At 43.6% G+C, this 72,089-nt stretch overlaps 1 protein-coding gene and 1 long non-coding RNA gene across 3 annotated transcripts; one reads left to right on the top strand and one right to left on the bottom strand.

Annotated features, from left to right (window-relative positions):
- Positions 1 to 20,430: 20,430 nt before the first annotated feature.
- Positions 20,431 to 64,321, bottom strand: LOC124019939 (glutaredoxin 3-like). Of its 2 annotated transcripts, XM_046335382.1 has the most exons (11): positions 64,166 to 64,321; positions 62,867 to 62,975; positions 54,543 to 54,617; positions 43,574 to 43,778; positions 34,138 to 34,310; positions 30,763 to 30,824; positions 30,299 to 30,356; positions 23,835 to 23,887; positions 22,042 to 22,081; positions 21,832 to 21,924; positions 20,431 to 20,656 (listed from the first exon to the last, which is right to left on the bottom strand). In XM_046335382.1, exons 1-11 carry the CDS (start codon positions 64,228 to 64,230, stop codon positions 20,606 to 20,608), a joined length of 984 nt encoding a protein of 327 aa, XP_046191338.1. In that variant the 5' UTR covers positions 64,231 to 64,321; the 3' UTR covers positions 20,431 to 20,605. The 2 variants fall into 2 exon arrangements, with proteins under 2 accessions (XP_046191338.1, XP_046191339.1); XM_046335383.1 differs by lacking the exons at positions 54,543 to 54,617; positions 62,867 to 62,975; positions 64,166 to 64,321 and adding an exon at positions 54,127 to 54,160.
- A 1,138-nt stretch (positions 64,322 to 65,459) lies between these two features.
- Positions 65,460 to 69,440, top strand: LOC124019940. Its single transcript, XR_006835879.1, has 4 exons — positions 65,460 to 65,908; positions 66,559 to 66,684; positions 67,306 to 67,359; positions 68,502 to 69,440. It is a non-coding gene; the product is annotated as an uncharacterized LOC124019940 (long non-coding RNA).
- The last annotated feature ends 2,649 nt before the right edge of the window (positions 69,441 to 72,089 follow it).

The raw sequence follows: 72,089 nt of genomic DNA, 5'->3' as shown, positions 1-72,089 counted from the left end.
TGAGAGAGAGTGAGAGAGAGAGATGTTGAGAGAGAGAGAGAGAGATATAGAGAGAGATATAGAGAGAGATATAGAGATATAGAGACAGAGAGAGAGAGAGATATAGAGAGAGAGAGACAGAGAGAGAGAGAGACAGAGAGAGAGATATAGAGAGAGATATAGAGAGAGATATAGAGAGAGAGATATAGAGACAGAGAGAGAGAGAGATATATAGAGAGATAGAGAGAGCCTGGAAGAGCTAAGAACAATGCCTCATTGTCTCATCTTCCTGGCATCTGGGAAACTAGGTAAAAGACCATCCTGTGTAGATAACCAATGTGGATTATGGGAAGTTTAGAAGTGACTGACTAAGCAATCTTAGGTATCAGCTATATAAAAACTGTGCATCGTCTGTAAAGGCTAGACTCTCAGACTAACAGTCAGTCAGGACTGGTGGGCCTACGGTCTCATTATTGCAATAATGAATCGATATTAAATAAAGATTATTGTTTTAAAGAAATGACCAAGACCAAGTTTCTCTATCAGTGCTGAATTTCCACGACAGGAGAGACCATCGTCATCCTCTACACTAGGGGCTCCCTTTGAAGATCTAAACTGAAGGGTCATTATTACTACTGTCACGCCTCCTGCTGCTCTCCCTCTCCAGGTCTCCACGTCACTGGTCTACTAACCACAGGTCCTGCAACCATCATCACACACACCTGGATCTCATCACCTCGATTCCCTTCCCTCTATCTGGCCCTCTGTAGTCATCAGTCATCACACCTGGATCTCATCACCTCGATTCCCTTCCCTCTATCTGGCCCTCTGTAGTCATCAGTCATCACACCTGGATCTCATCACCTCGATTCCCTTCCCTCTATCTCGCCCTCTGTAGTCATCAGTCATCAGTCATCACACACACCTGGAACTCATCACCTCGATTCTCTTCCCTCTATCTGGCCCTCTGTAGTCATCAGTCATCAGTCATCACAGCTGGATCTCATCACCTCGATTCCCTTCCCTCTATCTGGCCCTCTGTAGTCATCAGTCATCACACACACCTGGAACTCATCACCTCGATTCTCTTCCCTCTATCTGGCCCTCTGTAGTCATCAGTCATCAGTCATCACACACACCTGGAACTCATCACCTCGATTCTCTTCCCTCTATCTGGCCCTCTGTAGTCATCAGTCATCAGTCATCACAGCTGGATCTCATCACCTCGATTCCCTTCCCTCTATCTGGCCCTCTGTAGTCATCAGTCATCAGTCATCACAGCTGGATCTCATCACCTCGATTCCCTTCCCTCTATCTGGCCCTCTGTAGTCATCAGTCATCACACACAGCTGGATCTCATCACACTTTAACTATTATCTGGCCCTCTGTAACCTCAGTCATCAGACAGTATTGGGTTACGTTCATTAAAGCAAGGAAAACTGACTCTGTAATGGGACTGGCAATCTTTCTAACAATTAAGAAACAGATGTGCTATCTTGATTAGGAAAATCTAAATCAAGATATTTTAAATTTTTTAAGCTCCATCTCTGATCCTTCTAAATGTTGGAAAAACAGTAAATGCACTGAAACGTATAAATTCCTCTTCTTCCCTTCCTGAGCAAGTTCTGTCTCTGGCACCACAACTGAGAATAATTAAATAAGTGATGCTTTTAATGATAATTGTATCGTGGCAGGCGTTTTGTTTGAGGGAAACGGTGGTTTAATTGATCCTGGTCAGTCCATCTACTTACTGGTCTTCCCACTGCCAGCCTCTCAGCTGACTCCACGGTTAGTTAACCCATCAACTTCTAGTGAATCTTTCTTTTCATTTCAACAATTGACTATCTGTGATGTGCTACATACCTTGATTAGGATTTATGTTTAAAACAAATCCACTGGGGAGGATATGCTTGATCCGTTTTGCTGCAGCTCTCTGCCCCCGATTGCTGAATCATTAACCCATATTTTTTTACCTGATTATGATATCTGGTACTATCTGGTACTATCTGGTACTATCCAGATATCTGGTACTATCTGGTACTATCCAGATACCTGGTACTATCCACATACCTGGTACTATCCAGATATCTGGTACTATCTGGTACTATCCAGATATCTGGTACTATCTGGTACTATCCAGATATCTGGTACTATCTGGTACTATCCAGATATCCTGGTACTATCTGGTACTATCCAGATATATGGTACTATCTGGTACTATCCAGATACCTGGTACTATCTGGTACTATCCAGATATCTGGTACTATCTGGTACTATCCAGATACCTGGTACTATCTGGTACTATCCAGATATATGGTACTATCTGGTACTATCAGATATCTGGTACTATCTGGTACTATCCAGATATCTGGTACTATCTGATACTATCCAGATATCTGGTACTATCTGGTACTATCCAGATATCTGGTACTATCTGGTACTATCCAGATATCTGGTATGGTACTATCCAGATATCTGGTACTATCTGGTACTATCCAGATATCTGGTACTATCTGGTACTATCTGGTACAGATATCTGGTACTATCTGGTACTATCCAGATATCTGGTACTATCTGGTACTATCCAGATATCTGGTACTATCTGGTACTATATCTGGTACTATCTGGTACTATCCAGATATCTGGTACTATCTGGTACTATCCAGATACCTGGTACTATCTGGTACTATCCAGATATCTGGTACTATCTGGTACTATCCAGATATCTGGTACTATCTGGTACTATCCAGATATCTGGTACTATCTGGTACTATCTGGTACTATCTGGTACTATCCAGATATCTGGTACTATCTGGTACTATCCAGATATATGGTACTATCCAGATATCTGGTACTATCTGGTACTATCCAGATACCTGGTACTATCTGGTACTATCCAGATATCTGGTACTATCTGGTACTATCTGGTACTATCTGGTACTATCTGGTACTATCTGGTACTATCCAGATATCTGGTACTATCTGGTACTATCTGGTACTATCCAGATATCCTGGTACTATCTGGTACTATCTGGTACTATCCAGATACCTGGTACTATCTGGTACTATCCAGATATCTGGTACTATCTGACTATCTATCTGGTACTATCCAGATATCTGGTACTATCTGACTACTATCTGGTACTATCTGGTACTATCTGATATCTGGTACTATCTGGTACTATCTGGTACTATCTGGTACTATCTGGTACTATCCAGATATCTGGTACTATCTGGTACTATCTGGTACTATCCAGATACCTGGTACTATCTGGTACTATCCAGATATCTGGTACTATCTGATATCTATCTGGTACTATCCAGATATCTGGTACTATCTGATACTATCTGGTACTATCCAGATATCTGGTACTATCTGGTACTATCCAGATATCTGGTACTATCTGGTACTATCCAGATATCTGGTACTATCTGATACTATCCAGATATCTGGTACTATCTGGTACTATCCAGATATCCTGGTACTATCTGGTACTATCCAGATATCTGGTACTATCTGGTACTATCCAGATATCTGGTACTATCTGGTACTATCCAGATATCTGGTACTATCTGGTACTATCCAGTACTATCTGGTACTATCCATCTGGTACTATCCAGATATCTGGTACTATCCACATACCTGGTACTATCTGGTACTATCCAGATACCTGGTACTATCTGGTACTGTCCAGATAATCTGGTACTATCTGGTACTATCCAGATATCTGGTACTATCCACATACCTGGTACTATCCAGATACCTGGTACTATCTGGTACTATCCAGATACCTGGTACTATCTGGTACTATCCAGATATCTGGTACTATCCAGATACCTGGTACTATCTGGTACTATCCAGATACCTGGTACTATCCAGATATCTGGTACTATCCAGATATCTGGTACTATCTGGTACTATCCAGATATCTGGTACTATCCAGATATCTGGTACTATCTGGTACTATCCAGATATCTGGTACTATCTGGTACTATCCAGATACCTGGTACTATCTGGTACTATCCAGATACCTGGTACTATCTGGTACTATCCAGATACCTGGTGCTATCTGGTACTATCCACATACCTGGTACTATCCAGATACCTGGTACTATCTGGTACTATCCAGATACCTGGTACTATCCAGATACCTGGTACTATCCAGATATCCAGATATCTGGTACTATCTGGTACTATCCAGATATCTGGTACTATCTGGTACTATCCAGATACCTGGTACTATCTGGTACTATCCAGAAACCTGGTACTATCTGGTACTATCCAGATATCTGGTACTATCTGGTACTATCCAGATATCTGGTACTATCTGGTACTATCCAGATATCTGGTACTATCTGGTACTATCCAGATATCTGGTACTATCCACATACCTGGTACTATCTGGTACTATCCACATACCTGGTACTATCTGGTACTATCCACATACCTGGTACTATCTGGTACTATCCAGATATCTGGTACTATCCACATACCTGGTACTATCCAGATACCTGGTACTATCCAGATATCTGGTACTATCTGGTACTATCCAGATATCTGGTACTATCTGGTACTATCCAGATATCTGGTACTATCTGGTACTATCCAGAAACCTGGTACTATCTGGTACTATCCAGATATCTGGTACTATCTGGTACTATCCAGATATCTGGTACTATCTGGTACTATCCAGATATCTGGTACTATCTGGTACTATCCAGATATCTGGTACTATCTGGTACTATCCAGATATCTGGTACTATCTGGTACTATCCACATACCTGGTACTATCTGGTACTATCCACATACCTGGTACTATCTGGTACTATCCAGATATCTGGTACTATCTGGTACTATCCAGATATCTGGTACTATCTGGTACTATCCAGATATCTGGTACTATCTGGTACTATCCAGATACCTGGTACTATCTGGTACTATCCAGATATCTGGTACTATCTGGTACTATCTGGTACTATCTGGTACTATCTGGTACTATCCAGATATCTGGTACTATCTGGTACTATCCAGATATCTGGTACTATCTGATACTATCCAGATATCTGGTACTATCTGGTACTATCCACATACCTGGTACTATCCAGAAACCTGGTACTATCTGGTACTATCCAGATATCTGGTACTATCTGGTACTATCCAGATACCTGGTACTATCTGGTACTATCCAGATATCCTGGTACTATCTGGTACTATCCAGATACCTGGTACTATCTGGTACTATCTGGTACTATCTGGTACTATCCAGATATCTGGTACTATCTGGTACTATCCAGATATCTGGTACTATCTGATACTATCCAGATATCTGGTACTATCTGGTACTATCCACATACCTGGTACTATCCAGAAACCTGGTACTATCTGGTACTATCCAGATATCTGGTACTATCTGGTACTATCCAGATACCTGGTACTATCTGGTACTATCCAGATACCTGGTACTATCTGGTACTATCCAGATACCTGGTACTATCTGGTACTATCTGGTACTATCTGGTACTATCCAGATATCTGGTACTATCTGGTACTATCCAGATACCTGGTACTATCTGGTACTATCCACATACCTGGTACTATCCAGATACCTGGTACTATCTGGTACTATCCAGATATCTGGTACTATCTGGTACTATCTGGTACTATCCAGATATCTGGTACTATCTGGTACTATCCAGATATCTGGTACTATCTGGTACTATCCAGATATCTGGTACTATCTGGTACTATCCACATACCTGGTACTATCTGGTACTATCCACATACCTGGTACTATCCAGATACCTGGTACTATCTGGTACTATCCAGATATCTGGTACTATCTGGTACTATCTGGTACTATCCAGATATATGGTACTATCTGGTACTATCCAGATATCTGGTACTATCTGGTACTATCCAGATATCTGGTACTATCTGATACTATCCAGATACCTGGTACTATCTGGTACTATCCAGATATCTGGTACTATCCAGATATCTGGTACTATCTGGTACTATCCAGATACCTGGTACTATCTGGTACTATCCAGATACCTGGTACTATCCAGATACCTGGTACTATCTGGTACTATCCAGATATCTGGTACTATCTGGTACTATCCAGATATCTGGTACTATCTGGTACTATCCAGATACCTGGTACTATCTGGTACTATCCAGATATCTGGTACTATCTGATACTATCCAGATATCTGGTACTATCCAGATACCTGGTACTATCTGGTACTATCCAGATATCTGGTACTATCTGGTACTATCTGGTACTATCCAGATACCTGGTACTATCTGGTACTATCCAGATACCTGGTACTATCTGGTACTATCCAGATACCTGGTACTATCTGATACTATCCAGATACCTGGTACTATCTGGTGCTATCCAGATATCTGGTACTATCCAGATATCTGGTACTATCCAGATATCTGGTACTAAGGTTTGGAAGGCGGCACAAGGTGGTGAACCTTGTGACCTAAATAATTAATCTCCCTATATCTTTCTTGCCTCGCTAAAATATAAAAAATCTTCATAGATTCTCAGCTAAGATCTTTCTTATCTCTGAAATGTATTGTAAATGTAAATCAGTCAGGTTTTAGACCAGGTCATAGCACTATCTCTGCTGCATCCCTAGTTATAAATGATGTGGTTAACTGTATGGATAAAAGGCAACATTGTGCTGCCCATCTTCATTGACCTGTCAAATGCTTTCAACACTGTTGATCACTCACTGCAAATTCAGAGACTTTTCTCAATTGGCCTAGACCAGGCTGCATGTAACTGGTTTAGAAATGACTTGACAGATAGAACTCAACGTGTATCTACTGATGGTGTTAAATCAGGTTTCCTGGATATTACTAAAGGTGTCCCGCAGGGGTCAGTTCTGGGTCCTGTACATTGGTGTTAAATCAGGTTTCCTGAACATTACTAAAGTTGTCCTGCAGGGGTCAGTTCTGGGTCCTGTACATTGGTGTTAAATCAGGTTTCCTGGACATTACTAAAGGTATCCCACAGGGGTCAGGTCTGGGTCCTGTACATTTGAGTGTTTACATTAACAATATGGACTTGTATGGACTTGTCTTTTAAAAACAATGTAAGCTGTACTTGTATGCCGATGATACTATTGTGCCCACGGTTGACCAGGCTCTATCTGAACTACAGTCTGCCTTCGTTGTATTACAGAAAAACTTTATTGACCTAAAATTAGTTTTTGAATGCAGGTAAAACTAAGTATATGTTGTTCTCTAGAGTGCATAAAAATAACTCTGATTTCAGCATATGTCCTTCGGATGGTGTCCATAATGATCATGTCCCTGCTAACAAATGTCTGGGCATCTGGAACGATGAGAGGCTTAGTGAAGACGCTGAGAATAAAAATGGGCTTCTTTTAACAGAAATAGGTCCAGCCTCTTGCTAAATAGTAGAACGTAGATTATTCGGCCGACGTTCCTGTCGGTCCTAGACTATGGCCAATCAAAATGACATAAATACTTGTCAGTTTCAGCAGTTGTCCGGGTGGCTGGTCTCAGACGATCCCGCAGGTGAAGAAGCTGGATGTGGAGGTCCTGAGCTCATAGTGCACTGTGCTTTATTACGGGTGACAGGTTTAGTACTGCGTTCCCTGCGTTCTCTACCAGAACGTTGGTTAGACGTCTTTGTCACGTAGGTTGATACATTGCTATGTTTTAATGTATAAAGTTCTTTTTACAAAAAGTCCCACTGAGTACCTAACATCATTACTACACTTCAGACATACGAGTCATCACACTCTGGAAATGCCTCTACTGAGTTCGATAAATCAGATTTTCTTTCACCTTATTTGTAGAAATATCTTTAAAAGGTTCTGGAATGTGATGTTTTGGTGCCTCTTGGTGAATTCAGAAAGATGATCGAGGTCCTTATTACTGATGAATGTGATGTTCTGCTGCCTCTTGGTGAATTCAGAAAGATGATCGAGGTCCTTATTACTGATGAATGTGATGTTCTGCTGCCTCTTGGTGAATTCAGAAAGATGATCGAGGTCCTTATTACTGATGAATGTGATGTTCTGGCGCCTCTTGGTGAATTCAGAAAGATGATCGATTACTGATGTCCTTATTCAGAAAGATGATCTGATGAATGTGATGTTCTGGCGCCTCTTGGTGAATTCAGAAAGATGATCGAGGTCCTTATTACTGATGAATGTGATGTTCTGGCGCCTCTTGGTGAATTCAGAAAGATGATCGAGGTCCTTATTACTGATGAATGTGATGTTCTGGCGCCTCTTGGTAAATTCAGAAACATGATCGAGGTCCTTATGTTCTTTATACTTGCATTTTGTATTTACATTGATGTGTGTATTCTCTGTCCCTCAGGACTCATTTGTAAAAGAGACCTTGGTCTCAGTATGAAACCCTGATAAAATCTTTTTTTTTTTTTGAATGAATGAATAAATTATATTTCTATGGCTGGGCCTATGTCATGATATTTCTATGGCTAGGCCTATGTCATGATATTTCTATGGCTGGGCCTATGTCATGATATTTCTATGGCTCGGTCTGTGTCATGATATTTCCATGACTGGGCCTATGTCATGATATTTCTATGGCTGGGCCTATGTCATGATATTTCTATGGCTGGGCCTATGTCATGATATTTCTATTGCTAAATAGTCCGATAAAACTTCATTCGCAATGCATCTTAATAAACCAATATCCCACTGTCAGTCAAAGAAGGGCTGGAACAGTTGTTTTTTACGGTGGTCTCCTGAGCTCATCCTCACGATTTGGGATGATAGAAAAACTCTGGAGGGCCTAGTCTGAATATATTGACACCATGATCATCACCGCCAGCTCTGAGGAAACAGACAGGTGCATATTTATAGCACCGGCTGCAGACAGACGGGCTGATAGAGCTTCTCTGGAGGGGAGGCCTTGTCTATTCTAAAGACCAATCATGTCTGGTCTCTCGGAACATATTCTGCATGGAAAAATGGCTCAATGTAATGAGCATAAACCTGAATAGCTGAATCACAACTGGTAATGAGAGCACTTATCCAACAGTAGCCTAAAGGATGGACATTTATTTCTGGAAGATACACACACAGTATTGAAACAAAACATCTCTGTCTGTCTGTCTGTCTGTCTGTCTGTCTGTCTGTCTGTCTGTCTGTCTGTCTGATATTTCTGTCTGTCTGTCTGTTCTATCTGTCTGTCTGTCTGTCTGTCTGTCTGTCATATTTCTATGTCTGTCTGTATTTCTGTCTGTCTGTCTGTCTGTCTGTCTGTCTGTCTGTCTGTCTGTCCTCTGTCTGTCTGTCTGTCTGTCTGTCTGTCTTCTGTCTGTCCTCTGTCTGTCTGTCTGTCTCTCTAGGCTCTCTCTCATGATATTCTCTCTGGCTGGGCCTCTCTCATGATATTTCTATGGCTCTCTCTGTCTATTTCTCTCTCCTATCTCTCTCTCTCTCTCTCTCTCTCTCTCTCATGATATGACATCTTTATGAATTGATATATTTTAATCATGGGTCTGCACTGCAATTTAGGATTTAACAACAGTAGAAATTCCACCATTCCGATAAAAGGTTCCATCCTAGAACCAAACAATGAAAAATGCATGCAAAGATGGGGTATATAGTGGAACAGATCTGCATTACAATATATATACAGGCACAGTCACAACATGTTGTTGGGTTATTGGACAGACTAAATGAGTGCTCCACCTGGTGGTTGATATAGGGAATTACACATTGGTGTCTAAACACATTATAAAAACCTATTAATATCTAACAGCATCTCTCTCTGTCAGCACTCACTAACAGACAGCATCTCTCTGTCAGCACTCACTAACAGACAGCATTTCTCTCTATATATTGACAGCACTCACTAACAAACAGCATCACTCTCTGTCAGCAGTCACTAAAAGACAGCATCTCTCTCTGTCAGCACTCACTAACAGACAGCATCACTCTCTGTCAGCAGTCACTAAAAGACAGCATCTCTCTCTGTCAGCAGTCACTAAAAGACAGCATCTCTCTCTGTCAGCAGTCACTAAAAGACAGCATCTCTCTCTGTCAGCAGTCACTAACAGACAGCATCTCTCTCTGTCAGCAGTCACTAAAAGACAGCATCTCTCTCTGTCAGCACTCACTAACAGACAGCATCACTCTCTGTCAGCAGTCACTAAAAGACAGCATCTCTCTCTGTCAGCACTCACTAACAGACAGCATCTCTCTGTCAGCAGTAACTAACAGACAGCATCTCTCTGTCAGCAGTCACTAACAGACTGAAATAACAACATGGCAATCCGAGTGATTTGGTGGAGAGGAGACAGTCTTCCTGAGCACAGTCACAGTGGAGAGAGGATGTGTGTGTGTGTGTGTGTGTGTGTGTGTGTGTGTGTGTGTGTGTGTGTGTGTGTGTGTGTGTGTGTGTGTGTGTGTGTGTGTGTGTGTGTGTGTTAATGTGTGTGTCTGTGTGTCAGTGTGTGTGTGTGTGTGTGTGTGTGTGTCTGTGTGTGTGTGTATGTGTGTGTGTGTGTGTTTAAGAGCGAGAGGGAGCAAGAGACAGCATCTGTGTTGAGTAAATGCCATGGTATGTGAGGAGGCTGGGATGAGTAGAGGTGGAAGAGGATTTTGAGGAGGGGAGGAAGAGAAGGGGGGAGAAGGAGGAGGGGAGGGGAGGGAGAGAAGGAGGAGGGGAGGAAAAGGAGGAGGGGAGGAAGAGAAGGAGGGGGAGGGAGAGAAGGAGGGGGGAGAAGGAGGAGGGGGAGGGGGAGAGAAGGGGGGGGAGGGGAGGGGAGGGGAGGGAGGGGAGGGAGGGAGAGAAGGAGGAGAGAAGGGGAGGGGAGGAAGAGAAGGGGGGAGAAGGAGGAGGGGAGGGAGGGAGAGAAGGAGGAGGGGGAGGAAAAGGAGGAGGGGAGGAAGAGAAGGAGGAGGGGAGGGAGAGAAGGAGGGGGGAGAAGGAGGAGGGGGAGGGGGAGAGAAGGGGGAGGGGAGGGGGGAGGGAGGGGAGGGGAGGGGAGGGGAGGGGAGGGGAGAGAGGGAGGAGGGAGGGGAGGGAGGGAGAGAAGGAGGAGAGAAGGGGGAGGGGGAGAGAAGGAGGAGGGGGAGAAGGAGGGGAGGGAGGGAGAGAAGGAGGAGGGGAGGGGAGGGAGAGAAGGAGGAGGGGGAGAAGGAGGAGGGGAAAAGGAGGAGGGGGAGGAAGAGAAGGAGGAGGGGGTAGAGGAGGAGGAGAAGGAGGATGGGAGGAAGAGAAGGAGGAGGGGAGGGTAGAGAAGGGGGGGAGGGGAGGGAGAGAAGGAGGGAGGGGAGGGGAGGGAGAGAAGGTGGAGGGGAGGAAGAGAAGGAGGAGGGGGTAGAGGAGGAGGAGGGGAGGGAGAGAAGGAGGGGGGGAGAAGGAGGGGGAGAAGGAGGAGCGGAGGGAGGGAGAGAAGGAGGGTAACACAGGGCCTCAGTCAGTCACACAGTGGATTTAGTGGAGAACCAGAATTACCTCAGGAGACACACAGATGTACTCCAAGTGAGGAGAGGAAAATGAGGAGGAGTAGGGAGGGTGAGGGGAAGATGAGGGTGGCTGTTTAGCCCTAATGGCACCACCAATATGCCCCTGTCTTAGAGCCAGGTGTGTGTGTGTGTGTATCAGGTGAGGTGAACTGTGGCTGTGGGTCTCACTCTGGATAAATGAGGGCCCTGCCTTTCCAGCATATGTATACATGTAACACCATTTCTTCTGTATTAAGTGATTGTGCATGCTTAAATAAATAACGGTTAAATTATTAAAAGGTTGAATGAAAAGGTTCAAGAAAGGTTTAATAAATAAAAGGTTAAATAAAGATTGAATAAATAAAGGTTGAATAAAGGTTGAATAAATAAAGGTTGAATAAATAAAGGTTGAATAAATAAAAGTTAAATAAATAAAGGTTAAATAAATAAAGGTTGAATAAATAAAGGTTAAATAAAGAAAGGTTGAATAAATAAAGGTTGAATAAAGGTTGAATAAATAAAGGTTGAATAAAGGTTAAATAAATAAAGGTTGAATAAATAAAGGTTGAATAAATAAAGGTTGAATAAATAAAGGTTAAATAAATAAAGGTTGAATAAATAAAGGTTAAATAAATAAAGGTTAAATAAATAAAGGTTGAATAAAGGTTAAATAAATAAAGGTTGAATAAAGGTTTAATAAATAAAGGTTGAATAAATAAAGGTTAATAAAGAAACGTTAAATAAAGGTTGGATAAATAAAGGTTAAATAAAGGTTAAATAAATAAAGGTTGAATAAATAAAGTTTAAATAAATAAAGGTTGAATAAATAAAGGTTAAATAAATAAAGGTTGAATAAATAAAGGTTGAATAAATAAAGGTTAAATAAAGGTTTAATAAATAAAGGTTGAATAAAGGTTGAATAAATAAAGGTTGAATAAATAAAGGTTGAATAAATAAAGGTTGAATAAATAACGGTTGAATAAATAAAGGTTGAATAAAGGTTGAATAAATAAAGGTTGAATAAAGGTTGAATAAATAAAGGTTGAATAAATAAAGGTTGAATAAATAAAGATTTAATAAAGGTTGAATAAATAAAGGTTGAATAAAGGTTGAATAAATAAAGGTTTAATAAAGGTTGAATAAATAAAGGTTGAATAAATAAAGGTTGAATAAATAAAGGTTGCATAAATAAAGGTTGAATAAATAAAGGTTGAATAAATAAAGGTTGAATAAATAAAGGTTTAATAAATAAAGGTTGAATAAATAAAGGTTGAATAAATAAAGGTTAAATAAAGGTTTAATAAATAAAGGTTGAATAAATAAAGGTTAATAAAGAAAGGTTAAATAAAGGTTTAATAAATAAAGGTTGGATAAATAAAGGTTAAATAAAGGTTGAATAAATAAAGGTTGAATAAATAAAGGTTGAATAAATAAAGTTTAAATAAATAAAGGTTGAATAAATAAAGGTTAAATAAATAAAGGTTGAATAAATAAAGGTTGAATAAAGGTTGAATAAATAAAGGTTGAATAAATAAAGGTTGAATAAATAAAGGTTGAATAAATAAAGGTTGAATAAATAAAGGTTGAATAAAGGTTGAATAAATAAAGGTTGAATAAATAAAGGTTGAATAAATAAATAATAAAGGTTGAATAAATAAAGGTTGAATAAATAAAGATTGAATAAATAAAGGTTGATTAAAGGTTAAATAAATAAAGGTTGAATAAATAAAGGTTGAATAAATAAAGGTTGAATAAATAAAGTTTAAATAAATAAAGGTTGAATAAATAAAGGTTGAATAAATAAAGTTTGAATAAATAAAGGTTGAATAAATAAAGGTTAAATAAATAAAGGTTGAATAAATAAAGGTTGAATAAATAAAGGTTAAATAAATAAAGGTTGAATAAATAAAGTTTGAATAAATAAAGGTTGAATAAATAAAGGTTGAATAAATAAAGGTTAAATAAATAAAGGTTAAATAGATAAAGGTTGAATAAATAAAGGTTGAATAAATAAAGGTTGAATAAATAAAGGTTGAATAAATGCTTCTGTGAGATAACAGGGAAGACTGATCCGGGGGATGTACCTGCTGAATTTCCTATTGATCCACACTGAATCATTCTATAGCTAGAGGGCTCCTGATATCTCCAGAAGTGATGTCTTTATCTGTTGTGGTCCAGTACTGTCTTTTTGATAGCTAGGTCCATCTACTTTAATAAGTGCTGCCTGTCTTCCCAGTGGTCAACTTGGTGTGTGAACAGCTGACTGATCATAACTTGCAGACTGTTGTTGACACATCAACCAGGATCAAGGGGCGGGGCAATTTGTGACATGTGTTGGTAATTAGTGAGTGTATTGGAGGGGGAGTGGTTTCACCTCTCCTAGGCAATCAGCAATTAGTGCAGGGAGGTGTGGTCTTCACCTCTGTTAGGTCATTCGTTCTTCAGTCTCCCCTGGTTTCTCAGCAGCAGCTGTAAGCGGTGGAGGAAGTCTAGGTCTCTGGCAGAGTTTAACTGCCGATCTGCGGTCGAGAACACAGAGTTCATCTCAGCCTTTTGGCCCTGACGGAGACATGGATCCCCCTCAGAGAACACTGATACTCCAGCTGCTCTCTCTTCATCTGACTACGTTTTCTCTCCTAGTCCGAGAACATCTGGTTGTCGAGATGGTAGCACAGGGCTACTAATTTCTCCTCTGTGGTAACTTCAAGTGGGCTTTTTACTGAGGAGTGGCTTCTGTCTGGCCACTATCATAAAGGCCTGATTGGTTGAGTGCTGCAGAGAAGGTTGGCCTTCTGGAAGGTTCTCCCATCTCCACAGAGGAGCTCTGTCAGAGTGACCATTGGGTTCTTGGGTCACCTCCCTGACCAAGGCCCTTCTCCCCTGATTGCTCAGTTTGACCAGGCAGCCATCTCTAGGGAGAGTCTTTGTGGTTCCAAACTTCTTCCATTTAGGAATGATTGAGGCCATTGTGTTGTTGGGGACCTTCAATGCTGCAGAATGATGGAGGCAGACATGTTTTTTGGTACCCTTCCCCAGATCTGTGCCTTGACACAATCCTGTCTCTGATCTCTACAGACAATTCCTTCAACCTCATGGCTTGGTTTTTACTCTGACATTCACTGTCAACTGTGGGACCTTTATATAGACAGGTGTGTTTTATAGACAGGTGTGTTATATAGACAGGTGTGTTATATAGACAGGTGTGTTATATAGACAGGTGTGTTATATAGACAGGTGTGTTGCCTTTCCAAATCATGTCCAATCAATTTAATTTACTTACAGAAAGACTACAACAAGTTGTAGAAACATCTCAAGGATGATAATGGAAACAGGAACAACCCAACCAAGCTGCACTGTGTTATAACACAGCGTGTTATATAGAACAGGTGTGTTATCCATGTGTCGGAGGAAACACCGGTGTGTTAGTGACCTGGTCAGTGTGCACTACGCCAGGCCCGTGTTACAGGAGACGCTGGTGTGTTATATAGACAGGTGACATCCCTACCGACAAACCCTCCCTATATCCCAAGTCGCGGCCGTTATATAGACAAGTGGGCTCCAAACCAGAGTCCTGGTCAAGCTGAATTTACGATGGTCTGAATACTTTCTGTTGCACTATAACCATGTAAATGAAGAAAATGATAAACAGGAACAACCTAAGCAGGGGTTCACTGCGTTGTCAACACAGGCCCACCTTCCAACTGGGGAACATTCTGCGTGCACCAAGTCCAGCTCTATGGAGGGAGGGGAGAGGTCCAATGACCTGTGACCACGTCCATCTCTATGGAGGGAGGGGAGGGTCCAATGACCTGATGAGACAAGGACATCTCTATGGAGGGATGGGAGAGGTCAATGACCCTGGACCACGTCCATCCTATGGAGGGAGGGGAGAGGTCTAATGACCTGTGCACCAGAGTCCATCTCTATGGAGGCACAGCTGGTCCAATGACCTGTGGACCACTTTCTGATCTCTATGGAGGGAGGGGAAATGTCCAAAAACCTGATAAACAACACGTCCATCTCTATGGAGGGGGGGGAGAGGTTGTGCACCACGGCCCCTCTATGGAGTAGAGGGGAAATGACCTGTGGACCAAGTCCATCTCTATGGAGGGAGGGAGGGGTCCAATGACCTGTGGACCACGTCCATCTCTATGGAGGGAGGGGAGGGGTCTAATAACCTGTGGACCACATCCATCTCTATGGAGGGAGGGAGAGGTCCAATGACCTGTGGACCACGTCCATCTCTATGGAGGGAGAGGTCCAATGACCTGTGGACCACGTCCATCTCTATGTAGGAGGGAGAGGTCTAATGACCTGTGCACCACGTCCATCTCTATGGAGGGAGGGGAGGGGTCTAATGACCTGTGGACCACATCCATCTCTATGGAGGGAGAGGTCTAATGACCTGTGGACCACGTCCATCTCTATGGAGGGAGGGGTCCAATGACCTGTGGACCACGTCCATCTCTATGGAGGGAGGGGAGAGGTCTAATGACCTGTGCACCACGTCCATCTCTATGGAGGGAGAGGTCCAATGACCTGTGGACCACGTCCATCTCTATGGAGGGAGAGGTCCAATGACCTGTGCACCACGTCCATCTCTATGGAGGGATGGGAGGGGTCTAATGACCTGTGCACCACGTCCATCTCTATGGAGGGAGGGGAGAGGTCCAATGACCTGTGCACCACGTCCATCTCTATGGAGGGAGAGGTCTAATGACCTGTGCACCACGTCCATCTCTACAGAGGGAGGGGAGAGGTCTAATGACCTGTGGACCACGTCCATCTCTATGAAGGGAGGGGAGAGGTCCAATGACCTGTGCACCACGTCCATCTCTATGGAGGGAGAGGTCTAATGACCTGTGCACCACGTCCATCTCTACAGAGGGAGGGGAGAGGTCTAATGACCTGTGGACCACGTCCATCTCTATGGAGGGAGGGGAGAGGTCTAATGACCTGTGGAACACGTCCATCTCTATGGAGGGAGGGGAGGGGTCTAATGACCTGTGGACCACGTCCATCTCTATGGAGGGAGAGGTCCAATGACCTGTGGACCACGTCCATCTCTATGGAGGGAGAGGTCCAATGACCTGTGGACCACGTCCATCTCTATGTAGGGAGGGGAGAGGTCCAATGACCTGTGCACCACGTCCATCTCTATGGAGGGAGGGGAGGGGTCCAATGACCTGTGGACCACGTCCATCTCTATGGAGGGAGAGGTCTAATGACCTGTGCACCACGTCCATCTCTATGGAGGAGGGGTCCAATGACCTGTGGACCACGTCCATCTCTATGGAGGGAGGGGAGAGGTCTAATGACCTGTGCACCACGTCCATCTCTATGGAGGAGAGGTCCAATGACCTGTGGACCACGTCCATCTCTATGGAGGGAGAGGTCCAATGACCTGTGCACCACGTCCATCTCTATGGAGGGATGGGAGGGGTCCAATGACCTGTGCACCACGTCCATCTCTATGGAGGGAGGGGAGAGGTCCAATGACCTGTGCACCACGTCCATCTCTATGGAGGGAGAGGGTCTAATGACCTGTGCACCACGTCCATCTCTACAGGAGGGAGGGGAGAGGTCTAATGACCTGTGGACCACGTCCATCTCTATGAAGGGAGGGGAGAGGTCCAATGACCTGTGCACCACGTCCATCTCTATGGAGGGAGAGGTCTAATGACCTGTGCACCACGTCCATCTCTACAGAGGGAGGGGAGAGGTCTAATGACCTGTGGACCACGTCCATCTCTATGGAGGGAGGGGAGAGGTCTAATGACCTGTGGAACACGTCCATCTCTATGGAGGGAGGGGAGGGGTCCAATGACCTGTGGACCACGTCCATCTCTATGGAGGGAGAGGTCCAATGACCTGTGGACCACGTCCATCTCTATGGAGGGAGGGGAGGGGTCTAATGACCTGTGGACCACGTCCATCTCTATGGAGGGAGGGGTCCAATGACCTGTGCACCACGTCCATCTCTATGGAGGGAGGGGAGGGGTCCAATGACCTGTGGACCACGTCCATCTCTATGGAGGGAGGGGAGAGGTCTAATGACCTGTGCACCACGTCCATCTCTATGGAGGGAGAGGTCTAATGACCTGTGCACCACGTCCATCTCTATGGAGGGAGGGGTCCAATGACCTGTGGACCACGTCCATCTCTATGGAGGGAGGGGAGAGGTCCAATGACCTGTGGACCACGTCCATCTCTATGGAGGGAGGGGAGGGGTCTAATGACCTGTGGACCACGTCCATCTCTATGGAGGGAGGGGAGAGGTCTAATGACCTGTGCACCACGTCCATCTCTATGGAGGGAGGGGAGAGGTCCAATGACCTGTGCACCACGTCCATCTCTATGGAGGGAGGGGAGGGGTCTAATGACCTGTGGACAACGTCCATCTCTATGGAGGGAGGGGTCCAATGACCTGTGCACCACGTCCATCTCTATGGAGGGAGGGGAGAGGTCCAATGACCTGTGGACCACGTCCATCTCTATGGAGGGAGGGAGAGGTCTAATGACCTGTGGACCACGTCCATCTCTATGGAGGAGGGAGGGGTCCAATGACCTGTGGACCATGTCCATCTCTATGGAGGGAGGGGAGGGGTCCAATGACCTGTGGAAGGGCTGCCAGTCTAATTATGTCATCGTTGACTTGAATGGGGAGGCCACCTCTATGTATTTGCTCTGACTGCTGTGTTCTCTAAGGTTCCAGTTCTTTGCTCTGACTGCTGTGTTCTAAGGTTCCAGTTCTTTGCTCTGAGTGCTGTGTTCTCTAAGGTTCTAGTTCTTTGCTCTGACTGCTGTGTTCTAAGGTTCCAGTTATTTGCTCTGAGTGCTGTGTTCTAAGGTTCTAGTTCTTTGCTCTGACTGCTGTGTTCTAAGGTTCCAGTTCTTTGCTCTGAGTGCTGTGTTCTCTAAGGTTCCAGTTCTTTGCTCTGACTGCTGTGTTCTAAGGTTCCAGTTCTTTGCTCTGAGTGCTGTGTTCTCTAAGGTTCTAGTTCTTTGCTCTGAGTGCTGTGTTCTCTAAGGTTCCAGTTCTTTGCTCTGACTGCTGTGTTCTAAGGTTCCAGTTCTTTGCTCTGAGTGCTGTGTTCTCTAAGGTTCCAGTTCTTTGCTCTGAGTGCTGTGTTCTAAGGTTCCAGTTCTTTGCTCTGACTGCTGTGTTCTAAGGTTCCAGTTCTTTGCTCTGAGTGCTGTGTTCTCTAAGGTTCTAGTTCTTTGCTCTGAGTGCTGTGTTCTCTAAGGTTCCAGTTCTTTGCTCTGACTGCTGTGTTCTAAGGTTCCAGTTCTTTGCTCTGAGTGCTGTGTTCTCTAAGGTTCCAGTTCTTTGCTCTGACTGCTGTGTTCTTTAAGGTTCCAGTTCTTTGCTCTGAGTGCTGTGTTCTCTAAGGTTCCAGTTCTTTGCTCTGACTGCTGTGTTCTCTAAGGTTCCAGTTCTTTGCTCTGACTGCTGTGTTCTCTAAGGTTCCAGTTCTTTGCTCTGACTGCTGTGTTCTCTAAGGTTCCAGTTCTTTGCTCTGAGTGCTGTGTTCTCTAAGGTTCTAGTTCTTTGCTCTGAGTGCTGTGTTCTCTAAGGTTCCAGTTCTTTGCTCTGACTGCTGTGTTCTAAGGTTCCAGTTCTTTGCTCTGAGTGCTGTGTTCTCTAAGGTTCCAGTTCTGTGTTTCCAGTTCTTTGCTCTGTGCTGTGTTCTAGTTCTTTGCTCTGAGTGCTGTGTTCTCTAAGGTTCTAGTTCTTTGCTCTGAGTGCTGTGTTCTCTAAGGTTCCAGTTCTTTGCTCTGACTGCTGTGTTCTAAGGTTCCAGTTCTTTGCTCTGAGTGCTGTGTTCTCTAAGGTTCCAGTTCTTTGCTCTGACTGCTGTGTTCTTTAAGGTTCCAGTTCTTTGCTCTGAGTGCTGTGTTCTCTAAGGTTCCAGTTCTTTGCTCTGACTGCTGTGTTCTCTAAGGTTCCAGTTCTTTGCTCTGACTGCTGTGTTCTCTAAGGTTCCAGTTCTTTGCTCTGACTGCTGTGTTCTCTAAGGTTCTAGTTCTTTGCTCTGACTGCTGTGTTCTAAGGTTCCAGTTCTTTGCTCTGACTGCTGTGTTCTAAGGTTCCAGTTCTTTGCTCTGAGTGCTGTGTTCTTTAAGGTTCAGAAGACAAATAAGGAAACCAGTCAGGTAGCATCATGGATGACTTTATTATATTTGCAGCTGGTGGCAGAATGCAGTTTGATCAATCAGGTTCATTTGGACACCTGTGCTATGTTCAGAAAAAATCAATGGATGGATAATATAATGTATTTCAGAGAGGGGGAGAGAAGAGGGAAGAGGATAGAGAAGAGGATAGAGAGGGGAAGAGGAGGGTAGAGAGGGGGAGAGAAGAGGGAAGAGGATAGAGAAGAGGATAGAGAGGGGAAGAGGAGGGTAGAGAGGGGAAGAGGAGGGTAGAGAGGGGGAGAGAAGAGGGTAGAGAAGAGAAGAGGATAGAGAGGGGAAGAGGAGGGTAGAGGAGGGTAGAGAGGGGAAGAGGAGGGTAGAGGAGGGTAGAGAGGGGAGAGGAGGGTAGAGAGGGGAAGAGAAGAGGGTAGAGAGGGGAAGAGAAGAGGGTAGAGAGGGAAGAGAAGGGTAGAGAGGGGAAGAGGAGGGTAGAGAGGGGAAGAGGAGGGTAGAGAGGGGAAGAGGAGGGTAGAGAGGGGAAGAGGAGGGTAGAGAGGGGAAGAGGAGGGTAGAGAGAGGAAGAGGAGGGTAGAGAGGGGAAGAGGAGGGTAGAGAGGGGAAGAGGAGGGTGAGGAGGGTAGAGAGGGAAGAGGAGGGTAGAGAGGGAAGGGAGGGTAGAGAGGGGAAGAGGAGGGTAGAGAGGGGAAGAGGAGGGTAGAGAGGGGAAGAGGAGGGTAGAGAGGGGAAGAGGAGGGTAGAGAGAGGAAGAGGAGGGTAGAGAGAGGAAGAGGAGGGGTAGAGAGAAAGAGGAGGGTAGAGAGGGGAAAAGATGGTAGAGAGGGGAAGAGGAGGGTAGAGAGGGGAAGAAGAGGGTAGAGAGGAAGAAGAGGGTAGAGAGGAAGAAGAGGGTAGAGAGGAAGAAGAGGGTAGAGAGAGGAAGAAGAAGGTAGAGAGAGGAAGAAAGAGTGCAGTAGTCCATAGCTCATTCCCATCACAGTAACAGTACTACAGGAATCTAGCATTCACCCCTCAGGACAGAAGAAAGGTCTCCACTGTCTTTAAGCTCCTGTAAAAACACAGAACACATGTCAATAAAGGTCTGATCTTCATACCAGCTGATACATGAGAAAATAACAGCCTACTGGACCTGTCATGTAACCTACCAACAGCATCAGAAATAAATACTCTATTGATGCACAATAACTATGAATAGAGACACAGAGAACTCCTGTCTCATGAAACTAACTATGTATAGAGACACAGAGAACTCCTGTCTAATGAAACTAACTATGTATAGATACACAGAGAACTCCTGTCTAATGAAACTAACTATGTATAGATACACAGAAAACTCCTGTCTCATTAAACTAACTATGTATAGATACACAGAAAACTCCTGTCTCATTAAACTAACTATGTATAGAGACACAGAGAACTCCTGTCTCATTAAACTAACTATGTAGAGACACAGAGAACTCCTGTCTCATTAAACTAACTATGTAGAGACACAGAGAACTCCTGTCTCATTAAACTAACTATGTAGAGACACAGAGAACTCCTGTCTAATGAAACCCAGTGACATGTTATCACAATGCAGTCCTCATAAAGAACCGTGATTGACAGGTGATCTATTAAAACTGAACTTCAGCTGACATCGACCACTAGCCACTGCTGGGCAATACACTGCTTTAAACCCACCCGGACTACAGGCCTAGTTTATGCAAAGCAAGGCCCTCGGTGAAATAAGTAGGCATATCTAAACAGAGGATTACTGTTAGACGCACACTGGGGACTTTACTATCTCAATGTTGTGTAACCTTCCCTTAGCCTGGTTTAATGTAGTTCACTAAGAAACCTGGGTATTTACATTACACCAATCTTTTCCTCTGTGCTTTTTACTACCGAGGATGACCCCCCTCCCCTCCATGCTGTCTGACTGCACATGGCATGACGACATTAAGCAGGCTAAGAAAACAGAACACTGTGCTTTAGTGACACCTGGTGGAGAGTCTGTGGTACTGCTGTTGCCTCTGTCTATAACACTGTGACATGCCTGGCTGATCCTATAAGGGTTGGTTTCCCCCAGACACAGATTCAGCCTAGTTTAGGACTAAAAAACTATTTTAAATGGACGATCTCCATTGTAAATGGTTTATAGACATATCAAGACTAGTCCAGAACTAAGTGGAGGTAATAAGCGCAATTATGGTCTGAGGTGTAAAACAAAAAATCTCTTCTCACCTTCACAATGTCCAGCCCACCAATGAGTTCCCCATTGACATATAGCTGAGGGTACGTTGGCCAGTTTGAGTATGTCTTCAGACCCTGTCGAACCTGGACATCGGTGATTGGAAGATGCATAAAGAAAACCACGTCAACATGTAGAAAAACATCTTTAGGTTTCACCAACATGGTTTTGCAAATGTCATAGACAGATACAGTCTCTTTTACCTCGTCATCTTCCAGGATATCAAAGGTGCTGTATTCCACCCTGCAAACAGGAAACACAGGCAAGATATTAACCATCATATTAGAAACACAGACAAGATATTAACCATCATATTAGAAACACAGGCAAGATATTAACCATCATATTAGAAACACAGACAAGATATTAACCATCATATTAGAAACACAGACAAGATATTAACCATTATATTAGAAACACAGGCAAGATATTAACCACTCATATTATAAACACAGACAAGATATTAACCACTATATTATAAACACAGACAAGATATAATGAACTGCTCTGTTATGATCACGAAACACAGACATTATCTCCAGTATATATAACCTCACCCTTTCATTATCTCCAGAAATATAGTGGTGTTCTCATATTAATCCACTATATTATAAACACAGAGCTGTTCATTATCTCCAGATATATAGTGGTGTTACCTCACCCTGTTCATTATCTCCAGTAATATAGTGGTGTTACTTCACCCTGTTCATTATCTCCAGTATCGTGATATAGTGGTGTTACCTCACCCTGTTCATTATCTCCAGTATCGTGATATAGTGGTGTTACCTCACCCTGTTCATTATCTCCAGTATCGTGATATAGTGGTGTTACCTCACCCTGTTCATTATCTCCAGAATCGTGATATAGTGGTGTTACCTCACCCTGTTCATTATCTCCAGTATCGTGATATAGTGGTGTTCTCACCCTGTTCATTATCTCCAGTATCGTGATATAGTGGTGTTCTCACCCTGTTCATTATCTCCAGTATCGTGATATAGTGGTGTTCTCACCCTGTTCATTATCTCCAGTATCGTGATATAGTGGTGTTCTGTTCATTATCTCCAGTATCGTGATATAGTGGTGTTACCTCACCCTGTTCATTATCTCCAGTATCGTGATATAGTGGTGTTACCTCACCCTGTTCATTATCTCCAGTATCGTGATATAGTGGTGTTACCTCACCCTGTTCATTATCTCCAGTATCGTGATATAGTGGTGTTCTCACCCTGTTCATTATCTCCAGTATCGTGATATAGTGGTGTTACCTCACCCTGTTCATTATCTCCAGTATCGTGATATAGTGGTGTTACCTCACCCTGTTCATTATCTCCAGTATCGTGATATAGTGGTGTTCTCACCCTGTTTCATTATCTCCAGTATCGTGATATAGTGGTGTTCTCACCCTATTCATTATCTCCAGTATCGTGATATAGTGGTGTTCTCACCCTGTTCATTATCTCCAGTATCGTGATATAGTGGTGTTCTCACCCTGTTCATTATCTCCAGTATCGTGATATAGTGGTGTTACCTCACCCTGTTCATTATCTCCAGTATCGTGATATAGTGGTGTTCTCACCCTGTTCATTATCTCCAGTATCGTGATATAGTGGTGTTACCTCACCCTGTTCATTATCTCCAGTATCATATAGTGGTGTTACCTCACCCTGTTCATTATCTCCAGTATCGTGATATAGTGGTGTTACCTCACCCTGTTCATTATCTCCAGTATCGTGATATAGTGGTGTTACCTCACCCTGTTCATTATCTCCAGTATCGTGATATAGTTGCTTTACCTCACCCTGAGCTGTTCATTATCTCCAGTATCGTGATATAGTTGCTTTACCTCACCCTGAGCTGTTCATTATCTCCAGTATCGTGATATAGTTGCTTTACCTCACCCGGAGCTGTTCATTATCTCCAGTATCGTGATATAGTGGTGTTACCTCACCCTGAGCTGTTCATTATCTCCAGTATCGTGATATAGTGGTGTTCTCACCCTGAGCTGTTCATTATCTCCAGTATCTGAAGACTGAATCCACACTTGGCTTGCTACAGATACAGGAAGAAAAACAGACTTTAGAAACCGAACAGATAACTTAATCATACCCATGTCAGTATCTTAACAAAGAACATACACTTTATAATCAACATATTAACTCAATTCAGATCCTTCAATGGGTGAGTCCACACAAAACCATTTTATTGCAGAACAAAATCACAGGAAGCAATGTTTCTTTTTAAGACAAAGATCTTTTCAAATAGCTAATATAAAAATGGTGCTTTCCGAGTGAGTAGGAGAAATGCTTTCAAGATAACACATGGTTTTAAGTGGCGGCCTAGTGGTTAGAGCGTTGGGCCAGTAACCCGAAAGGTTGCCGGATCGAATCCCCGAGCTAACGAGGTAAAAAAATCTGTCATTCTGAACAAGGCATTGTTCCTAGACCAGTTAACACACTGTTCCTAGACCAGTTAACACACTGTTCCTAGACCAGTTAACCCACTGTTCCTAGACCAGTTAACCCCACTGTTCATAGACCAGTTAACACACTGTTCCTAGACCAGTTAACACACTGTTCCTAGACCAGTTAACCCACTGTTCCTAGACCAGTTAACCCCACTGTTCCTAGACCAGTTAACCCCACTGTTCATAGACCAGTTAACCCACTGTTCCTAGACCAGTTAACACACTGTTCCTAGACCAGTTAACACACTGTTCCTAGACCAGTTAACCCATTGTTCCTAGACCAGTTAACCCACTGTTCCTAGACCAGTTAACACACTGTTCCTAGACCAGTTAACCCATTGTTCCTAGACCAGTTAACACACTGTTCCTAGACCAGTTAACACACTGTTCCTAGACCAGTTAACCCCACTGTTCCTAGACCAGTTAACACACTGTTCCTAGACCGTCAACGTAAATAAGAATTTGTTCTTAACCGACTTGCCTAGTTAAGCAGGAGGAGTCAGGACCTCTTCCCTCCAGGAATGAAACCAAACTCAAGCTTTCATTGAGCAAGTTTCAACTTGCTGTTGGTTTCACAGGACCCCACTTAGAAATGGGAAACTAAATAAAGATCTGTATCTACAGATAGAACCAAAGGGAGAGACGGGATTCACAGGGGACTTGGTTTAAACTACTCTGAAGATCTCTCTTCATCTGTGAGCAGCAGCAATCAATATGAAGAGGTAGGAGGGGGGTACTCCTGAACCATTAGTGTCTGTGTGTGTGTGTGTGTCTGGGGGGTACTCTGAACCATTAGTGTCTGTGTGTGTGTCTGGGGGGGGGGGGTACTCCTGAACCATTAGTGTCTGTGTGTGTGTGTGTGTCTGGGGGGGGATACTCCTGAACCATTAGTGTGTGTGTGTGTGTGTGTGTGTGTGTGTGTGTGTGTGTGTGTGTGTGTGTGTGTGTGTGTGTGTGTGTGTGTGTGTGTGTGTGTGTGTGTGTGTGTGGTCCCACTGCTCTGCTCTGTGCAGAATATTATTGATTTCAGATTAGCCTCAATTCTGTTGAAATGTATGCCATACCAATTGTCCTTATCTACTAGATGGGGCAGAGTATACAGGCCAACTGTACTATATTATATACTATATATTATATTAGAATAGTATTATATAGTAGTATACAGGCCAACTGTACTATATTATATACTATATATTATATTACAATAGTATTATATAGTAGTATATAGGCCAACTGTACTATATTATATACTATATATTATATTACAATAGTAGTATACAGGCCAACTGTACTATATTATATACTATATATTATATTAGAATAGTATTATATAGTAGTATACAGGCCAACTGTACTATATTATATACTATATATTATATTACAATAGTATTATATAGTAGTATATAGGCCAACTGTACTATATTATATACTATATATTATATTAGAATAGTATTATATAGTAGTATATAGGCCAACTGTACTATATTATATACTATATATTATATTAGAATAGTATTATATAGTAGTATACAGGCCAACTGTACTATATTATATACTATATATTATATTACAATAGTATTATATAGTAGTATATAGGCCAACTGTACTATATTATATACTATATATTATATTACAATAGTAGTATACAGGCCAACTGTACTATATTATATACTATATATTATATTAGAATAGTATTATATAGTAGTATACAGGCCAACTGTACTATATTATATACTATATATTATATTACAATAGTATTATATAGTAGTATATAGGCCAACTGTACTATATTATATACTATATATTATATTAGAATAGTATTATATAGTAGTATATAGGCCAACTGTACTATATTATATACTATATATTATATTAGAATAGTATTATATAGTAGTATACAGGCCAACTGTACTATATTATATACTATATATTATATTAGAATAGTATTATATAGTATTATATAGGCCAACTGTACTATATTATATACTATATATTATATTAGAGTAGTATTATATAGTATTATATAGGCCAACTGGTACCTCTTGAAGTAATGTACTGGAGTTATATTAGAATAGTATTATATAGGCCAACGGGTACCTCTTGAAGTTATGTACTGGAGTTATATTATATAGTATTATATAGTATTATATAGGCCAACTGGTACCTCTTGAAGTAATGTACTGGAGTTATATTATAATAGTATTATATAGTATTATATAGGCCAACTGGTACCTCTTGAAGTAATGTACTGGAGTTATATTAGAATAGTAGTATATAGGCCAACTGTACTATATTATATACTATATATTATATTACAATAGTAGTATACAGGCCAACTGTACTATATTATATACTATATATTATATTAGAATAGTATTATATAGTAGTATACAGGCCAACTGTACTATATTATATACTATATATTATATTACAATAGTATTATATAGTATTATATAGGCCAACTGTACTATATTATATACTATATATTATATTAGAGTAGTATTATATAGTATTATATAGGCCAACTGGTACCTCTTGAAGTAATGTACTGGAGTTATATTAGAATAGTATTATATAGGCCAACGGGTACCTCTTGAAGTTATGTACTGGAGTTATATTATATAGTATTATATAGTATTATATAGGCCAACTGGTACCTCTTGAAGTAATGTACTGGAGTTATATTATAATAGTATTATATAGTATTATATAGGCCAACTGGTACCTCTTGAAGTAATGTACTGGAGTTATATTAGAATAGTAGTATATAGGCCAACTGTACTATATTATATACTATATATTATATTACAATAGTATTATATAGTAGTATATAGGCCAACTGTACTATATTATATACTATATATTATATTAGAATAGTATTATATAGTATTATACAGGCCAACTGTACTATATTATATACTATATATTATATTACCAACTGGTACCTCTTGAAGTAATGTACTGGAGTTATATTAGAATAGTAGTATATAGGCCAACTGTACTATATTATATACTATATAGAGTATATACTGGAGTTATATTATATTTATATCGAACTGGTACCTCTTGTATGTACTGGAGTTATATTAGAATAGTAGTATATAGGCTAACTAGAGTATATACTGGAGTTATATTAGAATAGTATTATATCGCCAACTGGTACCTCTTGAAGTAATGTACTGGAGTTATATTATATAGTATTATATAGTATTATATAGGCCAGCTGGTGCCTCTTGAAGTAATGTACTGGAGTTATATTATATAGTATTATATAGTATTATATAGGCCAACTGGTACCTCTTGAAGTAATGTACTGGAGTTATATTATAATTATATAGGCCAACGGGTATTATATGTACTGGAGTTATATTATATAGTATTATATAGTATTATATAGGCCAACTGGTACCTCTTGAAGTAATGTACTGGAGTTATATTATAATAGTATTATATAGTATTATATAGTGGTATATACTGGAGTTATATTAGAATAGTAGTATATAGGCCAACTGTACTATATTATATACTATATAGAGTATATACTGGAGTTATATTAGAATAGTATTATATCGGCCAACTGGTACCTCTTGAAGTAATGTACTGGAGTTATATTATATAGTATTATATAGTATTATATAGGCCAGCTGGTGCCTCTTGAAGTAATGTACTGGAGTTATATTATATAGTATTATATAGTATTATATAGGCCAACTGGTACCTCTTGAAGTATTACACCTTCCGTCTTCAAGAGAGCGAGAGTTGCACCCTTCTGAAAAAACCTACACTCGATCCCTCCGATGTCAACAATTACAGACCAGTATCCCTTCTTTCTTTTCTCTCCAAAACTCTTGAACGTGCCGTCCTTGGCCAGCTCTCCCGCTATCTCTCTCTGAATGACCTTCTTGATCCAAATCAGTCAGGTTTCAAGACTAGTCATTCAACTGAGACTGCTCTCCTCTGTATCACGGAGGCGCTCCGCACTGCTAAAGCTAACTCTCTCTCCTCTGCTCTCATCCTTCTAGATCTATCGGCTGCCTTCGATACTGTGAACCATCAGATCCTCCTCTCCACCCTCTCCGAGTTGGGCATCTCCGGCGCGGCCCACGCTTGGATTGCGTCCTACCTGACAGGTCGCTCCTACCAGGTGGCGTGGCGAGAATCTGTCTCCTCACCACGCGCTCTCACCACTGGTGTCCCCAGGGCTCTGTTCTTGGCCCTCTCCTATTCTCGCTATACACCAAGTAACTTGGCTCTGTCATAACCTCACATGGTCTCTCCTATCATTGCTATGCAGACGACACACAATTAATCTTCTCCTTTCCCCCTTCTGATGACCAGGTGGCGAATCGCATCTCTGCATGTCTGGCAGACATATCAGTGTGGATGACGGATCACCACCTCAAGCTGAACCTCGGCAAGACGGAGCTGCTCTTCCTCCCGGGGAAGGACTGCCCGTTCCATGATCTCGCCATCACGGTTGACAACTCCATTGTGTCCTCCTCCCAGAGCGCCAAGAACCTTGGCGTGATCCTGGACAACACCCTGTCGTTCTCAACCAACATCAAGGCGGTGGCCCGTTCCTGTAGGTTCATGCTCTACAACATCCGCAGAGTACGACCCTGCCTCACACAGGAAGCGGCACAGGTCCTAATCCAGGCACTTGTCATCTCCCATCTGGATTACTGCAACTCGCTGTTGGCTGGGCTCCCTGCCTGTGCCATTAAACCCCTTCAACTCATCCAGAACGCCGCAGCCCGTCTGGTGTTCAACCTTCCCAAGTTCTCTCACGTCACCCCGCACCTCCGTTCTCTCCACTGGCTTCCAGTTGAAGCTCGCATCCGCTACAAGACCATGGTGCTTGCCTACGGAGCTGTGAGGGGAACGGCACCTCAGTACCTCCAGGCTCTGATCAGGCCCTACACCCAAACAAGGGCACTGCGTTCATCCACCTCTGGCCTGCTCGCCTCCCTACCACTGAGGAAGTACAGCTCCCGCTCAGCCCAGTCAAAACTGTTCGCTGCTCTGGCCCCCAATGGTGGAACAAACTCCCTCACGACGCCAGGACAGCGGAGTCAATCACCACCTTCCGGAGACACCTGAAACCCCACCTCTTTAAGGAATACCTAGGATAGGATAAGTAATCCCTCTCACCCCCCTTAAGATTTAGATGCACTATTGTAAAGTGACTGTTCCACTGGATGTCATAGGGTGAATGCACCAATTTGTAAGTCGCTCTGGATAAGAGCGTCTGCTAAATGACTTAAATGTAATGTAAATGTATTATATAGTATTATATAGTATTATATAGTATTATATAGGCCAACTGGTACCTCTTGAAGTAATGTACTGGAGTTATATTAGAATAGTATTATATAGTATTATATAGGCCAACTGGTACCTCTTGAAGTAATGTACTGGAGTTATATTAGAATAGTATTATATAGGCCAAACACAAGCCTCAGTTTATTCAGTTTATTCTAGTCTGTTTCTGCATAGCATTTATTTATATATATATATATTTTTTTAAAATCTTTAGTCAATAAATTCTTACTAACAATGACGGCCTGGGAACAGCTGCCTTGTTCAGGGGCAGAATGACAGATTTTTACCTTGTCAGCTCGGGGGTTCGATCCAGCAACCTTTTGGTTACAGGTCCAACGCTCTAAACACTAGGCTACCTGCTGCCCCCATTCTATTCCATTCCTATTCTACGTACCTCTTTATTGTCCTGTTATATAGTGACACCTTCGTACCTCTTTATTGTCCTGTTATATAGTGACACCTACGTACCTCTTTATTGTCCTGTTATACAGTGACACCTCTTTATTGTCCTGTTATATAGTGACACCTACGTACCTCTTTATTGTCCTGTTATACAGTGACACCTACGTACCTCTTTATTGCCCTGTTATACAGTGACACCTCTTTATTGTCCTGTTATATAGTGACACCTACGTACCTCTTTATTGTCCTGTTATACAGTGACACCTACGTACCTCTTTATTTCCCTTCATGAACAGCATGACTGGACTCCTGTTGATGGTCGACTTCAACCTGGAGGTTATAGGGACAGTCCATAAGTCACACAATACAACGTGCCATCTTCCACGTGTGTGTGTGTGTGTGTGTGTGTGTGTGTGTGTGTGTGTGTGTGTGTGTGTGCTCCAGTGTGACAGCCTTGGGACAGGTATTCTCCAGCTCTCCAGATTCAGCTAGTTCCTACAACAGGTATCAACACTGAGATGGGTCACTGGGTCACAAATGTGTCTGAATCACACTAAAACACACACCTACAGTCTGAATCACACTAAAACACACACCTACAGTCTGAATCACACTAAAACACACACCTACAGTCTGAATCACACTAAAACACACACCTACAGTCTGAATCACACTAAAACACACACCTACAGTCTGAATCACACTGTACAGTCTGAATCATAAAGGTGTGTTTTACCTGTGCTCCAGTGTGACAGCCTTGGGACAGGTATTCTCCAGCTCTCCAGATTCAGCTAGTTCCTACAACAGGTATCAACACTGAGATGGGTCACTGGGTCACAACTACAGTCTGAATCACACTAAAACACACACCTACAGTCTGAATCACACTAAAACACACACCTACAGTCTGAATCACACTAAAACACACACCTACAGTCTGAATCACACTAAAACACACACCTACAGTCTGAATCACACTAAAACACACACCTACAGTCTGAATCACACTAAAACACACACCTACAGTCTGAATCACACTAAAACACACACCTACAGTCTGAATCACACTAAAACACACACCTACAGTCTGAATCACACTAAAACACACACCTACAGTCTGAATCACACTAAAACACACACCTACAGTCTGAATCACACTAAAACACACACCTACAGTCTGAATCACACAAAACACACACCTACAGTCTGAATCACACTAAAACACACACCTACAGTCTGAATCACACTAAAACACACACCTACAGTCTGAATCACACTAAAACACACACCTACAGTCTGAATCACACTAAAACACACACCTACAGTCTGAATCACACTAAAACACACACCTACAGTCTGAATCACACTAAAACACACACCTACAGTCTGAATCACACTAAAACACACACCTACAGTCTGAATCACACTAAAACACACACACCTACAGTCTGAATCACACTAAAACACACACCTACAGTCTGAATCACACTAAAACACACACACCTACAGTCTGAATCACACTAAAACACACACCTACAGTCTGAATCACACTAAAACACACACCTCTGACAGTCTGAATCACACTAAAACACACACCTACAGTCTGAATCACACCACACACCTACAGTCTGAATCACACTAAAACACACACTAAAACCTACAGTCTGAATCACACTAAAACACACACCTACAGTCTGAATCACACTAAAACACACACCTACAGTCTGAATCACACTAAAACACACACCTACAGTCTGAATCACACAAAACACACACCTACAGTCTGAATCACACTAAAACAACACCTACACACACACAGTCTGAATCACACTAAAACACACACCTTACAGTCTGAATCACACTAAAACACACACCTACAGTCTGAATCAGACTAAAACACACACACCTGAATCACACTAAAACACACACCTACAGTCTGAATCACACTAAAACACACACCTACAGTCTGAATCACACTAAAACACACACCTACAGTCTGAATCACACTAAAACACACACCTACAGTCTGAATCACACTAAAACACACACCTACAGTCTGAATCACACTAAAACACACACCTACAGTCTGAATCACACTAAAACACACACCTACAGTCTGAATCACACTAAGTCTGACACACACACACCTACAGTCTGAATCACACTAAAACACACACCTACAGTCTGAATCAGTCTGAATCACACTAAAACACACACCTAAGAATCACACACACTACAGTCTGAATCACACTAAAACACACACACAGTCTGAATCACACTAAAACACACACCTACAGTCTGAATCACACTAAAAACACACACACCTACAGTCTGAATCACACTAAAGTCTGAATTACACACACCACACACCTACAGTCTGAATCACACTAAAACACACACCTACAGTCTGAATCACACAAAACACACACCTACAGTCTGAATCACACAAAATCACACACACAGTCTGAATCACACACACACACCTACAGTCTGAATCACACTAAAACACACACCTACAGTCTGAATCACACTAACACACACACCTACAGTCTGAATCAGTCAGACTGACTAACACACACACCTAGTCTGAATCACACACCTACATTTTTGCCCATTAAAATAACATCAAATTGATCAGAAAACACACACACCTACAGTTGTAGACATTGTTAATGTTGTGAATTGAAATTATATTTTGTGAGTCGAACAGTAACAGGAAAACTATTTTAGTAGCCTCACCTTTTCGGATCCATGTTGCTGTAAAACCTCAGGTTGATCTGTATTTAAATGAGACTCAGTCTGAATCAACTTACACACACACCTAGCTGCTAGTCAAGCCTGTCAGAATGAACACCTATCTAAAAATAACATCAAATTGAAAAATACAGTTGTAAGAAAAAAATATGAGTCGAGGAAAACTATTTTAGTACATTTTCCTGAAGACAATTAATAGCTGCTGAGTGAACACATCTAAAGATGTATGACTCGAGAAGTACATTTTCCTGAAGACAATTATGAGGTGATGCTGTCTAAATAGATTGTGCATGCTAGATTGTGTTAAATGTAGAATTCAAACGGAATAGAAGCTGAAGCAGATCAACACAGTAAACACAGTCTCTGATGACTTTAATAGAATGCTATACATAGAACATCCATTATGAGGAATGACAGAACGATGCCCTCCAACTTGGCTGGGACATTTTTAACTGGTCTGGGAACAGTGGGTTAACTGGTCTGGGAACAGTGGGTTAACTGGTCTGGGAACAGTGGGTTAACTGGTCTGGGAACAGTGGGTTAACTGGTCTGGGAACAGAGGGTTAACTGGTCTGGGAACAGAGGGTTAACTGGTCTGGGAACAGTGGGTTAACTGGTCTGGGAACAGTGGGTTAACTGGTCTGGGAACAGTGGGTTAACTGGTCTAGGAACAGTGGGTTAACTGGTCTAGGAACAGTGGGTTAACTGGTCTAGGAACAGTGGGTTAACTGGTCTAGGAACAGTGGGTTAACTGGTCTAGGAACAGTGGGTTAACTGGTCTAGGAACAGTGGGTTAACTGGTCTAGGAACAGTGGGTTAACTGGTCTAGGAACAGTGAGTTAACTGGTCTAGGAACAGTGGGTTAACTGGTCTAGGAACAGTGAGTTAACTGGTCTAGGAACAGTGGGTTAACTGGTCTAGGAACAGTGGGTTAACTGGTCTAGGAACAGTGGGTTCCTAGACCAGAACGACAAATCGCAGAACGACAGATTTGTACCTTGTCAGCTCGGGGGTTTGAACTCACAACCTTCCGGTTACTAGTCCAACGCTCTAACCACTAGGCTACCCTGCCGCCCCATGCTGTCAATAGTGCTATCCAACTGCTGAAACCAATGTAGTTCATTAGAAGGGTATCCTGACCAGGACTCAAACTCTGGTCTCGGTCATTCTAAAACCACGACACCAAAAGGCTCAAATCTCTTGGTGAGGTCTCTAGGAGTTATACCACAGTTATTTAGTGTTTTTGTTTTACAAGGGTTTTACATTTATCATTTTTGTTATTGTTGTCCATGTTTGTTTTGTTTTTCGCTCACCTCAGTTCTCTGGAAAAGGAAAATGTGCGTTTAACACGACTCACCTTGACAATGTCCAGTCCCCCTACGAGTTCTCCGTTAACATAAACCTGAGGGTAGGTGGGCCAGTTGGAGAAGGTCTTCAGCCCCCCTCTCACTTCCTCGTCTGACAGGATGTCAAAACTGCTGAACTGGATGGCATGGGCCTTGAAAAGCGCCACTATCTGACGGCTGAAGCCTGGGTGATGGGGAGAAACACACTGTGTTTGTAAACCTAGTATAAGACACGGCTGTTATACTGGATAGCATGGTCCTTCAATAGAACTACAATCTGATGGCTGAAGCCTGGGTGATGGGGAGAAACACACTGTGTTTGTAAACCTAGTATAAGACACGGCTGTTATACTGGATAGCATGGTCCTTCAATAGAACTACAATCTGACGGCCTGAGGGGAGAAATCAACTGTGTTGTTAGTTAAATGTTATTGTATGTTAATACCCCATAATGGCATCACAATACCTCATAATGACATCACAATACCTCATAATGACATCACAATACCTCATAATGACATCACAATACCTCATAATGACATCACAATACCTCATAATGACATCACAATACCCCATATGAACAACAGAGTCAGGATATTAAATCAGGATGTTAGTTAAATGTTATTGTATGTTAACAGGAACAGAGTCAGGATATTAAATCAGGATGTTAGTTAAATGTTATTGTATGTTAACAGGAACAGAGTCAGGATATTAAATCAGGTTGTTAATTAAATGTTATTGTATGTTAACAGGAACAACAGTCAGGATATTAAATCAGGTTGTTAATTAAATGTTATTGTATGTTAACAGGAACAGAGTCAGGATATTAAATCAGGATGTTAGTTAAATGTTATTGTATGTTAACAGGAACAGAGTCAGGATATTAAATCAGGTTGTTAATTAAATGTTATTGTATGTTAACAGGAACAGAGTCAGGATGTTAATTAAATGTTATTGTATGTTAACAGGAACAGAGTCAGGATATTAAATCAGGTTGTTAGTTAAATGTTATTGTATGTTCATATGAACAACAGAGTCAGGATATTAAATCAGGTTGTTAATTAAATGTTATTGTATGTTAACAGGAACAGAGTCAGGATATTAAATCAGGTTGTTAATTAAATGTTATTGTATGTTAACAGGAACAACAGTCAGGATATTAAATCAGGATGTTAATTAAATGTTATTGTATGTTAACAGGAACAGAGTCAGGATATTAAATCAGGTTGTTAATTAAATGTTATTGTATGTTAACAGGAACAACAGTCAGGATATTAAATCAGGATGTTAATTAAATGTTATTGTATGTTAACAGGAACAGAGTCAGGATATTAAATCAGGTTGTTAATTAAATGTTATTGTATGTTAACAGGAACAACAGTCAGGATATTAAATCAGGATGTTAATTAAATGTTATTGTATGTTAACAGGAACAGAGTCAGGATATTAAATCAGGTTGTTAATTAAATGTTATTGTATGTTAACAGGAACAACAGTCAGGATATTAAATCAGGTTGTTAATTAAATGTTATTGTATGTTAACAGGAACAGAGTCAGGATATTAAATCAGGTTGTTAATTAAATGTTATTGTATGTTAACAGGAACAGAGTCAGGATATTAAATCAGGTTGTTAATTAAATGTTATTGTATGTTAACAGGAACAGAGTCAGGATATTAAATCAGGATGTTAGTTAAATGTTATTGTATGTTAACAGGAACAGAGTCAGGATATTAAATCAGGTTGTTAATTAAATGTTATTGTATGTTAACAGGAACAGAGTCAGGATGTTAATTAAATGTTATTGTATGTTAACAGGAACAGAGTCAGGATATTAAATCAGGTTGTTAATTAAATGTTATTGTATGTTCATAGAACAACAGAGTCAGGATATTAAATCAGGTTGTTAATTAAATGTTATTGTATGTTAACAGGAACAGAGTCAGGATATTAAATCAGGTTGTTAATTAAATGTTATTGTATGTTAACAGGAACAACAGTCAGGATATTAAATCAGGATGTTAATTAAATGTTATTGTATGTTAACAGGAACAGAGTCAGGATATTAAATCAGGTTGTTAATTAAATGTTATTGTATGTTAACAGGAACAGAGTCAGGATATTAAATCAGGTTGTTAATTAAATGTTATTGTATGTTAACAGGAACAGAGTCAGGATATTAAATCAGGTTGTTAATTAAATGTTATTGTATGTTAACAGGAACAGAGTCAGGTATTAAATCAGATGTTAATTAAATGTTCTTGTATGTTAACAGGAACAGAGTCAGGATGTTAATTAAATGTTCTTGTATGTTCATAGGAACAACAGTCTGGATATTAAATCAGGACATAATTGCAGATGAGTTTGGTCAGCAGCATGTTTGGGTTTGGTCAGCAGCATGTTTGAGTTTGGTCAGCAGCATGTTTGAGTTTGGTCAGCAGCATGTTTCTTACCCTCATATGAAAAGGGCCATTTGGAAACACATGAACAAGACATGAAGTTAAAAGCTAAAATAAAGATGGTCCCAAACTCTAGTATCATCACATTCATTTTAAGTAATACAAAGTGTGTATATAGAACAAGTATTTGTCTCAGCCTCCTCCTGTCTCAGCCTCCTCCTGTCTCAGCCTCCTCCTGTCTCAGCCTCCTCCTGTCTCAGCCTCCAGTATTTATGCTGCAGTAGTTTATGTGTCAGGGGGCTAGGGTCAGTTTGTTATATCTGGAGTACTTCTCCTGTCCTATTCGGTGTCCTGTGTGAATTTAAGTGTGCTCTCTCTAATTCTCTCTTTCGCTCTTTCTTTCCTTCTCTCTCTCGGAGGACCTGAGCCCTAGGACCATGCCTCACTACTACCTGACATGATGACTCCTTGCTGTCCCCAGTCCACCTGGCCGTGCTGCTGCTCCAGTTTCAACTGTTCTGCCTTATTATTATTGGACCATGCTGGTAATTTATGAACATTTGAACATCTTGGCCATGTTCTGTTATAATCTCCACCCGGCACAGCCAGAAGAGGACTGGCCACCCCACATAGCCTGGTTCCTCTCTAGGTTTCTTCCTAGGTTTTGGCCTTTCATGGGAGTTTTTCTTAGCCACCGTGCTTCTACACCTGCATTGCTTGCTGTTTGGGGTTTTAGGCTGGGTTTCTGTACAGCACTTTGAGATATCAGCTGATGTACGAAGGGCTATATATATACATTTGATTTTATTTGATTATTTTATACACTGCCGATTGTGCAGGTTTTCCTACTTACAAAGCATGTAGAGGTCTGTCATTTTTATCATAGGTACACTTTAACTGTGAGAGACGGAATCTAAAACAAAAATCCAGAAAATCACATTGTATGATTTTTTAAGTAATTTTCCCAAGAACACAGTGGCCTCCATCATTCTTAAATGGAAGAAGTTAGGAACCACAAAGACTCTTCCTAGAGCTGGCCGCTCAGCCAAACTGAGCAATCAGGGGAGAAGAGCCTTGGTCAGGGAGGTGACCAAGAACCCAATGGTCACTCTGACAGAGCTCCTCTGTGGAGATGGGAGAACCTTCCAGAAGGACAGCCATCTCTGCAGCACTCCACCAATCAGGCCTTTGTGGTAGAGTGGCCAGACAGAAGCCACTCCTCAGTAAAAGGCACATCACAGACCGTTTGAAGTTTGCCAAAAGGCACCTAAAGACTCTCAGACCATGAGGAACAAGAATCTCTGGTCTGATGAAACCAAGATTGAACTCTTTGGCCTGAATGCCAAGCGTCACGTCTGGAGGAAACCTGCCACCATCCCTACAGTGAAGCACGGTGATGGCAGCATCATGCTGTGGGGATGTTTTTCAGCGGCAGGAACTGTGAGACTAGTCAGGATCGAGGGAAAGATGACAGGAGCAAAGTACAGAGAGATCCTTCATAAAAACCTGCTCCAGAGCGCTCAGGACCTCAGACTGGGGCGAAGGTTCACCTTCCATCAGGACTATGACCCTAGGCACACGGACAAGACAACACAGAAGTAGCTTCGGGACAAGTCTCTGAATGTCCTTGAGTGGCCCAGCCAGAGCCCGGACTTGAACCCGATTGAACATCTCTGGAGAGACCTGAGAATAGCTGTGCAGCGACACTCCCCATCCAACCTGACAGAGCTTGAGAGGATCTGCAGAGAAGAATGGGAGAATCTCCCCAAATACAGGTGTGCCAAGCTTGTAGGGTCCTACCCAAGAAGACTAGAGGTTGTAAATGCTGCCAAAAGTGCTTCAACAAAGTACAGAGTAAAGGGTCTGAATACTTATAAAGTACTGAGTAAAGGGTCTGAAAACTTATGTAAATATGATCAGTTTTTTTATGTTTAATAAATTAGCAAAAATGTCTAAACCTGTTTTTGCTTTGTCATTATGGGGTATTGTGTGTAGATTGATAGGAAATGAGACATTCTTTTTGTTGTCAATTTTAGAATAAGGCTGTAACGTACAAAATGTGGAAAAAGTCAAGGGGTCTGAATACTTTCCAAATGCAGTGTCTCTTACTACTGACATGGGTCCACATTGGCATGGACAGGATCACTGTTTAAATATGAGGCAGATGTGTTGTCCTTGACACATGAGTGTGAGTCAGTGTTTGAGAAGAGACTGTGACAGAGGGAAATAGACAAGATGGAAACGAGGGTGGAGGGAGAGAACGAGAGAGAAAGAATGAGAGGAGAAAGAGAAAGACAGCAGGAGAAAGAGAGGGAGAGAGGAGAAAGAGGGGGAGAGGAGAAAGAGGGAGAGGAGAAAGAGAGGGAGAGGAGAAAGAGAGGGAGAGAGAGAGGGAGAGAGGAGAAAGAGGGAGAGAGGAGAAAGAGTGAGAGAGGAGAAAGAGTGAGAGAGGAGAAAGAGGGAGAGAGGAGAAAGAGGGAGAAAGAGAGGGAGAGAGGAGAAAGAGGGAGAGAGGAGAAAGAGAGGGAGAGAGGAGAAAGAGAGGAGAAAGAGAGGGAGAGAGGAGAAAGAGAGAGGAGAGAGAGGAGAAAGAGGGAGAGAGGAGAAAGAGAGGGAGAAAGAGGGAAAGAGAGGAGAAAGAGAGGGAGAGAGGAGAAAGAGAGGAGAAAGAGAGGGAGAGGAGAAAGAGGGAAAGAGAGGAGAAAGAGGGAGAGAGGAGAAAGAGGGAGAAAGAGAGGGAGAGAGGAGAAAGAGGGAGAGAGAGAAAGAGAGGAGAAAGAGAGGGAGAGAGGAGAAAGAGAGGAGAAAGAGAGGGAGAGAGGAGAAAGAGAGGGAGAGAGGAGAAAGAGGGAGAGAGAGAAAGAGAGAGAGGGAGAAAGAGAGGGAGAGAGGAGAAAGAGAGGGAGAGAGAGGAGAAAGAGGGAGAGAGGAGAAAGAGAGGGAGAGGAAAAGAGAGGGAGAGAGGAGAAAGAGAGAGAGGAGAAAGAGAGGGAGAGGAGAAAGAGGGAGAGAGGAGAAAGAGGGAGAGAGGAGAAAGAGGGAGAGAGGAGAAAGAGGGAGAGAGGAGAAAGAGAGAGAGAGGAGAAAGAGGGAGAGAGGAGAAAGAGGGGGAGAGGAGAAAGAGGGGGAGAGGAGAAAGAGAGGAGAAAGGAGAGCGAGCGATCAAGAAAGAAAGCGAGAGAGGCAGAGAAAAAGAGAAGAGAACAGAAAGAGAGAACAGGAGTAGAGGAGGGGTGATATGTTGCCTGCATGTAGAGCCTGCAGTGAAACTCATTCTGATACTTCATTCATTCATGGGGGAATTCATTATAAAACAGCTAGAGGCCCCTAACTAATGGTTATTCAGCTACATGCCACTATATTAACTTGTTACTACTACACCAGGCCCAGCTGCTTTCTCTGGCTAGAGGCCCTCTATCCTAGACCCAGACACGCACGATTGATTGGCGAGGGGTTGTTGCCCCTCTCTCCTTCTCCTAAAGGGTCAGGGGGGGGGGGGCGCACCGCAGACAGACCATACAGCTCCAGGAAAAAGGAACATAAAAAAGCTGATTTCTTATTTCAAGGAAAGTTAGGTTATTATGCACACACACACACACAGACACACACAGACACACACACACAGACACACACACACACACACACACACACAGACACACACACACACACACAGAGACACACACACACACACTCACAGACGCACGCACGCACGCACACACACCCACGCAGGAGACATTAGCACACTCACAGACGCACACTCACATACACGCACACACACACATACACACACACACACACACACACACACACACAACACACACACACACACACACACACACACACACACACACACACACACACACACACACACACCTGATACAACACACACACACACAGAGAACCGTGTAATGTGTTAGAGCATGTGTTTAACATGGTATGAGTGTGTAACCTTTAAATTCAGGTTTCGAGGGCTTCTTTAAAGAACTAGCGAGGTCGTAGATCACAGCCTCACGTGGCTTGGAGGATTAGATTAAACTAGAGTTCACAAACACTACAACTTGGCTACTCTTTATAAAGATAAAAAATATTTAGAGATACATTTCAGGATGAGGTGAAAAATAAGTCTTGTGGGTTTAGATTTTAAACAAAAATGTTTCAGATGTTTGCAAACTGACTTGAACCTGATACTGAACCTGATACTGAATCTGATACTGAACCTGATACTGAACCTGATACTGAATCTGATACTGAACCTGATACTGAACCTGATACTGAACCTGATACTGAACCTGATACTGAACCTGATACTGAACCTGATACTGAACCTGATACTGAACCTGAACCTGATACTGAACCTGATACTGAACCTGATACTGAACCTAACTAATCTGATACTGAACCTGATACTGAACCTGATACTGAACCTGATACTGAACCTGATACTGAATCTGATACTGAACCTGATACTGAACCTGATACTGAACCTGATACTGAACCTGATACTAATACTGAACCTGATACTGAACCTGATACTGAACCTGATACTGAACCTGATACTGAACCTGATACTAATACTGAACCTGATACTGAACCTGATACTGAACCTGATACTGAACCTGATACTGAACCTGATACTGAACCTGATACTGAACCTGATACTGAACCTGATACTGAACCTGATACTGAACCTGATACTGAACCTGATACTGAACCTGATACTGAACCTGATACTGAACCTGATACTGAACCTGATACTGAACCTGATACTGAACCTGATACTGAACCTGATACTGAACCTGATACTGAACCTGATACTGAACCTGATACTGAACCTGATACTGAACCTGATACTGAACCTGATACTGAACCTGATACTGAACCTGATACTGAACCTGATACTGAACCTGATACTGAACCTGATACTGAACCTGATACTGAACCTGATACTAACTGAACCTGATACTGAACCTGATACTGAACCTGATACTGAACCTGATACTGATACTGAACCTGATACTGAACCTGATACTGAACCTGATACTGAACCTGATACTGAACCTGATACTGAACCTGATACTGATACTGAACCTGATACTGAACCTGATACTGAACCTGATACTGAACCTGATACTGAACCTGAACCTGATACTGAACCTGATACTGAACCTGATACTGAACCTGATACTGAACCTGATACTGATACTGAACCTGATACTGAACCTGATACTGAACCTGATACTGAACCTGATACTGAACCTGATACTGAACCTGATACCTGATACTGAACCTGATACTGAACCTGATACTGAACCTGATACCTGAACCTGATACTGAACCTGATACTGAACCTGATACTGAACCTGATACTGAACCTGATACTGAACCTGATACTGAACCTGATACTGAACCTGATACTGAACCTGATACTGATACTGAACCTGATACTGAACCTGATACTGAACCTGAACCTACTGAACCTGATACTGAACCTGAACCTGATACTGAACCTGATACTGAACCTGATACTGAACCTGATACTGAACCTGATACTGATACTGAACCTGATACTGAACCTGATACTGAACCTGATACTGAACCTGAACCTGATACTGAACCTGATACTGAACCTGATACTGATACTGAACCTGATACTGAACCTGAACCTGATACTGAACCTGATACTGAACCTGAACCTGATACTGAACCTGATACTGAACCTGATACTGAACCTGATACTGAACCTGATACTGAACCTGATACTGAACCTGATACTGATACTGAACCTGATACTGAACCTGATACTGAACCTGATACTGAACCTAATACTGAACCTAATACTGAACATGATACTGAACCTGATACTGAACCTGATACTGAACCTGATACTGATACTGAACCTAATACTGAACCTGATACTGATACTGAACCTAATACTGAACATGATACTAAACCTGATACTGAACCTAATACTGATACTGAACCTGATACTGAACCTGATACTGATACTGAACCTGATACTGAACCTGATACTACTGAACCTGAACCTGATACTGAACCTGATACTGAACCTGATACTGAACCTGAACCTGATACTGAACCTGATACTGAACCTGATACCTGATACTGAACCTGAACCTACTGAACCTGATACTGATACTGAACCTATGATACTGAACCTGATACTGATACTGAACCTGATACTGAACCTACTGAACCTGAAACTGATAATGAACCTGATACTGAACGTGATACTGAACCTGATCCTCCACCACCACCAGGCCTGAACCTGATACTGAACCTGATACCTCCTGACCACCACCAGGCCTGCCTCTACTCCTGATACTGAACCATACAACATGATACTGAACCTGATACTCCTGAACCTCCAACCTGAAACTGATACTGAACTGATACTGAACCTGACCATAATCCAGGCCTGCCTCTCCTCCCACCACCAGGCCTCCTCCTCCACCACCAGGCCTGCCTCTCCTCCTCCACCACCACCACCAGGCCTGGCTCTCCTCCTCCACCACCACCAGGCCTGGCTCTCCTCCTCCTCCTCCACCACCACCACCAGGCCTGGCTCTCCTCCTCCTCCTCCACCACCACCACCAGGCCTGGCTCTCCTCCTCCACCACCACCAGGCCTGACTCTCCTCCTCCTCCACCACCAGGCCTGCCTCTCCTCCTCCACCAGGCCTGCCTCCTCCTCCTCCACCACCAGGCCTGCCTCTCCTCCTCCACCACCAGGCCTGCCTGGATCCTCTCCACCACCACCACCAGGCTTGCATCTCCTCCACCACCACCAATCCCCTGTCTCTGTCTAATTACCAGGCCTGACCCCTGTGTGTTTTCCACAGCGGGAGCCTGTTCATGAAGACCACGCCCCCTGTTCTCCCACTCCCCACTCTCTCCCTTTACCACAGCGGGGTTCCTGGGGAGACTGTTCATGAAGACCACACCCCACCCTCTCTCTCTCTTTACCACAGCGGGGTTCCTGGGGGGAGACTGTTCATGAAGACCACACCCCCACCCTCTCTCTCTCTTTACCGCAGCGGGGTTCCTGGGGGGATCCCTTCATGAAGAGCATGCAGGGTGCTGCGTTGATCAGTCTCTTCAGACGCTCATTAAGGTCCTCTTTAGGGGGCTCCGCCCCTGGCCCGCCCAGCCCCCCCGAGCTGACCGACAGCCTCTGGACCTTACTGGTCAGCTCTGGGGCATGAGCTCCGTCCAGCCTGTCAATCTTCTGGCCACCCTGAGACCCACCAGAGGATGGGGGAGAAAGAAAAATAACATCAATATTTTAACGTAATGGTTTTTCTTTTTGTTTGCATGTTTGTATTATTCTAGAGGAGGAGGGTTGAGAGAGAGATCCAAGAAAGAAAGAGATTCAAGGACAGGCGTCCTCTCCCAGTTTAATGTTTGGCATGTTAAATCATCAGTGAAGGCCTGATGGTACTGACTGTGGAGAAGCTATAAACTAGGTTATTATGGTACTGTGGAGAAGCTGTAAACTAGGTTATTATGGTACTGTGGAGAAGCTGTAAACTAGGTTATTATGGTACTGTGGAGAAGCTGTAAACTAGGTTATTATGGTACTGACTGTGGAGAAGCTGTAAACTAGGTTATTATGGTACTGTGGAGAAGCTGTAAACTAGGTTATGATGGTACTGAGAAGCTATAAACTAGGTTATTAGGTTACTAACTGTGGAGAAGCTGTAAACTAGGTTATTATGGTACTGACTGTGGAGAAGCTATAAACTAGGTTATTAGGGTACTGTGTGAGAAGCTGTAAACTAGGTTATTATGGTACTGTGTAAACTAGGTTAGAAGCTGTAAACTAGGTTATTATGGTACTGACTGTGGAGAAGCTATAAACTAGGTTATTATGGTACTGACTGTGGAGAAGCTATAAACTAGGTTATTATGGTACTGACTGTGGAGAAGCTGTAAACTAGGTTATTATGGTAACTAATATAAACTGCCATTTAGCAGACTGTAAACTTTATTATGGTACCAAAGCTGTAAACTAGGTTATTATGGTACTGACTGTGGATACATTCTACGTTATTATGGTACTGGTCCCGAGAAGCTATAAACTAGGTTATTATGGTACTGACTGTGGAGAAGCTATAAACTAGGTTATGCTCTACCAACTGAGCTACAGAAGGACCACAAACTAGGTTATTATGGTACTGTGGAGAAGCTATAAACTAGGGTATTAGGGTACTAACTGTGGATAAGCTATAAACTAGGTTATTATGGTACCGACTGTGGAGAAGCTATAAACTAGGTTATTATGGTCCTGACTGTGGAGAAGCTGTAAACTAGGTTATTATGGAACTTTCTGTGGAGAAGCTATAAACTAGGTTATTATGGTACTGACTGTGGAGAAGCTATAAACTAGGTTATTATGGTACTAACTGGAGAAGCTATAAACTAGGTTATTATGGTACTAACTGTGGAGAAGCTATAAACTAGGTTATTATGGTACTGACTGTGGAGAAGCTATAAACTGGGTTATTATGGTACTAACTGTAGAGAAGCTATAAACTAGGTTATTATGGTACTGACTGTTATTATGGAAAAGCTATAAACTAGGTTATTATGGTACTAACTGTAGAGAAGCTATAAACTAGGTTATTATGGTACTGTGGAGAAGCTATAAACTAGGTTATTATGGTACTGACTGTGGAGAAGCTATAAACTAGGTTATTATGGTACTGACTGTGGAGAAGCTATAAACTAGGTTATTAGGTACTGACTGTGGAGAAGCTATAAACTAGGTTATTATGGTACTAACTGTGGAGAAGCTATAAACTAGGTTATTATGGAACTGACTGTGGAGAAGCTATAAACTAGGTTATTATGGTACTAACTGTGGAGAAGCTATAAACTAGGTTATTATGGTACTGACTGTGGAGAAGGTTATTATGGTACTGTAAACTAGGTTATTAGGGTACTGACTGTGGAGAAGCTGTAAACTAGGTTATTATGGTACTGACTGTGGATAAGCTGTAAACTAGGTTATTATGGTACTGTGGAGAAGCTATAAACTAGGTTATTAGGGTACTGACTGTGGAGAAGCTGTAAACTAGGTTATTAGGGTACTGACTGTGGAGAAGCTGTAAACTAGGTTATTAGGGTACTGACTGTGGAGAAGCTATAAACTAGGGTTTTATTCTCCTACTGATCCTGATACCCCGTGTGTGTTACCTCTCCTAACAGACAGGCACTTACCAGCAGCCTCGAAGGCTGATAGAGGCATCCCAAGGGCAGCATGTTACTTACCAGCAGCCTCCGAGGCTGATAGAGGCATCCCAAGGGCAGCATGTTACTTACCAGCAGCCTCGGAGGCTGATAGAGGCATCCCAAGGGCAGCATGTTACTTACCAGCAGTCTCGGAGGCTGATAGAGGCATCCCAAGGGCAGCATGTTACTTACCAGCAGTCTCGGAGGCTGATAGAGGCATCCCAAGGGCAGCATGTTACTTACCAGCAGCCTCGGAGGCTGATAGAGGCATCCCAAGGGCAGCATGTTACTTACCAGCAGTCTCGGGAGGCTGATAGAGGCATCCCAAGGGCAGCATGTTACTTACCAGCAGCCTCGGAGGCTGATAGAGGCATCCTAAGGGCAGCATGTTACTTACCAGCAGTCTCGGAGGCTGATAGAGGCATCCCAAGGGCAGCATGTTACTTACCAGCAGTCTCGGAGGGCTGTGGAGAAGCTATACCAGCAGCCTCTCGGAGGCTGATAGAGGCATCCCAAGGGCAGCATGTTACTTACCAGCAGTCTCGGAGGCTGATAGAGGCATCCCAAGGGCAGCATGTTACTTACCAGCAGCCTGGAGGCTGATAGAGGCATCCCAAGGGCAACCAGCATGTTACATCCCACCAGCAGTCTCCAGAGGCTGATAGAGGCATCCCAAGGGCAGCATGTTACTTACCAGCAGCCTCCGAGGCTGATAGAGGCTGATCCCAAGGGCAGCATGTTACTTACCAGCAGTCTCGGAGGCTGATAGAGGCATCCCAAGGGCAGCATGTTACTTACCAGCAGTCTCGGAGGCTGATAGGGGCAGCATGTTACTTACCAGCAGCCTCGGAGGCTGATAGAGGCATCCCAAGGGCAGCATGTTACTTACCAGCAGTCTCGGAGGCTGATAGAGGCATCCCAAGGGCAGCATGTTACTTACCAGCAGTCTCGGAGGCTGATAGAGGCATCCCAAGGGCAGCATGTTACTAACCATACTGTACCAAAAAATGAATAAAAGAACTAATGAACTTGACACGGTAAATGTTTATTTCAAACACTTTTTTCTTCCAGTTTTCCGGTTTCCAGTTTTAAGTTTTTTTTAAAAGTTTCCAGTTTTAATTTAAAAAACTACACAACAAATGCAGCTGTGCTGCTGGCAGCGGTTTGGGTCTCGCGCTGAGTCCCTTTCAGACCCGGGTCTTGCGCTGAGTCCCTTTCAGACCCGGGTCTCGCGCTGAGTCCCTTTCAGACCCGGGTCTCGCGCTGAGTCCCTTTCAGACCCGGGTCTCGCGCTGAGTCCCTTTCAGACCCGGGTCTCGCGCTGAGTCCCTTTCAGACCCGGGTCTCGCGCTGAGTCCCTTTCAGACCCGGGTCTCGCGCTGAGTCCCTTTCAGACCCGGGTCTCGCGCTGAGTCCCTTTCAGACCCGGGTCTCGCGCTGAGTCCCTTTCAGACCCGGGTCTCGCGCTGAGTCCCTTTCAGACCCGGGTCTCGCGCTGAGTCCCTTTCAGACCCGGGTCTCGCTGAGTCCCTTTCAGACCCAGGTCTCGCGCTGAGTCCCTTTCAGACCCAGGGTCTCACTGTGAGTCCCAGTTTCAGACGGTGAAGCATTCTACCTTCTCTACCTGCTCTACTATTACTAAACCTCAATTCCAATCCAAGTTCAAATCCCCGAGCTGACAAGGTACAAATCTGTGGTTCTGTCCCTGAACAGGCAGTTTAACCCACTGCTCCCCTCCATCTACCACTCTCTCCAATCCCATCTCCCTCCACCTCTCTCTCTCCCCCTCCACCTCCCTCTCTCTCCCCCTCCATCTCCCTCTCTGTTCTCTCCATGTCCTCTCTCCTCTCTGCTCTCTCTTCTCTACTCTCTGCTCACTCCATGTCCTCTCTCCCAGCTCTCCGAGCTGACAAGGTACAAATCTGTGGTTCTGTCCCTGAACAGGCAGTTTAACCCACTGCTCCCCTCCATCTACCAGCAGTCTCTCCAATCCCATCTCCCTCCACCTCTCTCTCTCTCCCCTCCACCTCCCTCTCTCTCCTCTCCATCTCCCTCTCTGTTCTCTCCATGTCCTCTCTCCTGCTCTCTCTTCTCTACTCTCTGCTCACTCCATGTCCTCTCTCCTCTCTCCGAGCTGACAAGGTACAAATCTGTGGTTCTGTCCCTGAACAGGCAGTTTAACCCACTGTTCCTAGACCAGTTAACCCACTGTTCCTAGACCAGTTAACCCACTGTTCCTAGACCAGTTAACCCACTGTTCCTAGACCAGTTAACCCATTGTTCCTAGACCAGTTTAACCCACTGCTCCTAGACCAGTTAACCCACTGTTCCTAGACCAGTCCACTGTTCCTAGACCAGTTAACCCACTGTTCCTAGACCAGTCCACTGTTCCTAGACCAGTTAACCCACTGTTCCTAGACCAGTTTAACCCACTGTTCCTAGACCAGTTAACCCACTGTTCCTAGACCAGTCCACTGTTCCTAGACCAGTTAACCCACTGCTCCTAGACCAGTTAACCCACTGCTCCTAGACCAGTCCACTGTTCCTAGACCAGTTAACCCACTGTTCCTAGACCAGTTAACCCACTGCTCCTAGACCAGTTAACCCACTGTTCCTAGACCAGTCCACTGTTCCCAGACCAGTTAACCCACTGCTCCTAGACCAGTTTAACCCACTGTTCCTAGACCAGTTTAACCCACTGTTCCTAGACCAGTTTAACCCACTGCTCCTAGACCAGTTTAACCCACTGTTCCTAGACCAGTTTAACCCACTGTTCCTAGACCAGTTAACCCACTGCTCCTAGACCAGTCCACTGTTCCTAGACCAGTTAACCCACTGTTCCTAGACCAGTTAACCCACTGTTCCTAGACCAGTTAACCCACTGCTCCTAGACCAGTCCACTGTTCCTAGACCAGTTTAACCCACTGTTCCTAGACCAGTTTAACCCACTGTTCCCAGACCAGTTAACCCACTGCTCCTAGACCAGTTTAACCCACTGTTCCTAGACCAGTTTAACCCACTGTTCCTAGACCAGCCCACTGTTCCTAGACCAGTTTAACCCACGGTTCCTAGACCAGTTAACCCACTGTTCCTAGACCAGTTTAACCCACTGTTCCTAGACCAGTCCACTGTTCCTAGACCAGTTATCCCACTGTTCCTAGACCAGTTATCCCACTGTTCCTAGACCAGTTAACCCACTGTTCCTAGACCAGTTTAACCCACTGTTCCTAGACCAGTTAACCCCACTGTTCCTAGACCAGTTAACCCCACTGTTCCTAGACCAGTTAACCCACTGTTCCTATACCAGTCCACTGTTCCTAGACCAGTTAACCCCACTGTTCCTAGACCAGTTTAACCCACTGTTCCTAGACCAGTTAACCCACTGTTCCTAGACCAGTTAACCCACTGTTCCTAGACCAGTTTAACCCACTGTTCCTAGACCAGTTATCCCACTGCTCCTAGACCAGTTAACCCACTGTTCCTAGACCAGTTTAACCCACTGTTCCTAGACCAGTTTAACCCACTGTTCCTAGACCAGTTATCCCACTGCTCCTAGACCAGTTAACCCACTGTTCCTAGACCAGTTAACCCACTGCTCCTAGACCAGTTTAACCCACTGTTCCTAGACCAGTTTAACCCACTGTTCCTAGACCAGCCCACTGTTCCTAGACCAGTTTAACCCACTGTTCCTAGACCAGTTTAACCCACTGTTCCTAGACCAGTTAACCCACTGTTCCTAGACCAGTTTAACCCACTGTTCCTAGACCAGTCCACTGTTCCTAGACCAGTTATCCCACTGTTCCTAGACCAGTTATCCCACTGTTCCTAGACCAGTTAACCCACTGTTCCTAGACCAGTTTACCCACTGTTCCTAGACCAGTTAACCCCACTGTTCCTAGACCAGTTAACCCCACTGTTCCTAGACCAGTTAACCCACTGTTCCTATACCAGTCCACTGTTCCTAGACCAGTTAACCCCACTGTTCCTAGACCAGTTAACCCACTGTTCCTAGACCAGTTAACCCACTGTTCCTAGACCAGTCCACTGTTCCTAGACCAGTCCACTGTTCCTAGACCAGTTTAACCCACTGTTCCTAGACCAGTTAACCCACTGTTCCCAGACCAGTTAACCCACTGTTCCTAGACCAGTTAACCCACTGTTCCTAGACCAGTTAACCCACTGTTCCTAGACCAGTTAACCCACTGTTCCTAGACCAGTTAACACACTGTTCCTAGACCAGTCCACTGTTCCTAGACCAGTCCACTGTTCCTAGACCAGTTTAACCCACTGTTCCTAGACCAGTCCACTGTTCCTAGACCAGTTTAACCCACTGTTCCTAGACCAGTCCACTGTTCCTAGACCAGTTTAACCCACTGTTCCTAGACCAGTCCACTGTTCCTAGACCACCCCACTGTTTAACCCACTGTTCCCAGACCAGTTAACCCACTGTTCCTAGACCAGTTAACCCACTGTTCCTAGACCAGTTTAACCCACTGCTCCTAGACCAGTCCCACTGTTCCTAGACCAGTTAACCCACTGTTCCTAGACCAGTTAACCCACTGTTCCTAGACCAGTTTAACCCCACTGTTCCTAGACCAGTTTAACCCCACTGTTCCTAGACCAGTTTAACCCCACTGCTCCTAGACCAGTTTAACCCCACTGTTCCTAGACCAGTCCACTGTTCCTAGACCAGTTAACCCACTGTTCCTAGACCAGTTTAACCCCACTGTTCCTAGACCAGTTTAACCCCACTGCTCCTAGACCAGTTTAACCCCACTGCTCCTAGACCAGTTTAACCCACTGTTCCTAGACCAGTCCACTGTTCCTAGACCAGTTTAACCCACTGTTCCTAGACCAGTTTAACCCACTGTTCCTAGACCAGTTTAACCCCACTGTTCCTAGACCAGTTAACCCACTGTTCCTAGACCAGTTTAACCCCACTGTTCCTAGACCAGTTAACCCACTGTTCCTAGACCAGTTTAACCCCACTGTTCCTAGACCAGTCCACTGTTCCTAGACCAGTTTTCCTAACCCACTGCTCCTAACCCACTGTTCCTAACCCACTGTTCCTAGACCAGTTTAACCCCACTGTTCCTAGACCAGTCCACTGTTCCTAGACCAGTTTAACCCACTGCTCCTAACCCACTGTTCCTAACCCACTGTTCCTAGACCAGTTTAACCCCACTGTTCCTAGACCAGTCCACTGTTCCTAGACCAGTCCACTGTTCCCAGACCAGTTTAACCCACTGCTCCTAGACCAGTTAACCCACTGTTCCTAGACCAGTCCACTGTTCCTAGACCAGTTAACCCACTGCTCCTAGACCAGTCCACTGTTCCTAGACCAGTTAACCCACTGTTCCTAGACCAGTTAACCCACTGTTCCTAGACCAGTTAACCCACTGTTCCTAGACCAGTTTAACCCCACTGTTCCTAGACCAGTTTAACCCCACTGTTCCTAGACCAGTTTAACCCCACTGCTCCTAGACCAGTTTAACCCCACTGTTCCTAGACCAGTCCACTGTTCCTAGACCAGTTAACCCACTGTTCCTAGACCAGTTTAACCCCACTGTTCCTAGACCAGTTTAACCCCACTGTTCCTAGACCAGTTTAACCCCACTGCTCCTAGACCAGTTTAACCCACTGTTCCTAGACCAGTCCACTGCTCCTAGACCAGTCCACTGTTCCTAGACCAGTTTAACCCACTGTTCCTAGACCAGTTTAACCCCACTGTTCCTAGACCAGTTAACCCACTGTTCCTAGACCAGTTTAACCCCACTGTTCCTAGACCAGTTAACCCACTGTTCCTAGACCAGTTTAACCCCACTGTTCCTAGACCAGTCCACTGTTCCTAGACCAGTTTAACCCACTGCTCCTAACCCACTGTTCCTAACCCACTGTTCCTAGACCAGTTTAACCCCACTGTTCCTAGACCAGTCCACTGTTCCTAGACCAGTTTAACCCACTGCTCCTAACCCACTGTTCCTAACCCACTGTTCCTAGACCAGTTTAACCCCACTGTTCCTAGACCAGTCCACTGTTCCTAGACCAGTCCACTGTTCCTAGACCAGTCCACTGTTCCCAGACCAGTTTAACCCACTGCTCCTAGACCAGATAACCCACTGTTCCTAGACCAGTCCACTGTTCCCAGACCAGTTATCCCACTGCTCCTAAACCAGTTAACCCACTGTTCCTAGACCAGTTAACCCACTGTTCCTAGACCAGTCCACTGTTCCTAGACCAGTCCACTGTTCCCAGACCAGTTTAACCCCACTGTTCCTAGACCAGTCCACTGTTCCTAGACCAGTTTAACCCCACTGTTCCTAGACCAGTTAACCCACTGTTCCTAGACCAGTTTAACCCACTGTTCCTAGACCAGTCCACTGTTCCCAGACCAGTTTAACCCACTGTTCCTAGACCAGTCCACTGTTCCTAGACCAGTTATCCCACTGTTCCTAGACCAGTCCACTGTTCCTAGACCAGTTTAACCCCACTGTTCCTAGACCAGTTAACCCACTGTTCCTAGACCAGTTTAACCCACTGTTCCTAGACCAGTCCACTGTTCCTAGACCAGTTTAACCCACTGCTCCAAGGCCGTCATTGAAAATAAGAGTTTGTATGCACCTGAGCTCAATTTTGAGTCTCATAACAAAGGGTCTGAATACTTAAGTTAATTAATTCTTTGCATTTTTTTATATAAATGTGTAAAAATGTTTGAACGTGTTTTTGCTTTATTATACAGTGTAGATTGATGTGTAGATTGACGTGTAGATTGATGAGGAAAACAAATAATGCTGGTCTTTCTCTGCTATTAGTCCAACTGTTAACGACGATGACGTAGCGGTGAAGAGTCGACCACAAAATAAGTTGATTCCTTGACTCCTTGCATGTCGACTCCTATTTCAGGGGAGTCAAGATTCAATTCCGCCAGGAATCGACTCCTATTTCAGGGGGAGTCAAGCTTCAATTCCGTCAGGAATCGACTCCTATTTCAGGGGGAGTCAAGCTTCAATTCCGCCAGGAATCGACTCCTATTTCAGGGGGAGTCAAGCTTCAATTCCGCCAGGAATCGACTCCTATTTCAGGGGGTGTCAAGATTCAATTCCGCCAGGAATCGACTCCTAAGATCCAGCATTTTTTGGAATGGAGGAGATGTGATTAGTTGTCGTACTTCTGAGAACACAAAACACTGGAATCTTTCATAGCGAGCTAGTGAGGGACGGAGCGAGAGGGCAGACAGGCCTACTGCACGGTTCTGACTCTGTCAGCAATCAGAATAATGTTGCTTGCAATGTCTCGCAACTTCAGTAAAGCAAGTGATCAGAATATGTGGGAACTCCTTCAAGACTGTTGGAAAAGCATTCCACGTGAAGCTGGTTGAGAGAATACCAAGAGTGCGCAAAGCTGTCATCAAGGCAAAGGGTGAATAATCTCAAATATTTTTAGATTTGTTTACCTTTTTTTTTTGGTTACTACATGATTCCATGTGTTATTTCATCGTTTTGATGTCTTCACTATTATTCTACAATGTGAAAAATAAAGAAAAACCCACAAAGTTGGAAGCACAGAATCATCTAGAATGTTACTGTATGCTGTATGGTTATGATTTCCCTTCACTTGGACTAAGGGGCCCAAACTATGAAAAACAGACCATTATTCCTCCTCCACCAGACTTTACAGTTGGCACTATGCATTGGGGCAGGTAGCGTTCTCCTGGCATTCGCCAAACCCAGATTTGTCTGTCGATTCATCCCTCCAGAGAACACATTTCCACTGCTCCAGAGTCCAATGGCGGTGAGCTTTACACCACTCCAGTCGACGCTTGGCGTTGCGCATGGTGATTTTAGGCTTGTGTGCGGCTGCTCAACCACGGAAACCCATTTCATGAAGCTCCCGACGAACAGATATTGTGCTGACGTTGCCTCCAGAGGCAGTTTTAAACTCGGTAGTGAGTGTTTCAACTGAGGACAGACGGACAGATTTTTACGCGTTACAGCACTCGACGGTCCCATTCTGTGAGCTTGTGTGGCCTACCACTTCACGGCTGAGCCGCTGTTGCTCCTAGACGTTTCCATATCTCAATGACAGCACTTACAGTTGCCCGGGGCAGCTCTAGCAGGGCAGAAATGTGACCAACTGACTTGTTGGAAAGGTGACATTGTATGATGGTGCCACATTGAAAGTCACTGAGCTCTTCAGTAAGGCCATTCTACTGCCATGTTTGTCTATGGAGATTGCATGGCTGTGTGCTTGATTTTATACACCTGTCAGCAACGGGTGTGGCTGAAATAGCCGAATCCAAGAATAGTTTTGGCCAAGTAGTGGAACTTCGTTTTTTACACTACTTGACTCCCCTTAAAGAAGAGGAAGGTCGGGACTGAGGTAATAAGACTCACCTTATTAAAGAAGAGGAAGGTCGGGACTGAGGTAATAAGACTCACCTTATTAAAGAAGAGGAAGGTCGGGACTGAGGTAATAAGACTCACCTTATTAAAGAAGAGGAAGGTCGGGACTGAGGTAATAAGACTCACCTTATTAAAGAAGAGGAAGGTCGGGACTGAGGTAATAAGACTCACCTTATTAAAGAAGAGGAAGGTCGGGACTGAGGTAATAAGACTCACCTGGATAAAGAAGCGTCTGCTAAATGACTTAAATGTAAATGTAATAAGACTCACCTTAAAATAAGAAGAGGAAGGTCGGGACTGAGGTAATAAGACTCACCTTAAAAGAAGAGGAAGGTCGGGACTGGGACTGAGGTAATAAGACTCACCTTAAAGAAGAGGAAGGTCGGGACTGAGGTAATCTCATATTTCTCTGATACCTCTGGCACTGCTTCTGCCTCCAGCTGTAAGACAGAGAGGAGGGTAGGAGGGAGGAAGGGGTGGAGGGAGAGAGAGGAGGGAAGGAGGGAGGAAGGGTGAGGGAGAGGAGGGAGGAAGGGATGGAGGGAGAGAGAGAGAGGAGGGAAGGAGAGAGAGAAGTGAAGGAGAGAGGAAGGGATGGAGGGAGAGAGAGATGAAGGGATTGAGAGAGAAAGGGAGGAGGGGAGGAGGGAGGAAGGGGTGGAGGGGAGAGAGAGGAAGGGATTGAGAGAGAAAGGGAGGAGGGGAGGGAGGAAGGGGTGGAGGGAGAGAGAGAGGAAGGGATTGAGAGAGAAAGGGAGGAAGGGTTGGAGGGAGAGAGAGAGGAAGGGATTGAGAGAGAAAGGGAGGAGGGAAGGAGGGAGGAAGGGGTGGAGGGAAGGGATGGATGGAGAGAGAGGACAAAGCAAGGGAAGAGGAAGGAGATGGAGGAAGGATGGAGGAAGGAGAGGAGGAAGGGAAGGAGAGAGGAAGGGATGGAGGGAGAGAGAGGAGGGAAGGAGGGAGGAAGGGAAGGAGAGAGGAAGGGAAGGAGGGAGAGAGAGGAAGGAGAGAGGAAGGGATGGAGGGAGAGAGAGGAAGGGAAGAGGAAGGGAGAGAGATGGAGTGAATGAGGGAGGAAGGGAAGAGGAAGGGAGAGAGAGATGGAGTGAATGAGGGAGGAAGGGAAGAGGAAGGGAGAGAGAGATGGAGTGAATGAGGGAGGAAGGGAAGAGGAAGGGAGAGAGAGATGGAGTGAATGAGGGAGGAAGGGAAGAGGAAGGGAGAGAGAGATGGAGTGAATGAGGGAGGAAGGGATGGAGAGAGAGAGAGGAAGGGAAGAGGAAGGGAGAGAGAGATGGAGTGAATGAGGGAGAAAGGGATGGAGAGAGAGAGGAAGGGAAGAGGAAGGGAGAGAGAGATGGAGTGAATGAGGGAGGAAGGGAAGAGGAAGGGAGAGAGAGATGGAGTGAATGAGGGAGGAAGGGAGAGAGAGAGATGGAGTGAATGAGGGATCATCCACATAAATGTTGATACCCCTCTTTGTTCCCTTTCCAAGCCATCAAACAATGTCTGCATCCACACATGAAGAACCCCACTGCACCCTGCTGAGTTTCCCCTCAACACTCGGTTTATTTAGCCAGGAGGCATCACCCTTCAGGGAGAAAATAAAGCACACATTCACCACTTTGATATGTCTAACAAGCAAGACAAATGAGAGAGCAGAACAGCACCACCTCCTGCTCTGCTCCGGGTGCTGTGATCTGTGATTGGTGATGGATAGTTGCTTTGTTCTTGACAGTGGTAATCCACCAGGATCAAATTAAAGGAACTAGTGTGGACCACACACACCTCAAACTAACAGAGGAACAAAAAATAGTTCCAAGTTTTCATTTACTTTAAAATCATTAAATATATATATTTCTCACATGGTCAAGTCAATTCAATGTGTAAAAAAAAAACAATAGGCTCCATGTGAGGAAACGCACTGATGTTTCTGATATCAACAGGGGGTTAAGTTAGCTACCGTCCTGCACTGGGGCACAACACAAACACAAACAGGGGGTTAAGCATCTTTACTAGATAACTATACTAACTCTCTCTCCTCTGCTCTCATCCTTCTAGATCTATGTGAACCATCAGATCCTCCTCTCCACACTCTCCGAGTTGGGCATCTCCGGCGCGGCCCACGCTTGGAGTGCGTCCTACCTGACAGGTCGCTCCTACCAGGTGGCGTGGCGAGAATCTGTCTCCTCACCACGCGCTCTCACCACTGGTGTCCCCCAGGACTCTGTTCTTGGCCCTCTCCTATTCTCGCTATACACCAAGTCACTTGGCTCTGTCATAACCTCACATGGTCTCTCCTATCATTGCTATGCAGACGACACACAATTAATCTTCTCCTTTCCCCCTTCTGATGACCAGGTGGCGAATCGCATCTCTGCATGTCTGGCAGACATATCAGTGTGGATGACGGATCACCACCTCAAGCTGAACCTCGGCAAGAAGGAGCTGCTCTTCCTCCCGGGGAAGGACTGCCCGTTCCACGATCTCGCCATCACGGTTGACAACTCCATTGTGTCCTCCTCCCAGAGCGCCAAGAACCTTGGTGTGATCCTGGACAACACCCTGTCGTTCTCAACTAACATCAAGGCGGTGGCCCGTTTCTGTAGGTTCATGCTCTACAACATCCGCAGAGTACGACCCTGCCTCACACAGGAAGCGGCGCAGGTCCTAATCCAGGCACTTGTCATCTCCCGTCTGGATTACTGCAACTCGCTGTTGGCTGGGCTCCCTGCCTGTGCCATTAAACCCCTTCAACTCATCCAGAACGCCGCAGCCCGTCTGGTGTTCAACCTTCCCAAGTTCTCTCACGTCACCCCGCTCCTCCGATCTCTCCACTGGCTTCCAGTTGAAGCTCGCATCCGCTACAAGACCATGGTGCTTGCCTACGGAGCTGTGAGGGGAACGGCACCTCAGTACCTCCAGGCTCTGATCAGGCCCTACACCCAAACAAGGGCACTGCGTTCATCCACCTCTGGCCTGCTCGCCTCCCTACCACTGAGGAAGTACAGCTCCCGCTCAGCCCAGTCAAAACTGTTCGCTGCTCTGGCCCCCCAATGGTGGAACAAACTCCCTCACGACGCCAGGACAGCGGAGTCAATCACCACCTTCCGGAGACACCTGAAACCCCACCTCTTTAAGGAATACCTAGGATAGGATAAGTAATCCCTCTCACCCCCCCTTAAGATTTAGATGCACTATTGTAAAGTGACTGTTCCACTGGATGTCATAAGGTGAATGCACCAATTTGTAAGTCGCTCTGGATAAGAGCGTCTGCTAAATGACTTAAATGTAAATGTAAGTTAGCTACCGTCCTGCACTGGAGCACCACACAAACAGGGGGTTAAGTTAGCTACCGTCCTACACTGGAGCACCACAAATAGGGGTTAAGTTAGCTACCGTCCTACACTGGAGCATCACACACTGGAGCACACAAACAGGGGTTAAGTTAGCTACCGTCCTACACTGGAGCACCACACAAACAGGGGGTTAAGTTAGCTACCGTCCTGCACTGGAGCACTGGAGCATCACACAAACAGGGGTTAAGTTAGCTACCGTCCTACACTGGAGCACCACACAAACAGGGGTTAAGTTAGCTACCGTCCTGCACTGGAGCACCACAAACAGGGGGTTAAGTTAGCTACCGTCCTACACTGGAGCACCACAAACAGGGGGTTAAGTTAGCTACCGTCCTACACTGGAGCACCACAAACAGGGGTTAAGTTAGCTACCGTCCTACACTGGAGCACCAAACAAACAGGGGGTTAAGTTAGCTACCGTCCTGCACTGGAGCATCACAAACAGGGGGTTAAGTTAGCTACCGTCCTACACTGGAGCACCACACAAACAGGGGGTTAAGTTAGCTACCGTCCTACACTGGAGCACCACACAAACAGGGGTTAAGTTAGCTACCGTCCTACACTGGAGCACCACAAACAGGGGTTAAGTTAGCTACCGTCCTACACTGGAGCACCACACAAACAGGGGGTTAAGTTAGCTACCGTCCTACACTGGAGCACCACACAAACAGGGGGTTAAGTTAGCTACCGTCCTGCACTGGAGCATCACAAACAGGGGGTTAAGTTAGCTACCGTCCTGCACTGGAGCATCACAAACAGGGGGTTAAGTTAGCTACCGTCCTACACTGGAGCACCACACAAACAGGGGGTTAAGTTAGCTACCATCCTGCACTGGAGCATCACAAACAGGGGTTAAGTTAGCTACCGTCCTACACTGGAGCACCACACAAACAGGGGGTTAAGTTAGCTACCGTCCTGCACTGGAGCATCACAAACAGGGGGTTAAGTTAGCTACCGTCCTACACTGGAGCACCACACAAACAGGGGTTAAGTTAGCTACCATCCTGCACTGGAGCATCACAAACAGGGGTTAAGTTAGCTACCGTCCTACACTGGAGCACCACACAAACAGGGGTTAAGTTAGCTACCGTCCTGCACTGGAGCATCACAAACAGGGGGTTAAGTTAGCTACCGTCCTACACTGGAGCACCACAAACAGAGGGTTAAGTTAGCTACCGTCCTACACTGGAGCATCACAAACAGGGGGTTAAGTTAGCTACCGTCCTACACTGGAGCACCACACAAACAGGGAGTTAAGTTAGCTACCGTCCTACACTGGAGCACCACAAACAGGGGTTAAGTTAGCTACCGTCCTACACTGGAGCACCACACAAACAGGGGGTTAAGTTAGCTACCGTCCTACACTGGAGCACCACAAACAGGGGGTTAAGTTAGCTACCGTCCTACACTGGAGCACCACACAAACAGGGGTTAAGTTAGCTACCGTCCTACACTGGAGCATCACACAAACAGGGGGTTAAGTTAGCTACCGTCCTACACTGGAGCACCACAAACAGGGGGTTAAGTTAGCTACCGTCCTACACTGGAGCACCACACAAACAGGGGTTAAGTTAGCTACCGTCCTACACTGGAGCACCACAAACAGGGGTTAAGTTAGCTACCGTCCTACACTGGAGCACCACACAAACAGGGGGTTAAGTTAGCTACCGTCCTGCACTGGAGCACCACACAAACAGGGGGTTAAGTTAGCTAACGTCCGAAACTGGAGCATCACAAACAGGGGGTTAAGTTAGCTACCATCCTACACTGGAGCACCACACAAACACGGGGTTAAGTTAGCTACCGTCCTACACTGGAGCATCACAAACAGGGGGTTAAGTTAGCTACCGTCCTACACTGGAGCACCACACAAACAGGGGGTTAAGTTAGCTACCGTCCTACACTGGAGCACCACACAAACAGGGGGTTAAGTTAGCTACCGTCCTACACTGGAGCACCACACAAACAGGGGGTTAAGTTAGCTACCGTCCTGCACTGGAGCATCACAAACAGGGGGTTAAGTTAGCTACCGTCCTACACTGGAGCACCACAAACAGGGGTTAAGTTAGCTACCGTCCTACACTGGAGCACCACACAAACAAGGCTTTTGAAGTTTTGTAATTTCACCATGAATTTCCAGAAATACCCCCACCCACCCCAGGCAGAGGAAAGAAAACAAACATTGATGCACAAATTGACCCAGAGATATTGTTCAGTCATATTTAGCGAGCACATATTGTAATCCATAAATCAGTGACCCGGGTTGTCGCAGCCAGCCATTACAGACGTCCCTTATTTCCTGCCTGGAGCAGCTGAACTCTGCTGCTGGTGCTCTGATCCCATGAGGCATTATGGCTGACAGACACTTATAGGCCACGTGAACACAACCTACATCAACGCAGTGAAATACTGCTATGAGAATGGAAACACATAGACACTAAATATTTATAGTGAAATGCTTGTTTCCATGTGACCCGGGTAAGAACAGTGCTATTGATTGGTTAGAGACAAGCTAGGCTGGTACAGCAACTGCAGACTCCTATTGGAATATGTAGGAATATTGTTCATCGTTTGGAAGAGAAAAAAATAACTTGAAACACAAATTAAGAAAAAAGCTGTTTTACAGTGTAAAATATGTAGGATCAAATATCAATCTACTGCTCGTCTAAATATTTATATATTCTTAATTCCATTCCTTTACTTCTGTGTGTTGTGTGAAATTGTTCAGATATTACTGCACTGTTGGGAGCTAGAAACACAAGCATTTCGCTACACCTGCAATAACATCTGCTAAACATGTGTATTGTGACAAATAACATTTGACAAATAGCATGTGATTTAAAATGACACCATATTCCCTTATATAGTTTTAGTGTACAACATTGCACCTGTGGGCTCTGGTCAAAAGCAGTGAACTATGAACGTAATTCTACATCTCTTCAGAATACTCTAAAATCTCAGGATATAAAATAACTCTGCACATGCTTTGGTTGTACCCAACTACCATCAGAACCTAATGGCCTGGTACTCAGGGCTCTACTGTCCCTCCATCAGGTCCTAATGGCCTGGTACTCAGGGCTCTATTGTCCCTCCATCAGGTCCTAATGGCCTGGTACTCAGGGCTCAACTGTCCCTCCATCAGGTCCTAATGGCCTGGTACTCAGGGCTCTACTGTCCCCCCATCAGGTCCTAATGGCCTGGTACTCAGGGCTCTACTGTCCCCCCATCAGGTCCTAATGGCCTGGTACTCAGGGCTCTACTGTCCCCCCATCAGGTCCTAATGGCCTGGTACTCAGGGCTCTATTGTCCCCCCATCAGGTCCTAATTTCCTGGTACTCAGGGCTCAACTGTCCCTCCATCAGGTCCTAATGGCCTGGTACTCAGGGCTCTACTGTCCCCCCATCAGGTCCTAATGGCCTGGTACTCAGGGCTCTATTGTCCCTCCATCAGGTCCTAATGGCCTGGTACTCAGGGCTCTATTGTCCCCCCATCAGGTCCTAATTTCCTGGTACTCAGGGCTCTATTGTTCCTCTAACCACTCAGATATCAATGCAAATGAAATCTAACATTACAACCAACACTTATCATTAAAACAGAAGGCCTATCTTACTGTTAAAACTCACCTCACGGTGATGATCAATTTGAAGAAAGAAGTTCAACAGAAGGGTTGAAACACTGTAAAAACCTGATTGTTGTGGATGTTGTTTCAAAGCCTAACACCAACGAAACGGACAGAGCTTTCTAAGGTGATAAATCATTCAAAAACACTCACATGTATATTAAATGTTATGCCTATAGGCTTATGAGCCCAGCCCCCCCCCCAAAAAAAAAATAATAATTAAAATACTGATTGTGCCATCACCTACTGCATATTACCAGAAAAACAGTATTTTTTAAACCTGATTTAAGATACCTTGGGTACATAATTGGTCTCGTCTAAACTCCAACAGAATGGTCCTTCTGTAGCTCAGTTGGTAGAGCATGGCGCTTGTAACGCCAGGGTAGTGGGTTCGATTCCCGGGACCACCCATACGTAGAATGTATGCACACATGACTGTAAGTCGCTTTGGATAAAAGCGTCTGCTAAATGGCATATATTATTATATTATTATTATTAGAATTGAAGTAATGTCCTGTGAGTGTACGTTGTGTTATGATGCATACTGGTGGTCCGGTTACCTGATGCTACACTCCAAAATGTTCTGTCCATGACTCTGGGAGAAAACGTATCGCCCTCAGCTACCCTGGGGCGGCAGGGTAGCCTAGTGGTTAGAGCGTGTGACTAGTAACCGGAAGGTTGCGAGTTCAAACCCCCGAGCTGACAAAGTACAAATCTGTCGTTCTGAGCTGACAAGGTACAAATCAGGCAGTTAACCCACTGTTCCCAGGCCGTCATTGAAAATAAGAATGTGTTCTTAACTGACTTGCCTGGTTAAATAAAAGGTAAAATAAATTTTTTAAAAGTGATCAAACGATGCTTTGGATATTGATGACGCACTTCTGAAAAAAGAGATACGACACACTGTGCTTCAAAGTTAGCTGCTTAGCGATTTCGACTCGAAGCTCCGGTATCAACATCACTACATGTGACACACATACTATACCTTGTGATGTGTATCAGGCATCATGTAACCTCCATCACAAGGTATAGTATGTGTATCAGGCATCATGTAACCTCCATCACAAGGTATAGTATGTGTATCAGGCATCATGTAACCTCCATCACAAGGTATAGTATGTGTATCAGGCATCATGTAACCTCCATCACAAGGTATAGTATGTGTATCAGGCATCATGTAACCTCCATCACAAGGTATAGTATGTGTATCAGGCATCATGTAACCTCCATCACAAGGTATAGTATGTGTATCAGGCATCATGTAACCTCCATCACAAGGTATAGTATGTGTATCAGGCATCATGTAACCTCCATCACAAGGTATAGTATGTGTATCAGGCATCATGTAACCTCCATCACAAGGTATAGTATGTGTATCAGGCATCATGTAACCTCCATCACAAGGTATAGTATGTGTATCAGGCATCATGTAACCTCCATCACAAGGTATAGTATGTGTATCAGGCATCATGTAACCTCCATCACAAGGTATAGTATGTGTATCAGGCATCATGTAACCTCCATCACAAGGTATAGTATGTGTATCAGGCATCATGTAACCTCCATCACAAGGTATAGTATGTGTATCAGGCATCATGTAACCTCCATCACAAGGTATAGTGTGTGTATCAGGCATCATGTAACCTCCATCACAAGGTATAGTATGTGTATCAGGCATCATGTAACCTCCATCACAAGGTATAGTATGTACCTTGATAAACATGGTGTGTTTGTTCTCCTTTGCCAGCTCTGCCATCACATCGTTCATCTGACTGCACTGAGGGGCCCATGCTGCCTGGAAGTGGACCACCGTCAAGAACCTGGTGGAACAGAGAAGTCCCATTAGATTGGAACGGTGATGTTGAGTTGGTCAGTGATCTCGTGCATGATCATCGTTGTATGGCAAGTAAGAATGAATGGATGTCAGTTAGCTCGGCCTATTGATGGTAGACAGTAGCTGGCACGTGTGCATGCATGTCCTACATCTTTAGTGCACCGGTGAGGCTCAAGGAAGAGACAGGGGTCAGATCTCAGCATAGCAATAGGTCTAAAATAGCACAACTTTATAGTGACCCACTGCTATGCTTTATCTTGGCCAGGTCGCAGTTGCAAATGAGAACTTGTTCTCAACTAGCCTACCTGGTTAAATAAAGGTGAAATAAAAAAAATACAAAAATACAAAAGATTCACATGCTAAAGATGTAGGACATGCATGCACACGTGCCAGCTACTGTCTACCATCAATAGGCCGAGCTAACTGACACCCGTTCATTCTTACTTCCCATACAACGATGATCATGCCCGAGATCACTGACCAACTGAACATCACATGACTAGGACACTGGATCACAACAGGTCGTCTGGAATTAAACATTATTTTTATAGCCTACTTGGAAATGATGGATTTCAAAAGCACAATAACTGAATGGACCTAGTTAGCAACCTAATTCTGAAATGGGCAGGGACCTGATGTGATGTAGGATAACAGTAGTAATGTCTGATAAAGGGAGGTTAATATCTCCCTTTCATATAAGGGCTAAACCTAACGTTACATTATCAGGCATAGAATATAATGTCTGCCTAATAGAAAAGGTCGCCTTGCCCTGCCATATCGTGACAAGAAACCCACATGAGTTCAAGACACAAGAGCCTGACTGTTTATATCAGGTGACACACATCAGCATGTATTACAATGATCAATTGCATTCACACCATGTACAATAAACATGTGTGTTATTAGCTAGCATGCAAAAGCAAATATCCGCTTAAAAATAGCAAGCTAGTTAGTTAGTTGCACTTTCATTTGGAGCAGCTAGACAACATTAGCTAGTTATCATTCCCTCTAACATGGGGATGCTACATCACGCTAGCTAACGCTAGATTTAGATATAACAGGAAAAGTAGCTATCACAGTAAGCTAAATATCACACGGGGCCTAATTTGAATGACACTCATTCAATGGCTAATGGCTTCAATGTCCTGTTATGAAATGAAATGATACTACACATACTTGCCAGCCTTTGATAGCAAGTCCTCAAACTGCTGCGAGGATGTTGCCTCCACTAAGGTCGCCATGTTTTCAGACGTGTGTAATCGATCACCGAGTGATTGTTGTTCTATGTGGATTTCCAAGAAGACACAAACCTTACTGTTCTTTCAGACGTGTGTAATCTATCACCGAGTGATTGTTGTTCTATGTGGATTTCCAAGAAGACACAAACCTTACTGTTCTTTCAGGCGTGTGTAATCGATCACCGAGTGATTGTTGTTCCATGTGGATTTCCAAGAAGACACAAACCTTACTGTTCTCTCAGACGTGTGTAATCGATCACCGAGTGATTGTTGTTCCATGTGGATTTCCAAGAAGACACAAACCTTACTGTTCTTTCAGACGTGTGTAATCGATCACCGAGTGATTATTGTTCTATGTAGATTTCAAAGAAGACACAAACCTTACTGTTCTTTCAGGCGTGTGTAATCGATCACCGAGTGATTCTGTATGTGTAATGTTTACTGTTAATTTTTGTTGTTTTTCACTTTATATATTCACTTTGTATGTTGTCTACCTCACTTGCTTTGGCAATGTTAACACATGTTTCCCATGCCAATAAAGCCCTTGAATTGAATTGAATTGTGTTCTATGTGGATTTCCAGCTGACACAAACCTTACTGTTCTTTCAGACGTGTGTAATCGCTCACCGAGTGATTGTTGTTCTATGTGGATTTCCAGCTGATTACAAACCTTACTGTTTATGCTTGTTAACGCTGAGCTGAACCGGGGGGTCGGAACGCAATATCACGGTTAATATGAAAAACACAGTGAAACCCTGCAGCTAGATATGAGTCTGAAAACGTACCTCCATGCAGGGGGATGGGATATGTCCCTGTACTCCAACATGCGGACTACAGTGGCATATCACATCCCATGCATGGAGGTACATTTTCCCGAACTATATCTCACCTGGCTCCAAAGTGAATGTAACGATGACTTTGTTCCGACCCCGGTGCAGCTCAGTGAAAAACAAGCTAATGGTCCAGTCGGTATATTCTAGCAACTATATGGATGGAACGAGACATAACCACCGACACAGAGTCGGTTTATGACTGATCTATGAACTAAAATGAATAACCAACATGTAAAATACAAAAAATGTTATTGTTTAATTGCACAATATTGTTATAATTATAATGGAGAAAATGTGTTGAGCATGCATTTGGTGGGGGGGGGGGGTAATTTGTCCTCATATTCCACAAATAAATCAAATCAATCGTATTTAATAAAGCGCTTTTTACATCAGTCACTGTCCAGAAAGGCCTCCGCTACTTGGAAACCGGGACGACACTTTGACGAGTCAGAAGCAGAGAAATCAAGAGGACGGTTTTCGTGTCCTTGCGGTAGAAAAGCGAACTGAAAGTGAAATAGTAAACCAGCTAACAAGGTAGCCAGAGATTGAACCATTTTGTAGCCACTTCTTCTCTAGTTGCAATTTAATTGATTTTTGATATCGCCGCCGGACGTTTCTGAAAAGACCTCGTTAGTGTTTAACTAGTTTGCGACACTGGACGTGTTGTAGATGTTTCCTTGCCAGATATCAAACGTTACTGTTACCTTTTGACATTTGGGTTATTAAATTCAGTCGATAGATACTAAAACTAGGTGTAATAATCGTCCACAACCATGGAATATATGACACCCGTCCAGAAGAAGAGACGCCACGAAGGAGACCTTCAAACCGGGAAAGATTGCCAAGCGGTAGGACCGGAACCGTCCTTATATAAAACTACTTTATAGCCTTTGAAACCCGACGTTGAATTGCATTGAACGATTAACGATGAAATTACAATTCTTATTCAACAACATTGTTGGATTGTAAGAGAGGCGGTGAGAGGAAACTTCCCTGATTCAAGCGCTCATTTCTGTCCGGGAAGAATTCAATGCAATTCAACGTCGGGTTTCCAATGTTAAACAGTAACCTTTTGCTTTAGTGGAAACATTGTTGCTATTGGTGTATTTTTTAAATAGTTTTTCCTAACACTAGTCTAGCTATCTGGCTATTGCTATAGCTGTTCCAGTTGGCTTGTTGCTATTTTTAGGCTAAATCCGTTAATAGTGATTTATTGGTTATCACGTGTGTATGTGTGATTGCTACTCCTTTAGCTACTAACCTTTGCATGGATATTTGGTTGTATGGGAACTAAGCTAAATCATAGGGAACTAACGTGTTTACAAAAACGTAGAAGCACGTGTCACTATGAATACGTGCTACACGGTCTCTCGTGAAGAAACCTTCTCTTAGTACATTACATTAGCTAAGTGCACGCATGTCTATAAGCACCGAGCTAACTAGGATCGATCATTACCTGTCACGTTACACAACTAAGCTGCATTGTGTGAATCCACAGAAACGACTGTGCAACGGAGCGGGAGTCTGCGTCCAGGTTGAACATGGCGGGATGGTGACTGACGGTGCCATGGACGCCAGCATGCAACTGCAGGGTGTCGGCATCAACCACCCAGCTTCTAACATGGTAGATATGCGTATTCAATTATTTTGGAATATATATATATATATTTGAGGGGCATATTCAACTATTTTTGGATACTTTTGTTGCTACAGTCTAGGCCTATATTTGAAAGGAGTTGGCCTCCCACATGCATTTGCAGGAGTGTTTTTACGGGCCATGTTTTCCTTCTTGAATGATGATGACGCTGGAGTCGTAATAAAGGTTCATAGGTCAAGCAGTAAGGGACACTAGGCGTATCCATGACAACATGCTTCCTTAATATCTGTATCTCTATAAGGTGTAGTAAGTAGTCTTGGCTATCTTTACGACAGTTTTTTTTCTTCCCCTCAATGCTGGTGATATCAAGGAAGCAATAAAACTGTTTGGGAAATTGCATCTCATCCTTACCCAAGGAATGTGGCTTAGTGCCACACTGTTGACATTATATATTTGTATATCTTCTCACTCCACTGTGGATTTGTCCTTCTGTCATAATTCGTTTTTACATTGAATAGTCTTGTCTTCTATGCAGTGTTTATCCTCAAAAATGTTTTATTGCAGAACAACAATATGACAATCCATTAAATTAATCGAGTGTAATTATTGCCGTAGTAACCCTCCAGGCTCGTGTTGTCTCTTGTACAGGTCTATGCAGTCCAAGGCAGCCAATGTTGTAATCGGTGCCTGGCAGGGGAGCCCGTAAGTAGTGTCCTGATTTTTGCCTGAACATATCCCAGTAGTGACTGATATCACATGTCAGTGTCTAGGCCTATAACCCAGCATTTTGTACAAGCCATCCAGAAACACCAAAACAAATGTCTCATCAGTGGAAATTGTGGATTTAACAGATATAGCACATATAGTCAAACATTCCTTATGCTAATATGGGATATTATGTCTCTTACTTTGGGGACAATTGTTGCACCTTTAAAATCAAACATTATAAAAGATGCCTATTTTAGAAGGGTTGGCCCTCGGGCTAAAGAACCTACTATATTGACCATGGAGCCCTTTGCTCTTCATGCTCACCTTGGGTCGAGTCGATGTTCTGGACTTTCTCATGTTAAACGGGTTAATCAGTCCCTCCGGGTTTCTGCAATTATTTGTATTTATTTATGTATTGCTAAATCAATAATTCCCTGCGTATTATGCGGGGGCTTGTAAATTTGACCAATCACTGCACTCTTTCCACGCGCAACAGGCAACTCATCGCAATGTTGTCATATAAACCAGGCCCATCGCCCGCAGTACAACAATAGGGCTTCCAATTTCAACCAGTCGGAGTACATTTACTGCATAATGTGTTTAAATGAAGCCATACATCAACTAATCTTACCCCCCCTCTCGTCAGCTCAGTTTCGCGACAAATTGGACTAAATCATAGCATATTGCCATGCAAAATGTCAGGACTGTCGCAGCAAAATCAAGCCGTTTGCTCTGCAAAAATCCCATCGAAATGCTGGAGGGACTGATTAATGAACATGACATGGGTTCAGTCCCAAATGGCACCCTATTCCCTACGTAGTGCACTTCCCTATTCCCTATATAGTGCACTACCCTATTCCCTACATAGTGCACTACCCTATTCCCTACATAGTGCACTACCCTACCCTATACATAGTGCACTACCCTATTCCCTACATAGTGCACTACCCTATTCCCTACATAGTGCACTACCCTATTCCCTACATAGTGCACTACCCTATTCCCTATATAGTGCACTACCCTGTTCCCCACATAGTGCACTATATAGTGGAGAGGGTGCCATTTGGAATGCTACCATCATGTAAACTGTTTATTCCATAAAGATTACCTGTGTCACATAATGAGTCTCTTCTCAGGGCCACATTAACCACATCATGGGGTATTGATCGGTTATCGTCATGATCAGAGATCGTTTGAAGACCTGAAGGATCCTTGAGAATGATCGATTGATTGAGTGCTTGATCAAGCCATCGTGTACGTGGCTGTGAACCGTTTTATCAGTGTGCCTTGCCTTTTTCTAGCTGTTATTAAACCACAAACACTGTACTGCTTCATGTATGGCCTCACATGTTTACACTACCTAACACTGGTAAGGGGAAAATGGCTACTAACCAGACAGTAGACATGGTGATTTCATACCCTCTTACTAACATTCTGTTTGAATGGAAAGATGACCACTACAGTGTAGTCTACACACAACCATAAGGAAGGAGCCATCAAGCCACAAGTAATACTGTACCTTTACACTGTAATGTGGATACTCCTTTAAAGTCAATGGATGTATTAAATAAAATACTTATTGTCCCAGTATCAAGACTGCTTTCTAAAGCTGCCAGAAAATATACATGTAAATAGTAATATTGATAAGTAAAAACTTTTTAAAAGTTATATAATTGTTAACCTTTTTTGAAATGGATTAATCCTGTCTGCAAATATATTTTTGTGAAATAAATATTTTATATATTTTTCTAAAAATGTAATTGGCTGAATATAAAATAAGAAGTTTGTAACCAATATTTGTGCTAATCGTTTCATTTTGGATAGTGTCCTGAATTGTGTTTAATCTCATGAACATGTTCAGCCAGTTTTCAATAGTTTGATCTACACTTGAAACGTAGTTTCCCACTAGATTTGGTTTTGTGTCGTCCTAGAATAATTTGAAGCCAGTTTCCACCTTGCCAAGCAGTGAGTTTTATAGTTGATGCTGTTAAATTTCAGGTTATGACTCAATGTAATAGTTTATTTTTAGTACAAGGAAAAACAACTTTCAATAAAGTATGATTTGATGAACCATGTGTGGACATTTAGATGTGTTTTTGTTATTCAAACAAGTGTTGAACTAGATCACACATTGTCAGGAGGGAGCTTCTACTGTAGCTAACATCCCCATTCTTATCCATGGAGTTGAACTAGATCACACATTGTCAGGAGGGAGCTTCTACTGTAGCTAACATCCCCATTCTTATCCATGGAGTTGAACTAGATCATACATTGTCAGGAGCTTCTACTGTAGCTAACATCCCCATTCTTATCCATGGAGTTGAACTATATCACACATTGTCAGGAGGGAGCTTCTACTGTAGCTAACATCCCCATTCTTATCCATGGAGTTGAACTAGATCACACATTGTCAGGAGGGAGCTTCTACTGTAGCTAACATCCCCATTCTTATCCATGGAGTTCAACTAGATCACACATTGTCAGGAGCTTCTACTGTAGCTAACATCCCCATTCTTATCCATGGAGTTGAACTATATCACACATTGTCAGGAGGGAGCTTCTACTGTAGCTAACATCCCCATTCTTATCCATGGAGTTGAACTAGATCACACATTGTCAGGAGGTAGCTTCTACTGTAGCTAACATCCCCATTCTTATCCATGGAGTTCAACTAGATCACACATTGTCAGGAGGGAGCTTCTACTGTAGCTAACATCCCCATTCTTATCCATGGAGTTCAACTAGATCACACATTGTCAGGAGCTTCTACTGTAGCTAACATCCCCATTCTTATCCATGGAGTTTAACTAGATCACACATTTTCAGGCCACCTCTCTATTCCAGTATTTTTCAACTCCCCTGCCTTCTAGAATGTTAGAATAGTCCGTATCCTGTCCTTTGGAACGTTAGCATGTTCTCTCTGTATCCTGTCCTTCTAGAACGTTAGCATGCTCTCTCTGTATCCTATCCTTTGGAACGTTAGCATGCTCTCTCTGTATCCTGTCCTTCTAGAACGTTAGCATGCTCTCTCTGTATCCTATCCTTCTAGAACGTTAGCATGCTCTCTCTGTATCCTGTCCTTCTAGAACGTTAGCATGCTCTCTCTGTATCCTGTCCTTCTAGAACGTTAGCATGCTCTCTCTGTATCCTGTCCTTCTAGAACGTTAGCATGCTCTCTCTGTATCCTGTCCTTTGGAACGTTAGCATGCTCTCTCTGTATCCTATCCTTCTAGAATGTTAGCATGCTCTCTCTGTATCCTATCCTTCTAGAACGTTAGCATGCTCGCTCTGTATCCTATCCTTTGGAACGTTAGCATGCTCTCCCTGTATCCTATCCTTCTAGAACATTAGCATGCTCTCTCTGTATCCTGTCCTTTGGAATGTTAGCATGCTCTCTCTGTATCCTATCCTTCTAGAACATTAGCATGCTCTCTCTGTATCATATCCTTTGGAATGTTAGCATGCTCTCTCTGTATCCTGTCCTTTGGAATGTTAGCATGCTCTCTCTGTATCCTATCCTTCTAGAACATTAGCATGCTCTCTCTGTATCATATCCTTTGGAATGTTAGCATGCTCTCTCTGTATCATATCCTTCTAGAACATTAGCATGCTCTCTCTGTATCCTATCCTTCAAGAAACTTAAGAAAGCTCTCTCTGTATCATATCCTTCTAGAACATTAGCATGCTCTCTCTGTATCCTATCCTTCTAGAACATTAGCATGCTCTCTCTGTATCCTATCCTTCTAGAACATTAGCATGCTCTCTCTGTATCATATCCTTTGGAATGTTAGCATGCTCTCTCTGTATCATATCCTTTGGAATGTTAGCATGCTCTCTCTGTATCATATCCTTTGGAATGTTAGCATGCTCTCTCTGTATCATATCCTTTGGAATGTTAGCATGCTCTCTCTGTATCCTGTTCTTCTAGAACGTTAGCATGCTCTCTCTCTGTATCCTGTCCTTCTAGAATGTTAGCATGCTCTAACTCTGTATCCTATCCTAGAATGTTATCATGCTCTCTCTGTATCCTGTCCTTCTAGAACGTTAGCATGCTCTCTCTCTGTATCCTGTCCTTTGGAACGTTGGCATGCTCTCTCTGTATCCTATCCTAGAATGTTAGCATGCTCTCTCTGTATCCTATCCTTCTAGAACGTTAGCATGCTCTCTCTGTATCCTGTCCTTTGGAACGTTGGCATGCTCTCTCTGTATCCTGTCCTTCTAGAACGTTAGCATGCTCTCTCTCTGTATCCTGTCCTTCTAGAACGTTAGCATGCTCTCTCTCTGTATCCTGTCCTTCTAGAACGTTAGCATGCTCTCTCTGTATCCTATCCTTTGGAACGTTAGTATGCTCTCTCTGTATCCTATCCTTCTAGAACATTAGCATGCTCTCTCTGTATCCTGTCCTTTGGAATGTTAGCATGCTCTCTCTGTATCCTATCCTTTGGAATGTTAGCATGCTCTCTCTGTATCCTATCCTTCTAGAACATTAGCATGCTCGCTCTGTATCCTGTCCTTTGGAATGTTAGCATGCTCTCCCTGTATCCTATCCTTCTAGAACGTTAGCATGCTCTCTCTGTATCCTGTCCTTTGGAACGTTAGCATGCTCTCTCTGTATCCTATCCTTCTAGAACATTAGCATGCTCTCTCTGTATCCTATCCTTCTAGAACATTAGCATGCTCTCTCTGTATCCTGTCCTTTGGAACGTTAGCATGCTCTCTCTGTA

Source organism: Oncorhynchus gorbuscha, unplaced genomic scaffold, assembly GCF_021184085.1.
Source record: "Oncorhynchus gorbuscha isolate QuinsamMale2020 ecotype Even-year unplaced genomic scaffold, OgorEven_v1.0 Un_scaffold_728, whole genome shotgun sequence".
Lineage (NCBI taxonomy): Eukaryota > Metazoa > Chordata > Actinopteri > Salmoniformes > Salmonidae > Oncorhynchus > Oncorhynchus gorbuscha.
This window is presented reverse-complemented; position numbering and strand designations above follow the sequence as displayed.

Excerpts from the sequence above, each read along its gene's own strand:
- LOC124019939 (XM_046335382.1), bottom strand. The coding sequence starts at position 64,230 with ATGGCGACCTTAGTGGAGGCAACATCCTCGCAGCAGTTTGAGGACTTG. Across the intron at positions 62,976-64,165 it reads TTGCTATCAAAGGCTGGCAA|GTTCTTGACGGTGGTCCACT; the intron begins GTATGTGTAGTA and ends CTGTTCCACCAG. Across the intron at positions 34,311-43,573 it reads CCCCCAGGAACCCCGCTGCG|GCTTCAGCCGTCAGATAGTG; the intron begins GTAAAGAGAGAG and ends CCCATCACCCAG.